The sequence below is a fragment of the Prionailurus bengalensis genome, chromosome F2, assembly GCF_016509475.1.
Source record: "Prionailurus bengalensis isolate Pbe53 chromosome F2, Fcat_Pben_1.1_paternal_pri, whole genome shotgun sequence".
NCBI classification, from domain to species: domain Eukaryota; kingdom Metazoa; phylum Chordata; class Mammalia; order Carnivora; family Felidae; genus Prionailurus; species Prionailurus bengalensis.
Genome location: NC_057353.1, coordinates 9971637 through 10043725, shown reverse-complemented (window position 1 = coordinate 10043725; position 72089 = coordinate 9971637). Strand labels below are relative to the sequence as shown.

At 41.5% G+C, this 72089-nt stretch overlaps 1 protein-coding gene across 2 annotated transcripts; it reads right to left on the bottom strand.

Moving 5' to 3' along the window:
* Window positions 1-18626: 18626 nt before the first annotated feature.
* On the bottom strand, window positions 18627-46448 carry UBXN2B (UBX domain protein 2B). Of its 2 annotated transcripts, XM_043601121.1 has the most exons (8): window positions 46329-46448; window positions 41887-41990; window positions 36105-36255; window positions 33525-33608; window positions 32627-32736; window positions 29163-29300; window positions 23944-24105; window positions 18627-22984 (listed from the first exon to the last, which is right to left on the bottom strand). In XM_043601121.1, the coding sequence occupies exons 1-8, from the start codon at window positions 46407-46409 to the stop codon at window positions 22822-22824; spliced, it is 993 nt and encodes a 330-aa protein (XP_043457056.1). In that variant the 5' UTR covers window positions 46410-46448; the 3' UTR covers window positions 18627-22821. The 2 variants fall into 2 exon arrangements, with proteins under 2 accessions (XP_043457056.1, XP_043457057.1); XM_043601122.1 differs by lacking the exon at window positions 23944-24105 and having other exon boundaries at window positions 18627-19684.
* Between the last annotated feature and the right edge of the window lie 25641 nt (window positions 46449-72089).

Sequence of the window (72089 nt, the reverse complement as noted above, 5' to 3'; positions counted from 1 at the left end):
CAGAAAGTCTTCGATAAGTTTCACAAAATCCATCATGAAATTGTTATAGAAATAATTCTCATTAGATATGCATAAAAGAACTTGCTCGGAGTAAGCAATCAACACAGGCACCACAAACAGCCAAGTGCCCTCGCTAACTATAGGCTTTGTTAAGAAACGCAAGTTCTCGTTGTGATATCTCGTATGGTTTAAAACAAACAAAAAACCGAGCAGTATTGTTTAGCGGTTGTATTATTGCTGTACAGCAAAATACCCCCAGATTTAGTAGCTTAAAACAACAATAAATATCAACTCACGGTTTCTACGGGCCAGACGTCCAGACCTCTTAGCTGGGTGCCCGATGCTCAAGGTCTTTCCTGAGACTGTAGTCATTCAAGGCCGGATCGGGGCTGAGGACTCCGGTGCCAGGCTCACTCATGTAGCTGTTGGCAGACCTGAGAAATTTGTATCCAGTTTACTTGTGTGGGTTTACTTATGTGGGCTGCTTCATGCCATGGCAGCTGGCGCCCCCCACGGAGTGTCACCCAAGAGATAGCAAGAGGCCCCAAATGGACCCTACAGTCTTTTTATGACCTGACCTCAGAAGTAATATCCCATCACTTCTGCTGTCTTCTAATTGTTAGAAGCAAGTCAAAGTTTTTAGCTCCCAAACAAGGCGTGAATCCCAGAAGGCAGGGATCACTGGGGCCATCTTTGGGGCTGTATAGCACAGTGGCTAGGAGTCTGATTCTGGAATCATAATACCTGCGGTCAGGTCTCAGATTTTCCACTCACTAGCCTCATGATCTTGATCTCTCGGTGCTTGAATTTCCTTACATTTAAAAAGGGGATAATAAAGCACCCACCTCACAGAGCTGTTATGAGTAGTCAGTGAGTCCTTAAAACACCGCCTAGCACTAAGTAAGCCTTCCAGAAGCTTTGGTGATTATTACAAGGGATTGCTTGGTACTCTGGATCTCAAAATGTTGTGGGGCTAAAAATGAGAACTTTCTGTATTGGGTTACACAGGAGGTGATATATTTGTTACGTGCATTACCCACAGGGAGGTGGTACCGAAGGAAAAATAAAATGGCAAAAGTATAAATGGCCGCCCGAGTGGAGTTCCCATCTCACGGCAAGAGGGCCTTGGGTGGAGAGGGAGATGTTGATGGGAAGAACCAAAAATCTCATCAGGGAAGTCCAAATTCTCAGAACCTGAGGACTAGCAGCCTTCTTCTGTTTCTTTCTTTTAAAAAAATTTTTTTAAATGTTTTTATTTATTTTTGAGACAGAGACAGAGCCTGAGCAGGGGAGGAGCAGAGAGAGAGGGAGACACGGAATCCAAGGCAGACGCCAGGCCCTGAGCTGTCAGCACAGAGCCCGACACGGGGCTCGAACTCATGGACCATGAGATCATGACCTGAGCTGAAGTCAGACGCTCAACCGACTGAGCCACCCAGGCGCCCCTACCTTCTTCTGTTTCTGATGGCTCCCTATCTCTATTTTACTCGTAAGAAGAGGATAGGGGATGGAGAACCTCTTGACTTTGCCCTTCAGAAAAAATATATTTGAGAACTGCCCAAGGTTACAGAATTCCAATAGAGCTAAAGTCAAAGTAAACATATCTTTGCAAATCTTATTGACCTCAGAGTACAGCTATGCCTCCCCACCAGACCTAAAAGCCTTGCAATTGCCAGCAAAGAAAACACTCTCATGATTCACCTGTCAGGCTGCAAAGTGTAGGATCAAGGGAAGTCAGAGGCTAACCTCCAACTTCAGGATAAGAATTCCAAAGATTTTCCAACCCTTCAACTCCACCCCCAACCGATGTGTATATCCAGGGGAATGGGTAAATAAATCACCTAGAAGAAGAAATTTACCGATGGGAAGTGACACAGGCATTCTGTTGAGATTTTCACATATCAGACTTCTTGATTTATTAAATCAGCTTGAAATCCCCAGTATCTAATTCCATCCAATATTTTGGACTGAGACTCCTAATAATAGTAAATGTACTACATGCTTATTATGAGGTAGACACTGCACTGGGGGCTCTTCATGGATTGCCTCAATCACCCTATGAGGTTTATACCATTATTGGCTCTTTTTCCGGAAGAGGGAACTGAGATTTACAGAAGCTAAGTGACTCATGGCCAAGAATGATCTGTACCCCGAAGGCCCCAGCGCAAACACCTTCCGCTACTGTCGGCAAGAAGGGAAAGGCAGAAGGTGTTTAGTAACAAACCGTTGGTTGTGGGATGGGAGTATGCTGGGGCGCACTATGAATGTTGGACGTCCCAGCAGGGCCAGATCACTACAGACCCGCACTAACACGGTAAGAATGTTGGGAAACCTCAAGCTATATCTCCACTCACTAGTCACTGATTAGAGGGTGAAGGAACTCTTTCTGAGGAAAGAAAGATCTGAGGCAGGCCAGCTGGGTTTGACAAAACAGGTAAGGGTTGACAGGGCGGAACATCACTCTTGCTACTGTCCCAGCCCTCCACGAGCAAAAGTGGGGAAGGAGGACAGGGGATGGAGGTGGGGACAAAGGAGTCAGACACACAGAGCTGTATCATCAGAGACACCTTGAGAAGATGAGACCACAGAGTGGCCCTGCTCGCGTCACGTTCTAGATGGGAATGTGGTAAAGCAAAGCTTGGTGACTGCAACAAGAACCACCACTTGGAAAAAGAGGAAACACAGCAGTCACTGCTTCTCTGCGAAGACGGAATCTCGCCAGGGCAGGGACCATAAGGATTCTGTGCCTGGAAGTGGGTGTGTAGCGCCTTAAGTAGACCTTGATCATGTTCCCTTGTCTGTGTTCTCCAGGCCCTGGGATCCTCCCTCTGGCAGGGTGTTCACTGGCCTCATGGTCACGTCTGAAGTGGGCTCTCGGGAATCTGGGCTCCTCGAAGGCTGCTAAAGCCAGTCAGTTGCTAAAGCCAGTCAACTGTTAAGGGTTCAGTTAGGTCCTGAAGTTGTTATATTTTCTGCCAGGTGGAGAAGGCCAGGATGCATAGAGAGAGAAGAATGAGGCTGACAGACAAGAGAGAAGTAGATACAAGGGAGAAGGTCTTCATGTCATTTGAGTTCCGGGTCCAGCTCTTCTTGTACCTCAAATAAGTCATTCTCTTTTCCTTCCTTCCTTCCTTCCTTCCTTCCTTCCTTCCTTCCTTCCTTTCTTTCTTTTCTTTTCTTTCTTTCTTTTCCTTCCTTCCTTTTTCTTTCTTTCTTTCTTTCTTTCTTTCTTTCTTTCTTTCTTTCTTTCTTTTCCTTCCTTCCTTCCTTCCTTCCTTCCTTCCTTCCTTCCTTTCTTTTCCTTCCTTCCTTCCTTCCTTCCTTCCTTCCTTCCTTCCTTCCCTCCCTCCCTCCCACACTCCCTCCCTCCTTTCTTTCTTCAGAGAGAGAGTACAGGGTAGGGGGATGGGGGTGGGGGGAAGGTTGGTAGGGGTAGAGGGAGAGAGAGGAGAGGGAGAATCTTAAGCAGGCTTGTGGAGCCAGATGCAGAGCTGGATCTCATGATCCTGAGATCATGACCTGAGTCAAAATCAAGAGCCGGATGCTTAACCGACTGAGCCACCCAGGCGCCCCAGTCCTTCCCTTTCTACTCCTTAGATTCTCTTTAGATTTTGCGAGATGCCCTCGAGGCCTTGGCAACCAGGAGTCCTCACTAACACAATCCTGTAATGAATCCAGCCATCAAAGGTATTTCATTCAATGTCATAGACAGTCAAGTGCTTTGACCTGGACTAGAGTTCTAATAATTTCTGCTCTATTTATATTACGTAACATCCGTTACACATTACCAAGGCAAAAACAGAAACAACCCCCCCCGACACCCCCCCCCCCCAAATATTGTGGTTGACCTATGGCAGATGCATTTGTTTAAGAGGGATAATAAATGAAAATGAATCACAATGCAATGGCTTCTAGATGCCCTGATCAGGCTGCAGAAGTAAGTCTGTATCAATAATAAAAACAGGCGTAAAATATCAGTGGGTTAAACAAAACGTGGCAGTTGCACACAATGGAATATTATTCAGCTTTTAAAAGGAAGGAAATTCTGACACATGCTACCACACACATGAACCTTGAGGACATTATGCTAAGTGAAACGAGCCAGTCACCAGAAGACATACACAGCACAATACCCCTTACATGAGGTGCTTAGAGGAGTCAAATGATTAGAGGCAGAAAAGAGAATGGTGATTTCCAGGGGCTAGAGGGAGGGGGCCATAGAGAGTTGCTGTTAAAGGGGGTAGAATTATAATTTTATAACAGGAAAAGAGTTCTGGAGATTGGTTGCCTAACAGTGTACTTAACACTCCTGAGTTGTGCACGTAAACATGGTTACAATGGTAAATTTCATGTTATGTGTATTTTACCACAGTTCCAAAAAAATCAGCCGGTGAGATCAGTGTTCTAGAATCTTGCCATTGTGAGCAAACAAAGATATGTGTCGATAAATTAGTCCGGGTTTTAGGCTAGATGACCTTCCGACCTGGGTAGTTAAAAATTTGATGACAACTATTCCTCGGGTGGGTGGCTCTTCATTTTTTTCCTTCAACATGGTACACGTAGAGACCTTATTTTACCTCAGGCACATGGGGGTAACTGGAAAGGTCTGCTTGAAGCCGGAGGTCATCGGTCGGGGGACTGTAGCCGTCCCAGCACCCAGCCAGCTTGCCAAGTGCTGACTGTCAGTGCACTCAGTCACCTATTCACGGCACACGTGTTCATGGCTCAGTCCCATCAGCAGGGCCGCTTCGCATGATGATTACCTCTGTCAATGGCTAGATTCCAAAGCCGACAAATTAAATGTGTATAACCTGTAGCTCTGAACAGATGGAGCGGTTTTACTCCGGATGTTGTTGTTTTGTAGCCTGCTGATCTTATCGGCAAAGCCTTGAACATCAAGACGATGTGTACTTAAAAGCACCTGATTGATTAGCTGCTAGTAGCTGGTCCTCAGATGCTACACGAGATTGACAATAAGAATAAGCATTAGTTGTTATTAAAGTAGATAGAGCACAACTAACAGACCCTGGGACATTAATTTTCACATTCACCATGACTTTTGGATATAAACATAAATATTCATTCCTTTTGAAAGAATTATTTCTTCTCCCTAGCCAACCACCCACAACTGTAATGAAATAACTTATCTTAACCCAGAGTGGGTATTTTCTGAAGTCACGTAATAAGGAAAATGGATCCCCCAAATAGGGCACCTGCATTCTGCTATATCACCACACATTACATTACATTAGAGTACACTTAACTCCAAAATAAAGGAGGAACGTCTCTGTATCTTAGATCAAATTCTGCCAATGTTACTCTTAGAATTCATCATGGCTTTTTGAAATGTCATTTTAGGAAAAAATGTTTGAGAGTGATGTTTCTGGAAAATGAACTTGTGGCAGACTAAAGATGATAGTCCTCTCTTTGAGAGGCGGGGTCAATTCCCTCTGCCCTTGAGTCTGGGTGGGCTGTGGCTGGTTTGACCAGAAGTGATGCTGCCTTATAAAATGCCAGGCTAGAAGAAGCGTTACCCTCATAGAAATCCTGCTTTATGCGTACAACGGGTTAAGTCTATCTTTGAGCCTGGATGTGCCCAAACAGTTCTAAGGTAAATCATCCAAAGAAAAATTCAAATAATACCTAACTAAGGCTATAACTGACTAATATGTTGCCTCCATATTTGTTTTCTCTTCTGGTCTGGTCACAATCCTCAAGAAATCTTCCAACCATTCCAAGGCTGAAAGAATCTTCAGAAACGGTGATCTATGTTGATTTCCTATTTGGGGAGAAATACATGCAAATAGACTTCTAAGTCAGCATGTTATTATTATTATGACCAAATGTTGAGAAAAGTTTTGGGGGATGACTGAAAGATCATGACAGCTATCAACAGAGTAACTTTATTTTTCATCAAATGTCAAGTTATTTCAAAAGTACCAGACTCCTTAAGATGTAAACAAATTTTAGAAAAACTAAAACTAAAAAGGACGATCTCTATTTCACAGACAGTGGTCAGCAAAGCAAGGAAGGCCTTAAATCAATAGATGACAGATGACACATAATGACTTCTTATGTTGTGGAACACTTTAGAGAGGTGAAGTGATTTGCCTAATGTCCCATTGATGGTAAGTGGTGGAATAAAGACAAGACTTCAGTTTATATAGTCATTTTCTTCCTCCTGCCAAGCCATGATGTGTCCATAAACCATACTGCTTCTGCAGAAATCCACATGAGACATGAACATTCGAGAAATACAAAACTTTAAACATGTAACCCAGTGAGCTCATTGCCATGGTGCTGATCTACCGAAACTTAATTGAAAAATTGGTCCAAGCACTGATGTCATGGGACATGCTGTTTTTGTTGGTTGCTTAACGGAAGTTCAAAGAAAGAAAGCAAGAACTTACCCCACACTCCAGCCTCCAGTTCGCGTTGGGTTCATCTGATACTGGCCACACATTAGGTGCTATAAGTGTTTTAAAAATCTCCCTCTAATAAAGCAGGAGGACGCAAAGTTGGTTCTATTGAGATGTGTTATTTGAATATTTGATATTATTTCCCTCTCCCTGTTCTGTTCACCTTGAAATAGCATACTTTTCAAAGCTTATAAACAATTGGCTTGCACAAAAAGGTAAACGGATAACTATATCTCTTAGGACAAAGAAATATCAGTAGAGGTAACGGTGTGTATTTGTGTGTATATTAGAAAGTTTGGAAATAGTAAGCATTTTGTCACTGAAGAGCTATAAAGCTTCCAATGTCAACATAAGCCAGTAGGTTATATACATGGCCTGTTCAACTCTGGACCCAATAGCCAAGATCAAGGCCATTTACTGATAAGAATAGACCTTGAACAGTACTTATCAAGGTCTTTTTTTTTTTTTGGCCCCCCTACAGCTATTTGGGAACGCTGAAACCAAACTGTATTTGCATGTAGCCTTGATCCTGTGTGTGTTGTACTTCTTATGTTTACTCTGAGGTAGTTCTTTATTCTTAGGCCTATAAACTCTAGGTCAACGGCATTTAAAACAAAACAAAACAAAACAAAACAAATGTGATACCACAGCCACATTTTCACTAAGAACCAAGCCATTATGTAATGGATGGTGAAAATGCCATATACAGCTACTAAGGAAGACATCGCCACCCTTTTCTGCTGAGGACCTCAATTGGTCTGGTGAAGAGGCTAAGTTTATGATTATAGACAGAAAAGAGGGAATTGGCTTTACTTAGAAAATTTGGAGTTTTAGGGAGCATTAACTTCCTAGCAGAGAGCATAAAGTCGGCACGGTGGCATAAGCCTGGAGGTGCAGCACAGAACAAGGTGGCCAAAGAAAAATCCCCAGGAATAGACAGTGGTAGGGCTGGAATGTTCTACTGAAGTTGTTTGTCTTGCTGTAATATTTCTTTCCGCTTCCTCTGTAACTTTTATTAAAGTTGGCTGCCCAAAGAAAGACCCTGTAGGCAGAGTTTTGTTTTTGCTGGGCTTTTGGGGGAGGACAGGATGGGCGATGTCCAGGTTCGACATCTGCATCAATGTCGTGCAGCATAGGAATGGGGCGGTGGGATGGGGCAGTGGCATGGCGGTTCACAAATTGCACTAATTCGTTAGAAACAAGGAGCTCAGAATAAAGATGCTCGTGAAAACAAGACGAATGTGGAGCAATGCTGGGGAGGGCCTTTGACTTCTGCAGGACGTGGAAGGGAAGTCAGAGCTGGTCTCATGTAGAAATTAGAAGGATGAGAAAGCATAGCCGCTCTGGGTAGAAGTAATTCCATGTTTCTCCTGCTCATCTTTTCCCTCTCTGGAAGGGGGTGGTTAACAAATACACAAGTATCTTTACAGAACTTTTCTTTATCTTGCCTTTAGGAGGTACTATGAGCTTCTTTTTGATTTTACAGAAGATATGAGAGCTCTGGGTTGCTTTTCCAGGGACACTACTGAACAGTGGGAGAGTGAGGGATTACACTGAGACCTGACCCCAGGATGATGTTTAGGGCACATGGACGCAACGTGGACCTCCCCCCACCCCAGAGTGACTGAAAAGCATACTTCCCTACACTGGGGGCAGAGAGGATCTCTGGTGGCTTGTGATCTAACCAACTCACCTTGCCACACATTAGTGAGACTAACGATATATTGACGTATATATTCAGATCCCTAAAGGAAAAAGTAGGAGATTTTAAAGGAATGAATAACATTTGCCATATCATCATTTTCATTTAATCTCTTAACACTGGTTCTTCAGCAGTCTGTTTTCTTGGGGGAATTTGCTGCAGAAAACACACTGTTTCTGTTCTTTGCACAGAAATTGCAGGGACTGCAAAGTAAGTATGATCAAAATAGGGAAACCGTGTGCAAATGAGGGACAGGTGGGAGAGAATGACAAGTAGCTGTAATCAAGTGAGAGCATTAAAGACATTACTGGAAAAGTAAGAAAGCCAGTTCTAGGTAAATTAAGACAGACTGATCACAATTACCAGTGGCTGAAAAGTCCGAAAGTTAAAGATCACCACGAAGATTTTGGATTTAGTTAAGAAAGAGGTTGGGATGCCTGGGTGGCTCATTGGACTCTTGATTTCGGCTCAGGTCATGATCTCATGGTTTGTGAGATCTAGCCTTGCCTCAGGCTCTGCGTCAACAACGTGGACGCTGCTTGGGATTCTCTCTCCCTGCCTCTCTCTCTGCCCCTCCCCTGCTCACTCTCTCTCAAAATAAATAAAGAAACGTTAAAAAAAAAAAAAGAAGAAGAAGAAGGGGTTAAGGAAGACCTTAACATGGCTGTTTCTGATAATTGAGGGCAACAAAAGTCAGAGCCCAAACTGGGGAGAGAATTGGAGAGTGGACAGCGAGGCAGTTCAAGCGTTTACGCAAGCCAAGTGGGTTCGGACTCCACTGAGGAGCAAGGCGAAGGAAATAGAAAGACACGAGAAGTAGACACTGTCAAGCAGAAAAACTATTCTCCCTTATATGAGAGAAAATCTGGCTCTCTTTAATGACACAGAAAGAGACAGAATGAGAGAGAGGGAGAGAGGGAGAGAGAGGGAGAGGAAAAAAGAGAGATTGAACGATGGCGAACAAAGTACGCAGGACACTTGTTGTGTTGAGCGCTGGGCGTTGTATGTAAGTGGTGAGTCACTGAATTCTATTCCTGAAACCAATATTACACTCTATGTTAACTAAAATTAAAAAAAAAAAAGAATTGGGAACCAAAATAAAGCAGGCAGGACTATTTTAGAAAATAGAGGGCTGAAGGAGATTAGGAAGTCAGTAAGAAAAAAGGTATTGTCCTAAATGAACTGTCACCAAGTGACACAGCGGCAGGGATTGTTGAATTCTTTAGTGACAAAAAGATCTAAGAGAAGTGAATGATTATGTACAATCAGAGTACTCAGCGGCACGGAGATAACAATGGATAATTTCACCCCGAGTCCTCACAGCACACAGAGAATAGAAGAATATTGAGTGGAAATAAGGATGAAATCTAGTGAAAGCTTAAAACAGGAACAGAGAGATTTAGAAAAAAAAATTGTAATAGAAAATAGGTCAACCATCAGGAGGTTAATGGGAAAGTGCCGTAGATAGTTGTTAAACTATACATTATCTTGTACAATTCCCATTACGTATAAGGTAGGCATAGCATAATGAGGTAACTAAGGCATAGAGTTAACATGCCTCGACCCGCTGGTCAATGATGAAGTCAGGGGTCAAAGTCAGACATGTCTCCAAAGCCTATACACTCCACCACCATTAAAATTTTTGTCATTAATGAGCATTAAATTTTTTGGAATACTTTAGTATGCGTTAACCACTTTTTTCTACATAGCTGAAAATATTAACCACGCTTCACAAGGTCAATCATAATTTTCAATATTCCCCGACCGTATTTCACAAGTTGCCCTCAAAATATCATTTAGAGTTTGTCTCTCCGGATCAGGATCTAGTTCAATGCACACTAATCCAGTTGTGTTCCTTATCCCTCCCTGAATCTAGAAGAGTCTCCTCTTTTCATGACATAGATCTGTCCTGTAAAATGTTTCACCTTCTGGATTTGTCTGATCACTTCTGGTTGACCTTCAACTTATTCTTCTATACATTTCCTATGAAGCGCAACTTTCATCTGAGGCTGACAGATTCAAGTTACAGTTCTAGTAGAGAGTTATCTGGCAAGTTCTACGCGTATGCCACAGGCAACCCACTGGGAGATGTGCAGTGCCTGGCTGTTTCACCACCGGGGATGCTAAGTGCGGTCCCTGAATTAGGGGGCTGCTGAAATCAGCCATTTTTTTTGAAGGGACTCTGGTTACTTTCGGTGAGGAATAATATTAGAGACTGAAATTTGGGCTAGAAATGGTAAGAAGCTTGTTTGTTTGCTTTGTTCTCCCTAAGTAAACTGTCATCCTACGGCAAACCTTTACTTTTTCTTTAAAAAAATTTTTTTTTAATACTTATTTTTGAGACAGAAAGAGACAGAGCATGAGCAGGGGAGAGGCAGAGAGAGAAGGAGACACAGAATCTGAAGCAGGCTCCAAGCTGTCAGCACAGAGCCCGACGCGGGGCTTGAACCCACAAACCGTGAGACCATGACCTGAGCCGAAGTCGGACGCCTGACCAACTGAGCCACCCAGGTGCCCCTATGGTAAATCTTTTCTAACATGACTTTGTTTTTAGCATGAATTTTTTCATATTATTAAATATTCTGCATTTAAAAGATGACTGAATAGTATTTTATACAGACACCATACGTTTTGTTGATTAGATCTGCACAGTTAGACACTAACAATTTTTTTTAAAGTTCTCAAACAATGAGAAAAATTGTATTGACCTGTAAAATTGTCTTTTTAAAAAGTGTTTATTTTTGAGAGAGAGAGAACATGAACAGAGGGAAGGGGGGGGGGTGGGAGAGAGAGAGACAGAATCCCAAGCAGGCTCTGCACTGTTAGTGTGGAGCTGGACACGGGGCTTGAACTCAGAAACCGAGAGATCAGGACCTGAGCTGCAGTCAGGAGCCAGACGCTTAACCAACTGAGCCATGCAGGCGCCCCAACCTGTAAAACTGTCTTTAACCTATTTGTTAATGCTATAATTTACCAGCTATTCCACAGATATTACTATACTAAAAACGCTTTTGACAAGATTCCTCAAATTCTTTTACCAGTAGAACAGCGCCAGAAAACCCACCTACAAGGAAGAGAATAAACAACACAAGGTGTATTTTCTGTGGATTTACTTATTGGCCATTTTTACCTCCATCACAACCACCTTTAGGCACGTTATGTTGGTCAGTGCTCAGTTTTGTGGAAAGAATCAGAATTAAGAGCTGAAGGACCGTGTTCGAATGTCCTTGTTCCGGACAGAAGACCAGGGACTGGCAGAGCTGGTGGTAAAGCATGTTGAGCAGTTTAGGACACCCAGCTCTTAAGCCAGTCTTCTCTGTTTCCACTTGCCAACTCTGCCAATTTTGTCTTTATTAGCGGGCCCGGCGAGCATACGGTTTGCACACACAATGTGGAAGAACCGGCCACTGCAAGAATCGAATCTGAGTAATCAGAATCTAGCCAAAGAAAACAGCACGGAATATGATATGAGCCGTCAGCACGGAGCCCGACGCGGGGCTTAAACTCACAAGCCGTGAGCTCATGACCTGAGCCGAAGTCGGACGCTCAGCCGACTGAGCCACCCAGGCGCCCCCTGGCAAGTGCATTAGTGAGGGAGTTGAGACATTTGGGGCATAAGAGTTGGATGCTCTCCGGAGAGAATGGCCCGTGGACAATGTGCCCAAGTGATAAACATCTGGGCAATGACACCACACCGAGAAACCCCTAAGGACTAGTACACGACACTGTCAACAGTTTCACATCTTACTGTCACATTTCTGACAACGCACGTTGTGTTCAGCCTCGTATTCCTTAGGCATCGCACAGGTCAGAAAATGCGGGGCGAATGATGTCGAGGTCTGGGTCACTCCCAGCTCTTATTTTATTTTATTTTATTTTTTTTTTAAATTTTTTTTTTCAACGTTTTTATTTATTTTTGGGACAGAGACAGAGCATGAACGGGGGAGGGGCAGAGAGAGAGGGAGACTCAGAATCGGAAACAGGCTCCAGGCTCTGAGCCATCAGCCCAGAGCCCGACGCGGGGCTCGAACTCACGGAATGAGAGATCGTGACCTGGCTGAAGTCGGACGCTTAACCGACTGCGCCACCCAGGCGCCCCTCCCAGCTCTTATTTTAACCAGTAGGTTCCATCCTCTCCCTACACTTGATTCAAACAGCTAAGGGAGAGACAACGATGCAAATTCTATCCCAGGGCCTCCGCACTGTCTGCTGGAGACAGTACTCAGGAGCCGAACTGGCACATACTGATGTCCCAGCACTAACTTGTCAAAGGCACTATAGGATTCTGTCTGGTTAACAGCAGCACCTCGATCCTTGTGAAGATCAGCGGGGCCGGTGGCCTTCGATGTTTACTACCGGATGATGACATATGAAAAAAGAAATTCTTCACTCACCGCCCTACCTCCCCTGGCTCCTCCTCCAGACACAGGCATTGATGGGCGAAAATGCCGTCCTTCCACTTTCCACCCGGGTTGTTTTATAAGATTGGAGTCATTTTGTGAAAGAAGTTAACCGGTAATCAACAAGAGCATGTCTGATATTGTTAATTGCTGCCAGGCAGTGATAACTGTTACGGTAAGCTCAATTCTTTTCTTACATTGAAGATAACCACCTGCCAGCCTCCATCCACCGCCATGTTTTAGCACACAGGATTTTTCAAAGGCTGTATGGAGAATTTTTCAGATTCCTAGGCTTATTAACATTTTGGCTTTCAAGATATTCCGGTTTAAAGTTGAGCAAGAATACCAGATTCATGCGCTAGATCAATGTAAAAAGAATTTGACATTCACTGCTCCGATTAAAAAAAAAAAGACTGGGGCGCCTGGGTGGCACAGTCGGTTGAGCGTCCGACTTCAGCCAGGTCACGATCTCGCGGTCCGTGAGTTCGAGCCCCGCGTCGGGCTCTGGGCTGATGGCTCGGAGCCTGGAGCCTGTTTCCGATTCTGTGTCTCCCTCTCTCTCTGCCCCTCCCCTGTTCATGCTCTGTCTCTCTCTGTCCCAAAAATAAATAAACGTTGAAAAAAAAAATTAAAAAAAAAAAAGACTTAGAGGACTAGTGCCTGATTCCTTCCCATACCGTTTTTTTTTTTTTTTTTTCTGCCTCATTATTCTTGACGTAATAAAATTGCTAGGGAAACTGCAAACACTGAGGAAAAATAGAACAAAACCTTGAACTATATTTGAATACTCCACACAAGAAGTTACAGAGCACCAAAGTGACCAAATCATCATGGAGTAAGATTGTATTTGAGGATGGCTTTGGTGGTAGAGTTAAGAGTTGCCATATTTGCCGAGTATGTTTTAGCATATTATTTAACCTTTTATCAACAGTCTGTAAAATGAGTGTCCTGATATCTCTGTACGTTCACTGTAGATGCTTAATCAGAAATGAGGACAACGTGGGGCGCCTGGGTGGCGCAGTCGGTTAAGCGTCCGACTTCAGCCAGGTCACGATCTCGCGGTCCGTGAGTTCGAGCCCCGCGTCGGGCTCTGGGCTGATGGCTCGGAGCCTGGAGCCTGTTTCCGATTCTGTGTCTCCCTCTCTCTCTGCCCCTCCCCCGTTCATGCTCTGTCTCTCTCTGTCCCAAAAATAAATAAAAACATTGAAAAAAAATTCTAAAAAAAAAAAAAAAAAGAAATGAGGACAACGTTTGTTGCCCGACCCTACTGGAAACCAAAGCACACCGAGAGGCAGGAGTCGCTGACTTCATCTCTGCTCACAACGTGAGTCTTCCCCAGTCATTTCAGTTTTTCTCCCATAAGGACAACGGGGATAACATTGATGCTGCTGGTCTCCCAGGGCTCCCGTGAAGGCTCGCCTCACCCCGTCTTCCCTACACGCGGCCCTTCCCCCTACGCATTTGAGGATGAAGAACTGATTCTTCCATGGGAAGCTCCCAGCCAGTCAACAAGTTTGGGAAGTAATGTTTCACAGCATATGGAGAAAAGAGAGAAAAGGCAACCTGACAAGAGAAAGGCAGGAGAAACGAGAATGGAAACGAACGTTTGTGTGTTGGTTGGAAAACACATCACCACCACCGCTCCCAGCCCCCCACATACCTATAGGATGAAGATTCTTAGATATTTTGGTAGACCCTATGAATCAAAGTAGGCACTAACTATTGTTTATAACAGGAAGAATAAGGAGGGGAAATAACCAAAAATATGTTTACATATACCTAAATGCAATTATTTGAGTAAAAGTCTTAGCCTTCATTGGAGAACCATCCAGAAGTGGATTTAGGGGACTTCTTTGCAGGTATGAAACGAAAAGCTTAAGTCATAAAAATGAAAACTTCTTTTTTTTTTTTTAATTTTTTTTTTTCAATGTTTATTTATTTTTGGGACAGAGAGAGACAGAGCATGAACGGGGGAGGGGCAGAGAGAGAGGGAGACACAGAATCGGAAACGGGCTCCAGGCTCTGAGCCATCAGCCCAGAGCCCGACGCGGGGCTGGAACTCACGGACCGCGAGATCGTGACCTGGCTGAAGTCGGACGCTCAACCGACTGCGCCACCCAGGCGCCCCATAAAATTGAAAACTTCTAAAACTGCGAACAGTTTTTATAATTGTTTTCACTGATAGGTTACGGTAGATCCTCTTATTAAAAAAAAATATTTAGAGAAAGAAAAGACAAATACAGTTTGTGAATCACCCAGTGGTCCTTGTCTGAGGAGACAAGATCTAATGAGCATATGCCACACACTCAATGAGTCATGTGTGTGCCTTGGAATCGAATGTAGCCTCTCTTGAAATTTTCGTTACATCTCAAACAAAATGATTAGGATGCCTTGGGACATAATTCTATGTTAAAAGTCATTTATTTCATGGGCTGCACATAGGGAACCCCTGATCATTTACAGCTATGAGCTTCAGTGCCATTTTGAGTGTCAAATATACTTAATATTTGTATTTATTTACAGTATGTTAAAAATCTACACAAATTAAGTAAGTACTAGGTGTTTTAACATACATAAAGACATAAAGGGTGCCATTAAAGAATATCAAAATTGGGGTGCATAGGTGGCTCAGTCAGTCAAGCATCTGACTCTTGGTTTTGGCTCGGGTCATGATCTCACAGTTTATGCGTTCAAGCCCCACATCGGCTTCCACACTGACCATGCAGAGCCTATTTGGGACTCTCCTCTTTCTCTGCCTCTCCCCCACTCACTCTCTCTCTCTCTCTCTCTCAAAAATAAACATTTAAAGAATATCAAAATTAGGAGAATTTTTTCAAACATTTATTTATTTTTGAGAGACAGAGCATGAGCAGGGGAAGGGCGGAGAGAGAGGGAGACAGAATCCGAGGCAGGCTCCAAGCTCTGAGCTGTCAGCACGGAGCCCGACACAGGGCTTGAACTCACGAATTGTGAGATCATGACCTAGGCTGAAGTCGGATGCTTGACCGACTGAGCCACCCAGGTGCCCCCAAATTAAGAGAATTTTAAGCATTATTTTCCCTCTGAAAAATAATTTCAAGAACATTGAAACTCACACCTGTTTGCTGATATCCTTGTCTGTTTATAAAGGTTATTTGGAAATCCGTAACTCCAGGTCATTTCTGCTTTCTTTGCTTGCGTGGAAGATTGGGCAATGGGAGTTAATTTAGAGAACAAGAACGATATAAAGTGACTAGTGAGAATTTTATCAGTTCGGCCAAAGTGAGAGTCAAGCCAAAGTCAACAAACAGTTCCTCACACTAATTTCATCTCAAAGGCACAAGCGATGTGCAAGCAAAGTTTCTAGTATCATCTGACTTTCTGCAGCTTTTCAGTTGATGAGGGTTGACATAAACTGCGGCACACTCCCAATTAAATAAATTTCAAGTACATTTCAAGTAAATTTCATTAACATCCACTTTTGCATTTTTGAGGTATCAGTATTAAAGTTAACAGATAAACGATGACGAGGCATCACATTCTACCGTAAGACATCAACGGCTAACATTTTATGTGAAAGGGAGCAAGTTAAGTAATAGCTACCGAGAGGCTAGTGGTATTTTAACTCTGATGTAAGGATAGAATCCATAAGAGAAAAATCAGACTAGAAGCAATTAGATTACACGATAGGTGGGCAGCATATCTTTCTGAATAATCAAGTAGAACATAAGGAGTTGAGGGTCTCAACCATGCCTACAGAACAAAGTTCTTCCTTATTCTTGAACTTGTAGAATCACAGCACCTACCACTGGGATCCAGACAACGTCGGGTGGTTCTCTTACTGTTGGCTTCTCGGGAGGGCGTTATTCTTCAGCTCTCTTTATCCCAGCTCTACCACAGAAAATGCCAGGGCCATCCACTTGGAGTTATAGGTGGCACCGCTCCTGGAAATGAATCAAGTCTCCCACTTGTACAATACTTTGTTCCTCTTCCTTTAAAACCCAAACATCTGGACAAATGTTTTCTGTCACCGGTGTCAGTTCTGTTAGCGCCTCTGAATCTCTGTTTCAAAATATGTATATACACATTCTTCCAACATTCGGAGGGTCCCATTCTTAATTCACTGGTTGGTGACTTATTAACCACCTAGGACTCTTACATTTAAGGTACTGTTCTAAGCTCCAAGCGATGTCCCCAGCAGTGGATAGCACGGGCTATCTGGGGCGATAAAGTGAGTTCATATATTGGGATCCACAAAATGTAGGATGCCCCCAGGGTCTGGCCCGTGTCACAAATTTAAACCCAAACTGGCTCTTATGGGAAATGCCCGTCAAGGAAACCTAGCACACACCAATCATAATCCTCTGTCTCAGCTTTAGCTAGCTTACTTTTCTCTGGAAAACAGGCCCTGCCAGTCTTGTAAGGAACCCCCCCCCCCCCAACAATCATGTGTGTCTCTCAGTTGCCTCCTGTACCATCTACAAGGCTCACTCTTGCCCCAAATCCCTTGGGGTCAGTGCTCCAGGGCTTGTGAGGCTGTGTATTCCCGGCCCCACCCCCCCACCCCCCACCCAACCCACGGATTGTTTTCCCTTAGGTAAAGGACATCAAGCTGTTGCTAAATAGTTTTACTTTCGTCACTTGAAAGGGGGGACAGGGTACAGGAAAGACCGTCTCCATGTTAGATGTTGGTAAAAGCCAAACAAATTAACGAGAAAATATCAGGTATTGCTAATGCTACAGTAAACAGGGTAGTGTGACAGAGACAAGGGCGTGATTTTAGACTGAGGCCTCACGAAAGGTCTCTCTGAAGTCACATTTACACTGAAGTCAGGGTGACAAACTGAGAGGGATGTTGACCATGAGTGCCATCTGCCTATCGAATATGGGACCCTGCTCTTCCTAAGCCCTCAATCAATGTTCAACCCAAGTACTTATTATCTATAGGCCTTATTGCAAATGAATCACGCACAAGCTTAATTAAAGAATATAAAGTCAGGGGCGCCTGACTGGCTCAGTCGGTTAGGCATCCGACTCTTGATTTCGGCTCAGGTCACAATCTCGCAGCTCGTGGGTTCAAGCCCCCCATCAGGCTCTGTGCTGCCAGTGTGGAGCCTGCTTGGGATTCTCTCTCTGCCCCTATCCTGCTCACTCTTTCTCTTAAAATAAATAAATAAATAAATAAATAAATAAATAAATAAATAAATAAAAGAATATAAAGTCAGATGAGTTTGAATTGCCATAGAATACCTATGTACACAACGTTTCAGTGACATCTACTAACATTATGGGCATTTACAGTGTGTTTTCAAGGGGGAAAAAAGACCCAGCCTTCATGTTATATTTTATGATATGCGTATCTAAACCATTTATTTGCATGTGATTTTACTATGTTAATAAAAATGATCACCTCACCTCAGGGACTGTTAAATCCACGCTGAGAATGAACATTTCTTCCTATAAGGTGCTACTCTACCCTACTACCTTCTACGCTCAGAAGCCCAGACCTGGCTAAAAAGTCCAGGCTGCTGGGAGCAAGACCTCCACTCGGATTCAACTATGTTCATGCGTTCACGTTCAAGCCTACTGATGTTCTGAATATTTCCAGTATTTGTAGTTGCTACTTTTTAATCAACACAGATTCTGATGGGACACTAAAAATTACACGTTTACCATTCCCAATCCTAGGACAAAAAATGACAAAATCTGCTAACATTAGAAGAAACAAGCCTTTCCCACACAGACAAAAATGAACATAACGGGAAAGATGTTAAACGTGGAAACTCCGGCCTGACACGCTGTATAATTAACAATGTTCTAAAAGGTACGTGGAAAGGTGCACTCTGCAGAGACGGGAAATATGAACCAAAAAGCAACTGTGAAGGCATAAAACGACACGTGCTCATTTTAAACAATCTTCCATCACGAAGGTCAAAGCAGGAAAAGGCGTTGCCTTAAACATGATTATGTTGCTATCTATACCAACCGATAATTTTTGGGTGCTATGCTCGTGCACGTGCACACACACACACACATGTGCATTGGGGCTCCTTTTATAAATTACTTCCTTGGAGTTAAAAGATACTTAAAATTATACAGAGAATTATACAGACTTACACAAAATCATACAGAAAATTTTGCACCTTTATTTTGATGGAATAAAAACAAAACCGGTAACGGGAAATTGAGATACTGTAGCTACAATTCAGTTCTTCTCTGTCAATCAAGAAGATACACTACAGGAAATTAAAGCACAGGCAAGGCTATTCATGCTTTAATCTACGTCACTCAAATAAACCTGCAAATCAAGGAGATTTTGAAAAGGATTTTCAATGACTTTCAGTGAAAACATTCTTTATTGGTAAAGCAGACACTTAAACTCTTTGATTACGTATGTCATGCAAACCAACTGCCCTCACACGTGGTTGTCTAACAGCTCGATGTAATGTCATCTTTTTGGGGGGTGATGATAAATCCTACAGGTTACAGTGACTCCAGTAGTAAAAAGAATTCGGGGAAATGACTCTAAGGAAGCAAAACGCCATGTAGTACGTGTGAAAGTGTTGTTCTGAATGCCCAATTCTCCCTCCTAACTTCTACATTGTCGAAGACTATCCTATATATAGATGGCAGTGGCTTTTGTGTGTGCGTCTACAGGCACGCGACCTACACGATAAAAAGGAACTACAGGAATAACATTTCAAACAATTTTACAGGGTTTTGTGAATCCAAAATATGGCAATGCCCTTTAATATAAAATGTCCATTTGTTCCAACGGATGACTTCCGAAGGAAGATGATTTTGCTCCTGTGACACCATAGCTCATTCCTGGTAAGCGTTTTAGCCTGCCATCTGTTCACAGATTCTCCGAGCGTTATCAGTCAGTGGAGAGGAGCATGGCTTCCTTTGCTCTGAGAAGACTCAGGAATGACGTCACTCTGCCTCGTGACACTGAGAACAAGCTTCTCCGTGGAGGTGAGATAACACTTCCATCCGTGGAACTTCTGCCAGCCCTGCCAGGGGGAAGACCTCTGCCACGGGTCAGTTCACCTCCTTAAAAACGACCAGAGCACCCGAGGCAGGTGGATCCCAGGTCTCCTATTGGCGCATTCACGTCACGTGGCAGTGAGTAGGCATAGTGCCTTCCCAGACACCTGGAAATGGGGCGCCGCTGGAACAAATACCTGGAAATGAGGACGGAGCTTTGCAATCGGGCAGTGGGTAGAGGCTGGAAGAGCTTTCAGGAGCATGACAGAAAGAGGCAAGATGGCCCCGAGTGCCGTTAGCGAGCGGATCTACGTAGGCATGTTAACGCTCATGAGGGCACGAAGGAGGTAAAGGGCAGGGTAGAGAACACCTCAACTGCCATGGAGATTACGTAAACCGTCATAAACAGACTGTCAGAGGAAACAAGGGCATTAAAGGTGCTGCCAATGAGGGCTCCTAGGAGATGAGGAACATGCTGTTGGAAACCGAAGGAAAAGATTCTGGTTCCAGAGTGGCAAAAAGCTTAGCAACATGGGGTCAGCAGCTGTGTGGAAAGCATGAGTTGTAAGGGATGCACCGAAGACACTTGTTTGGTTGAAGAGATTTCCAAGCAGAGTGGGCCAGATGCGGCCTGCTTTCTTCTCGCCAGTTACAGTGAGAGGTGAGAGGAGCCAGATAAATTGAGGACATACGTGTTAAAGAAAACAGGACTCAAAAATGACTTGCAGATTCTCAGTCCACCGAAATGACAAAGGGCCTTAAGAGATTCCCTGCCGGGAAAGCCGGCTCAGGGGAAAGAGAGGAGGGTGCAGCTGTGGAACCTTTTGCTAATACCTGAGGAAGGCCTGAATTTTTTTTGTCACACTATAGGTTCTTTGAAGAGATTAAGGGTGTGACCCATCGGTCCTCTCAGCCTTCTCAGAAAAAGCCACAAAGGGAGACGCGATCAGCTAGGAATGCTCTGTGCAGGGGCCTCTGGTCTACTGGACCGAACCCTCGTAACACGCACGCAAGATCCTCAAGTTTCTTCGGATGTTATACGGGCAGCTACTGCTCTCTTACGTTGAAATGGGTGGAGATGGTACGAAGCGAAAGACGGTCAGACTTCCCACAATTCCACAGGTAAGAAACAAGCCGATAAAACTGCTCGGGTGCCACCTTTCACAAGAAAGGAAAGACGGCTCTGGGAGGACACCACGAGCCTAGATGGGCCACAGAAGGCTGTACCCGGGATTTGAGACCTAATGGCGTGCGCATGGCTCATTTCTAAATTGCTTGGCATGGTTGGCTCTTTTTCTCATTTGCCTGAACAGGAATGGTGCCTATAAACCCTATTGTCTGCCTGTCCCACCGTTCTATTTGGGAGCAGATAACTGTTTTTCTAGGTTCACAGGTGCACAGGTGGACAGGACTGTGTCCCACGAATCATGCCCAGACCCTCACTCACACTTGATGTAGAGGATTTCAAATGAGGCTTGGGACTTCTGAACCGGTGGGATCCAGGTAAGACTTTGCAGTCTAAGTCGATGCTGGAATGGGCTGACACTTTCGAGCATCTTTGGAAGGGGTGACTTTCTGTGGGATGCATATGGATCCTTGAAGCAGGAGTGGGCTGTGGTAGTCAGGACGGCCCCCAAAACGTCCCCGTTCCCATCACCGTACCCATAAATGTGTTACCTCATGTGGGAAAAGGATTTTTGCAGATGTGGTGAAGTTAAGCAACTCGAGATGAGACTTTCCTGGTAATCATGCTAGGTAAACCAAAGGTAGTCACAAGGGTCCTGGTAAGAGGAAAAGAGGAGAAATAAAGTCGGTAGTAAAGGACTAAGGACAGAAGCAGGCATTGGCGGGACGCAGCCAGAGTGAGGGATGCCAGCAGCCTCGGAAGAGGAAGAGAACAGACTCACCCCTGGAGCCTCCAGAGGGACGCTGTGATGTGCCACTTCGTGTGGGAAAAGGGACTTTTTAAAGATGCGGCTAAGGTTACCACAGACCTTATAAGGGGGGAGATAATCCGGAATCATCTGGTGGGCCCAATCCAATCACATGAGTCCTTAAAAGCAGAGAACCCTTCCCGGTTGATGTAAACGAGGTGTAATTAACGACAGAGAAGGGTCAGAGAGGCAGTATTCCTGGCTCTGAAGATGTAAAAAAGGGGCCATAGGCCAAGGAAGGCAGGTGGCCTCTAGAAGCTGGAAACGTAAGGAAAAGGTTCTCCTTTAGAGCCTCTCAAAAGGAACACAGCCTTGTCAATGCCTTATTTTAGCCAGTGAGACCCATGGTGGCCGTCCAACCTACAGAATCACAAGATCACAAATCTGTGCTATTTGAAGCCACTAAGTCTGTAGTCACTTGTTACAGCAGCCACAGAAAACGAACCAGGAGTGGTGACCAAAGGTGAAATGGTATCTGGGAAGAAGAAAAAGCTTTTCTATCATTCCTGATGTAGCCTACCTCATTCGGGAAGTAGCTGGCTTTGGCAGAAATGCAAATATTTATGCTGGTAGTTCTTTAGATCCAGTCTGGCCGACGGGATTTACATTTCGGAATTTGTACACTCGTTGTGCCCTGGAGTAGAATACATTCTGGGGTGAACACTTAGAACAGTGTTCAGTATATATAGTGGGTCCCCTAGAAAAATGTGTTGAATAAATAAATGAATGCGATCAAGACAGGCTCTGAGAGGGATTGTAATTACTCTAAAGTGCTGTTTAACAGATCTTCTCAAGAACTGCTGGCCTTTATGTCTTTGCTTCTGGTTTATGATGGTCATAGTTCTGTAAAATACAAGGCCAAACTATTTTTTGGCACAGTAATATAGCTATATCAGTAAAAAGGATGCGTACAATCTTAATAGGAAGAATAATTATACGATCAACGTATTTCAAAATCAGAACACAGATACTTTTCAGTACATGACACAGAAAAAATTTCAAACTATTTGATCACAAGATTTCTTGATGGCTGTTGCTCAATGCAGCAACTTTAGTGCAAATTTTACCAAACGCATTTATCAAAATGGGATTTTGTTCATTTTCTCTGCAAACAAATGTTGTTACATTAATACAGAGCATGTAACAAATTGGTTTGCCTGGACATTTACAGGCTATCGACATAAGCCAGCCCTGCAACTAAAACCTCAAACATATTTCTCTCAAAATCTATTCCTCGTCCAAATTCATCTATTCTAAGGCTGGAAGACAGAATGAGAATAAACCCAAAATTTATCTGTATAAATAATAAAAATAGTTTGTTTTCTTAATGCTATACGCATTTTCCTTATTATTATGGCACATTATCTTTCCTACATGCTATTGCATGGGTAGGAGCCATGTTATTTTAGCTGCTGGAGTATCACAGTGTTAAGAATATCTGCTTCTTGTAGTGTCAGGCTTTCATCTGTTAGCTCTTTGTTTGGAAATGAAGTCACAAGAATAAAGTCAAGAGTTGCAAATTCAGGACGGGACTGTATAATAAAGTCCCGGACATCCAGGATCCTGAAGAAATAAGATAAAAATGATTTGTGATATTAAAAGTTTTATTTTAATGTAAGCTTTTAGCTAAAGTTAGACGATGATAAGTCCTAACCCTTATTTAAATGTGTTGTAGCTTTTAAAAACGTACATTATTTCAACGGATGGATTTATCTTGGACTATAGATAAAACATGAGCATTCACTCTGAGTGTAGCTAATACTTCCTTTAACTGTAAACAGAGATAATCTTTAAGTGTTTTATACATAAAATAAATGTCAACAATGTTATTAACACTTTTTTCAGAGTATAAAATATCTTAGCAGCAGACGGCCCAGAAAAAGGTACTTTGAGTGGCCTGGGTCAAGGTGAGTTTATAACTACCAAAGGTGTAAGTCATAAGGATCATTTTAAAAAATGACTTTCACATATCCCTGGTAACTCAACTAAGATGATAAATATACCCCTTAGAGGGAATCAATGAACAAATAAAAATGGTACCTTTTGAGTACAACAAAAGTACAAATGAATATTAAAATGACATTGAAAAGTTTATTGACAGTGCTTGTCAATAGCACAATTATACTTTATCTACACCACAAATTTATATTATGAAGAATCTGCTAAGTAGAAAGTTAACTCCAATCAGAATTATAATTTTTAAATGAGTAAAGTCCAAATAAAGTTTTACTATATATACTATATTAAACCAAATTTGATCCCACTTACATGGTTTTAGCAACAGTGCAAAACTGCAACCTTTAACAATTTTATTTTGGAGAGATACCTGAATTTCCATTAGTCTGTGAGCAGTTCACAGAGGATGTTCTAACACTGACCTTTCACACAGCTATGATCCTTTTATTTTCCTTCTGTCAAAAACATACTTAAAAAGTGTATCTAATGAACTTCCTATTCCTCTGCTCACGTCGCATAGTTTTATTTGGATGAGGAACCACGTGTAAAACTGCGATTGAGCTCACCTGTGTGTACTATTGAATCTTTGTATCAAACGACTCCCATCTGCTAATCTGATCTGAATTTTTGTCGTTGGCACTGAATCATCAATGAGAACAACGGCGTTAAGTATGGACTTATCCTCCTCTTCAGGAGACGAAGGGGTACTGACTATTTCAGGTGTAAGGCTGAGAAGGAAGAATTGAAGAATTAGAACACAAGTCTGAATACGTAAGACGTGAAACAGTGAAGACAGTGGAATAATGACTGACATCCACAGCTGACTCTCAAGTTTTCCTGCCTGGGATCTGGACCAGTAAGAACACGGCTTCCTTTGGGTCTCCCATAATTCCTCCAACTTCTTTCATTATACTAAAATTATCGTGTATCCTAGGATTCTAATTTATGGTTTATCCAATCTCTTTCAACAGCTTAACTCTGTGGGGCGCCTGGGTGGCTCAGCTGGTTGAGCGTCCAACTCTTGATTTCAGCTCAGATCATGATCTCACGGCTTGTGGGATCGAGCCCTGTGTCAGCACAGAGTCGGCTTGGGATGCTGTTTCTGTACTTTCATGCTTTCTGTTTAAAATAGATTCTGGGGGCGCTTGGGTGCCTCAGTCAGTTAAGCGTCCGACTTCGAGTCAGGTCATGATCTCACACTTCTTCGTGGGTTCAAGACCCACGTCGGGCTCCGTGCTGACAGGTCAGAGCCTGGAGCCTGCTTCGGGTTCTGTGTCTCCCTCTCTCTCTGCCCCTCCACAGCTTGTACTCTGTCTCTCTCTCCCTCAAAAATAAATTAAAACATTCAAAAATAATAAATACAGGGGCGCCTGGGTGGCGCAGTCGGTTAAGCGTCCGACTTCAGCCAGGTCACGATCTCGCGGTCCGTGAGTTCGAGCCCCGCGTCAGGCTCTGGGCTGATGGCTCGGAGCCTGGAGCCTGTTTCCGATTCTGTGTCTCCCTCTCTCTCTGCCCCTCCCCCGTTCATGCTCTCTCTCTGTCCCAAAAATAAATAAAAAACGAAAAAAAATAATAAATACATACATACATACATAAAAACCAAAAAAACAGATTCTGACCGGGGTGCCTGGGTGGCTCACTTGGTTGGGCATCCGACTTCGGCTCAGGTCATGATCTCGCGGTTCATGGGTTCGAGCCCAGCGTCCAGCACTGTGCTGACAGCTCAGAGCCCGGAGCCTATTTCTGATTCTGTGTCTCCTTCTCTCTCTGCCCTTCCTCCCCTTGCCTCCCTCCCCCGCTCCCGCCACTCTCACTCTGTCTCTCTGTTTCTCAAAAATAAAACAGGTTAAAAGAATTTTTTTTTTAAAACAGATTCTGACCAGATAAGCTTCTTCTCAAAATATAAAAAGAAAGTACCAGGTGGGGAAACTAGGTAAGGAAAGCTGTTCAATGCATTTCTTTATAAGATGTGTGTATGTCAAAATGAACTTATGTGGAATAATAACATTTGAGAACAGGAATGGGTTTACAAGAAGGTTTAGGCCAACCATATCACTTTATAGGAAAAAAACAGAGTCACAGAGATTGAGAGACATTTTCAAAGCCACGAAAGATAGTTAGCTGAGTAAGCTGGTTAGTAAGGTATAAAAACACATTTTAAAAAGTTGTGGCAACTTTAACAGTTAGCCTTCAAAGTTATACCTCTTTATTACTTATCAAAACATTCTCCTTATCATTCACCTCATCAAAATAGGATGACATTTTTGATACACTGTTTGTATGGTTCAAGTATTACGTTAAAAGGAAAATGAAGAGACAGAGGGAAGTTAATTGATAAAACAAACTCTCCAGGCAAACTGGAGGGAAGGACGGAGGTTGTCTGGAAGGAGAGCGAGTCTCTTGGTCAGGTGGAGAAGCATCTTCTAACTTAAGAGAGGGCAGTAAGCATGGATTTCCTAAACTTGGAGGCTAAGAGGAATATATTAAGAAACTTAATTCCGGTCAGGCTCCGTTTTCTCAGGGAAGCCAGAAGCAAGAAAAGCCTGCTGAGGGCAGGAAACACTTGGGATGAGCCCTCTGAGAGTGGGAGAGGGCAGCTTGCCCGTCCGGCATGGGGGCGCCCGGCATGCGGGTGCGAACATCCCCGACAGTACTGGGCTGCACAGGGGCAGACAAATCCACAGGCTGCACAGCAAGGCGAGGGGCTGCAGAATTGCTGAGATAAGAAAAGGAAGAAAAGGCAGGAAGGGAAGGATTGTTAGATTTTAGAGGAGAGAGCCCTTAGGGTCCAGGGGTCGAGATGAAGTCAAAACTCAGAACAGGTGAGTGGCAGGTGGGTTCTTTTGCACTGCACAGTATGAGAACAGGCAGCCACTGTTGTTAAGCAGAGAGATTTGCTTCAAATCATGATTTGCATCATACACACAAGCTCACAGACCTACAGCGACGGTCTACTTACTAGCCCTGCTTATCAGAAACGATTCTGTGATTTCCTGGGTCTTGTTGGGTTCTACTCCAGCTCACTAATTTTTATGCAGGAAAACAGTTTATTCTGCCACTGTACATTTGTAGCTTCAAACCTATGATCTGCTTGCTCCTACGATATTACACGAAGGAACTAGGTAATATTTTTATTGCATTTAGGTTTTCCTACATTTGTCATATCCCAGTACAAAATTAAGTTAGCTTCCATCTGTGTAATGCTCTTATATGTATTTTTAAGTTTATTTATTTTAAGAGAGAAAGAGGGAGAGAGAATCCAAAGCAGGATCCGTGTTGTCAGCACGGAACCCGACACGGGGCTTGAACTCACAACCGTGGGATCCCGACCTGAGCTGAAATCAAGAATCGGTAGCTCCACCGACCGAGGCTCCCAGGCATCCCTATCTTGTGTAACGTTCTGTCTGCAATTCGACTGACGGCTATGGAAAACAATGGACTTATTTCCATTTCTGTTTTGTTTGCCTCTGTTTTGTGATTTCTGTTCAGTTGTCATCTGGAATTCTTAGGAAATGAGCCATTTTAGAAAGTTACTTTCTGAATCTGGAAAGGTGAACTGTTAGAGAACTTTTATATTTTAACAGACTTCTTAACGTAAAGCCTTCTAAAATGTCCTAGGTAGTTCTTCACTTTCTGAGAACGTAACATACACTCTACTACTCTACATTTCGATCCATGTGCATCCGAGAGGCTCACACCACCATGTTAATCTCCTAGTGTCGTTTCCTACACAGTAGAAGCTGAAAATTCTGAAGACTACATTTCTCAGACGCCCTTGCAGCGAGAACGTAAGCATTACGAGGCCAACGTTTTGCAGCTCTTCTGGTCCCCAAGGTCTTGGAGGCATTTGATTCTTCTACAGCAGCCATGACAGAATGTTCCAGTGTCTGGTCCCTAGCTTCCGTGGGCACTGAGCAGCTGAGGGGGACACAGGAAGTCTTCACTCTAGAAAGTTCTCTGTTGCGTTTGTTTCTTCCAGGAAAGCTTGATTTGCTATTTCCAGAAATTCTATACACTATCCAGGGTTCTGTCAGAAGCCCCTTTTTAAGCTAGTAAGTGGATTCTGTTTTCTACACTCGAAAACCCTGACCAATATGGCTAATGATTAACAACACAGCATTATCACCACTTATTTTTGTCATTTTGTCAGGTATTTTTTGTCATATATTTTGTCATCATTACCTCCTTTCTTTGGGGGGGGGTCATGTTCTCTAGCTAATTGCCTTATGAGAAGAAAGACCGGTCTTTGTAAGATACAACAATGAGATAACACCCTTATTTTTATGAGTTGAAACTGTCCATTGTAATCACTGGCTCGTCTCAGCTATCTTCCCTTTATGCTACTTTCTTCATTTTCAGTTCTAGATTTACTGTTCTACTAACCAAGGTGTGCACTGTAACACTAATTCTTGGTCATAAATTTAAATAAAAAAGAAAGACTATGTTCAAAGCAGAGAGATGGCTGGGCATTTTACCTGTGTTCTAAATTAAAAATCATAATCTGACTAAACATTAAGAAAAGAGGAGTGCTACATCTGAAGGTCATAGTTATAAAAACAAAAGAGAGGAAGAAAACCGTCAGGAGAAAGCTGACCCGTGTTAGTGGTAAGGAGAGAGAAGGGAGAAAATTTCCAAACAGATCTGTGAGTGGGCACGGAAGGCTTTGGGTCCTAAGAGAAGCCAGGGCCACACATGTCCCTGTGTTCCCTACCTGTCTCAGAAGTCAGTGTCTGTCAGGAGAAAAGGACACAGAAAGGGAGACTCGAGGTATGAGAGATGAGCATAAAGAACTGACGGGAATTCTTCCCTATTTTGAGAAACGCGAGGGGGAATAGCGAACCAGTGTGCACGAGGCAAGGGAAAAGAACCTGGATGGGAAGGAATCACGTGGAAAGGAACAAAGGACGCACCGAAAAGGCTGTGATGGAAACAAGGCCCGTGTTACTATTTTACGTGTCACTCGTAATACGTGGACAAAGACAGGGTGACTTTTACCAACAAAGTTCGCAAGATTTCTGAAAATTCTCTTAAGCCACGGCTATCATAAAGGAGTCCGCTCACACACACACGATGCCACGCACATTGGTTTCTGAACTGAATTCGGCAAAGTCCTAGGGGCTCTTTAGAAACATCTCCAGAGCAATGCCTTCCTTCTGCAATCCAAGCTCAGGTCGCGTGAAATGTTCTCCGTGCTGGGTTTCCCTAACTTGAAGAAAGGGTTTGTTTGGTGGCTTTAAATGTGCTGAACACAAACCCACCTCAGCACACAGCTCCTGCTGCGAGAGCTTAGCAGTGCCTTATGGTGGACAGGCAAGCTCACAGCTGAGACCTAAGATGCCGACTGTCTCATCTAATCAACAACCCTTTACAATCTCCCCTTGTGCGCCCGTGTAATCAGAAAGAGGCAGGACCGCACAGGGGTCAAAAGCACCAGCTTGAGCCAGAGTGTGGGGCCTGAATCCCACAGAGCAACCACTTCCCAGACCCGTCGCCTTGGGCAGACTGCCGCGTCAGCAGATGAAGTCATCACAGGATCTATAGCCAAGAGTCGGGAAGATTAAGTGACTTCATGTATTTTAAAGTGTTTCCTGGGCCAGGGATGTGGTGATTGCTATCTAGGTATGAGCTACCAACATTATCACTAGATTTGCATATGTAATTCTACCGGCAAGGCCTTCGCAGTTCACGTTTTAGTTTTTACTTTCTAGGTTGTTTTGCTTTTGTTACTCTCGAAGAAAACTCATGCTGGACAAAGACAAGTATTCTTCTCATTTTAGGATTTTACCTTCCAAGTTTTTGTCCTTCTCCACTGAAAGCCTTGAACCTCAGTCTAGGTTTTATGTATTCTTGATCCCGACGGTCCTCCATATCCAAATTCACGTGGGCACCGTGAACCAGCCGCTGAAGCTCCAGGGGAATCTCTCTTTTAAAAAGGGAAAAAGGTTTTAGTTCACTTAAAAAAAAAAAAACCTAATCTACACCATTGACATGATTATAACCAAGTTGTGAGCTACTCTGGGAAACAGTTATAATACAGAAATTCCCACGATGATGGATTTGTCCCTGTAGATCTTTTCTTCTTCAAGCTGCCTCACGTTATGATGCCTCCAGCTTTGCTTTTCTATTTCAAAATTGCTTTGGCTACTCGGGGTCTTTTGTGGTTCCATTTACATTTCAGGATTGCTTGTTCTGGTTCTGTGAAAAATACTGTTGGCATTTTAACAGGGATTGTGTTAAATGTATGGTTTGCTTTCGGTAGGACAGGCATTTTAACAGTATTTGCTCTTTCAATCTGTGAGCCTGGAAGGTCTTCCCATTTCTCTGTGTCATCTTCCAATTCTTTCACAATGAGGTATTTCACCTCACACCTGTCAGAATGGCTAAAGTAAAAAAACACAAGAAACAACAGGTGTTGGCCAGGATGTGGCAAAAAGGGAACCCTCTCGCACTGCTGGTGGGAACGCAAACTGGTGCGCCCGCTCTGGAAAACAGTATGGAGGCTCCTCAAAACATTAAAAATAGAACTACCCTGTGATCCAGCAACTGCACTACTGGGTATTTATGCAAAGAATATAAGAACACCAATTCTAAAGGATACACCCACCTCTATATTTATAGCAGCATTATTTACAGTAGCCAAAACACGGAAGTAGCCCAAGTGTCCACTGACTGATGAATGGATAAAGATGTGCTATATATACCCAATGGAATATCAGTCAGCCCAAAAAAAAGAACGAAGTCTTGCCATTTGCGATGATGTGGAAGAAGCCAGAGTATTACGCTAAGTGAAATACTCAAAGACAAATACCGTATGACTTCACTCATATGTAGAATTTAAGAAACAAAACAAACGACCAAAGGAAAAGTGAGAGATAAACCAAGAAACAGACGGTTAGCTACAGAGAACACATGGATGGTTGTCAGAGGGGAGTTGGTGGGGTATGGGTGAAACAGGTGAGGAGGCTAAGGACTGTACTTGTGCTGAGCACTGGGCGATGTGGGAATTGTTGGATCGTTACATCGTACACCTGAAATGCATGTAACACCGTATGATAACGATACTGGAATCAGAATTTGTAAAAAAAGTTGTATCACATTATTCCTTAGTGGTTCTCAATACAGGGACTTTTTGTCATCAGTGATCCTGGAGTGCTTCTAACATTTAGAAAGCCAAACTGTAAGATGGCAATTTATCCCTAAATAAACACTAGCAAATTCCTATGAGGACATAAGAGTTAATATAGATATTTACTTCTAAACTCTCTGGAAGAAGCTGAAGTTTAAAAATCGATAGGTGTCTTTGATCGTCGAGTGATTCGCGAGTGCTGTCGTTCAGGGTCGGGACCCAGGTAGGAGATGGTCTGCCCCAGGGGTTCTGTTTGCCGAATCAAGTCTTGTCTTGGGTTCCACAGAATCACTGAATGCCCTGCCTGAGACTCACATGGGTGACAACACTGTCGGTAACGTCCGAGTCTAGAACTTCAGGCTTCGGGTCTGTCTTAGAAAAAAGCAAGACACTTCTGGGGGGACGGGGAGCATTGTATTAATGTACTTCGAAAATTTCAGGAATATGTGTATCATATAAACAGAGAAGACTGCACTTCGGTTTGCTTGGAGCTTTACCAAGCCCCTGACTTCAACGCCACTGATGGTAATTATGTTGCCAGACTCACACACCTCATCATTCTGTGTTTGTGTTTGTCACATTTTCTTTGAGAGGTGTAAGACTGCACATAGGTGCGGATTATCTGACTACTATTATTTTGTCTTCTGGTGTGGTCAGATGAAGCAGTTATAAATTAAAATATGTACAATTTTATGATAAATTACTTTCCTTTATTTCAATACATTTAAAGTAAATTTTAGATCATTTTGGGGGGAAATAATATGCAGGGGCAGATTATGTCATCTGTGAGTTCTTTGAGGACAGTGAAGGTGGTGGCACAAAATATTTGTCATAAAAAGAGGACAGTGATGCTACAGTTGCCAACTACTATCTGACATCAAATCATTGTTTTCAAGGAGTCTTTTTAAAAACTGTTCTTGATCATAATTTTACTTCAAATTAAAACTCCTAAAAAAAACTCTTTTAGGATACCATGACTGCTCGAATATTAGTCCATAAAGTTTGTGGATTATTTTCATTTAAGAATAAATGAGTTTTGGTCTACATTATAGTACATCCAACATCAGCATGGTCTTGTCTTCCACCATCTTGAAACAAGCATCAATTTCAATAGCAATGTTGATTTTCCCTTAGCAGATCTTCACTTTCCCTAACCAGCTGCTCCCAGCTCTTCCCAGTAACTGCAGGTCTCCCGGTCCACAGCACTGTCTTAAACTATTATTTCCTCGTATTTACCCTCGACACATACTGCCTTCTAGGACAGCTTCCCACCTTTCTCAAGGACTTCAGCATATCGCCTACAGCACTTTTTGGGATCCAAACATTATCTTTGTAGAATTCAAATTCAAAATTCATGCTGATTAGCGTTCTAAAAATAGAGGTTCTCGACTCCCTCACCGCCAATGACTTTCACCTCTACTCCACTTCAGCCACTCTCCTTGGACGTATTTACATCGCTTGGAAAAGCCCCAGCTTCAGTTCCTGGATGGAGCAGAAGCTCCTACTCCAGCCCCTTCCCTGCTACTTAAATCTCCCACTTACTCACCAACCTTCTCTGTTTAGTTGCGTTTCTACTTAGGAACGATCACACTGATGCAGAAAAGCTTTCATAATCATAGCAAAATCACTTGATGCCTCATCCTTTAGCAAGAAGGGCTGGTGAGCTATGATGTTCGTTAGATGGGTCAGAGCATCGTGTAGATGGTTTACTTTCACGAACCACTACCCCAACTAACCTTTTGAAATCTTCTGCCAGCAGTAAAGCCACCTTAAAAATGTTAATATAAGTTGCTGAATTTCAGGCACACATACAATGAGAGTCATCCTGTTAATGGTAAGCAGGAGAGTGGCTTAGTGGATGGACAGCTACATGGTAATCCATGCACTGACTTACTACACTAAGAGGTTTCTTCCTGGAACTGGGACCATAGCTTGATCAGATTTTGGAAGGGGCCAATGTCTACTGTCCCTCCCCAGCAAGTTAAGAACCAGAGACTTACAGATAGCAATATACCCTTTAGATATTTAAAGATACCCTTCCCTCAGCAACCACTTACATAATACATCCCAGCATCGTGAAAAAGTCCCACCCCAAGTGACAAACAGAACACAATACATCTTACCCTTTTTTAACTGACTCCAGAAATTGAGCATTTGGTGGGTCGTGATAAGGTCTCAGTTCTCCATCATCTAAACTGAAACCATTGCTCCACAGTTTAAGCAAAATCTGAACCTTTTGGGCATAGGAAAAAAGACAAAGGCATATAAGAATCCATCTTACTGAACAATCTTAAGCTTCCAATGTGATATTTCACAACATATTAAGCCACCCACTTTATTTAAAACATGGGAGTTATTTTTTCTATTCACAGTTAAAGACATAAATGAAAGCATGTGTTTGCCAGGCAGATTTGTATGTAGCTTAACAAATCAACAATGGCTGAAATACCAAAGGTCCCACAGCTAGACCCTGGCCTTGAAGTACAATTATTCTGGGTCACTGAGAAAATGAAAGGATTGAGAGCATACAGCTGTCACTCCACACCCACCCTTCTCATTCATCTGTAGCCACACTCCTGTCTGCTACAGGGCTTAACCAGTTATGTCAAGGGGCAAGAGAGAATTTCCAATGACCCTCCAAGGCTAAACTATACATGTTTAAATGAAATTGTAACTCCAAATTTTAAAAGGCAAAAACAAAGAATGACTGTTTACAACTCAGCTATTTCTATATTCTGACAGTCTACCACTAAGGGTAATTATTATCGTATGTACGTAAAGCTCATTTTGATAGTGAATCACACGTTCTTTCAACGTATAGAAAATATTTACAATCTAAGTACAAGGCATAATGGAGATACAAAATATAAAATGTGAGACTAAAAGCTTACACATTGATCCTTTTAAAATCCAGGTTTCAAAAAATAACAGAAAAGAGATTATATTATCAATTTTTAAATTTAAAACAGCAGTAACTAGAGGCAAAAGTCTACAATTTTTCATTTTGGCTACTGTACCTACATCTTGCAGTTGGTTTTCTCCATAGATGTATTCAGACCGCTTACAAAAGGAGTTGCCCAATCTATATCCTCCACCTGTAAATGACTAAAATACACCGCAAATGAGCGAAAAATTCACTAAGGTTTATAGTGAAAAACGTTATGATAATGTATGATATATATTTTAAAACTAGATCAGTTATAATTAGCCCAACTGGTTTGCACTTTCAAGGAAAACTTTTTATTTAAATGAAGTTCTTATGTTACAGAGAAGTATACTCAAGTAAGATACTATGTTTCTTCCCTAAAAACATTAGTGACTTGAGTTGAAATAATTTAGGCCAATTTTAAATTTAAAAATGCATTTACAGGGGCGTCTGGGTGGCTCAGTCGGTTGGCGGCCGACTTCAGCTCAGGTCATGATCTTGCCGTCTGTGGGTTCAGCCCGGTGTCGGGCTCTGTGCCGGAGCCTGTTTTGGATTCTGTGTCTCCCTCTCTCTCTGCCCCTCCCCTGCTTGCTCTCTGTCTCTTTCTCAAATAATAAACATTAAAAAAAAATTTTGTTAATGTATTTACATACTGAAATATCTAATTTCAAGTATAAACAGATTTTAAAAAGCCACCATTAATATTTTATGTTTTATCATAAAAATTATGTTTAAATCATATTTCACAAAGTAAATAACAGTTTCACAGAGTTAAGGAAGAATTTTATAAGTGGGTATAAATTACTCTGAAGATAGGCTGCATATTTATTTTATAAGCTGCTTTTATTTAACTGTTGCAGTCAACTAAGATTGTACTTTTTGTTTTATTACACTGATCACAAGGTCTTCTATTTTTCAGGGAGGAAGGCTTATGAAGTAAAAATACCATTCCTTTTAATCACTTTCCATATCAGAAATACGCTTTTAATGATCACATTCCTTTCTTTTCCATAGACTAAATAATCCATAAAAAATAAAGATACATTGGACTTTGTCAAAACTAAAAACTTCTGTTCTGTGACAAGCCCTGGTAAGAGGATGAAAAGACCCGACTACCATCTGGAAGAAAATATCTGTGATCCAGGGGCACCTGGGTGGCTCAGTCAGTTAGGTGTCCAACTCAATTTCAGTTCAGGACATGATCTCAGGGTGTCATGCGTTTGAGCACCGCATGGGGCTCTGTGCTGGCAGCAAGGAGCCTGCTTGGGATTTTCCCTCTCTCTTCTGCCCCTGCCCCGCTTGCGCTCTCTTAGTCTTTCTTCAAATACATATCTATACACACATATACATATACACACACATGTACGGATATATATATATATGCATATAGATTTATAAATGTATATAAGTACGTATAAGTATAAATACATATGTAAATACATATACATACGTATGTAAATATATAAATATATATGTATATTTGAATGCATATATTTGACAAAGGACTCATACCTATTAAAATCTCTAAAGAACTTTCAAACTCAACAGTAACAAACAATCCAATTTGAAAAGAGGCCAAAGTCATTTTGCAGTGGGGGAGAGTAAAGATAATGGCAAATAAACACATGAAAAGATGTTCCACATCACTAGCCATCAGGAAAACGCAAACTGACATCACTGGCCGTTAGGAAAGTGCCAACGAAAACCACAATGAGTTATAACCACACACTTATCACAATGGCTAAAATTTGAAATCGCGACAACACCACATGCTGGCGAGAATGGAGAAACTGGACCTGCCATTCACTGTGAAGAGTTCGGCAGTTTCTAAGAAACTAAACATACACTTACCTTATGACCCAGCAAATGGACTCCTGGGCATTTATCCCACAGAAAGGAAAACTGACATCCACACGAGAATGTGGACACGACTGCTCACAGCAGCTTTATCTGTAATTGTCCCAAACTGGAAACACCTCAAACGTCCCTCAGTAAGCAAAAGGTTCGACCAACTGTGGCACATCGATACCATGAAGTGCTACTCTGGACTAAGGAGAACAAGGCACTGAGACACTCGGTAACTCCGATGATCTCCAGGGCATGGAGCGGAGTGAAAAAAAGCTAATCCCGAAAGGTCACACACTATTACTGTATCATCCCACTTGTATAACGTTCTCAACGTTATGACGTTACAGAGATGGAGAACAGGGTTAGGTGGCAAGAGGTTAGGAGGGTGTGACCACAGCGGGGTCCGCCATGAGGGAGATCCTGGGCTGACAATTACACAAATCTACACATGTGAGAAAACGACACAGAACTATATGTGTGCATGGTACCAGCGTCAGATCTTGGCTTTGATTCTGTACTACAATTATGTAAGATATAACCACTGGAGGAAACTGGGTGAAAGGCACATAGAACCTCTCTGTGTTCTTTTTGCATATTCATGTGAATCTATAATTATTTTTTAAGGAAGGGTAAACAGGCAAGTTTCACAGAAACGTAAAAACTTGCTGCGACTTTCAATCATTAACGGATTATAATCTTATAACAATAGAGCAAATGTTTAAAACAGAAACATGTAGTCAGAAAACAGTGCTTCCAAATAAGACAAAAACCGATAGACGAGATCAAATATATAAACGGTGTATTTCAGTTTTAAATTTAGCACTTACCTTAGATTTGTTATCACCTGAAGCTCTTGTGGCTTCATTCAGAGGGACAGCCCCGTGTTCTCTTGCCTCTTTGAAGAGTTCACTCACAATCTTCCCAGTTGAAGGTTGAACTATATGTAATCCCCTGTATTCACGTTCACTTGAATAGAACCTTTCGACATTAAAGTTCATGAAGAAAAACTCAGAATACAAACATAAACTCCTTTGAAGTAAAAAGCTACAGTCTTGGGACATGACCTTTGTTTAAGAAGAACCATTTCTATGACTTCTGTGGAAATTCTTAATTTTAAAAATGGGATTAAGGAATGAAATAGTAAATGGTTCACACACTTTCTCCTGATGGGGTTTGTGGGGAGTATGGCAGTCAAATTCACATCCCACACGAGAACTGGCTTGTCAATTCTCCCATCCCCTTTCTGTAAGTGCTTAGCAAACGCCTCTCTCGCACAACGTGGGCACTCTTGGTGTGGTGGGCAAAGCAGAGCTGACAATCAGAATTAAGTCTCTTCCCCTGACGAATCCACATTCAGTAGGGACCTACTCCCACACAGGGAATTTATTCCTCAGAGACTTTTGGATTCAAAAATTATAATTCCCTGTATCAAAGGTGCATAATGTAGACCACAATTTTTCCAGTGTATTAGTTACATAGTGACTAATTTCTAGTCTGACTCCAACTTCATAATGGTCCTAGGGAACATAAAATTCACATCATGTTTTACATAAGGTTTTATCTATTTTATCTTTCAAGATTTTTTTTTTCGGTCAAGAGTATCAGAAAATATAACCAGCGAAATATCAACATGGAGACACCCAGAATAACATACCAAACCTCATATGTTCAGTTCTAAATCTGTCCTGCACTGACTCACAAAACAAAGAGGGGAAATTACATCAATGCTGGAGGCTAAGAATAGCCTTTCTATAAGACTTTCTGCAAAATCAGTATATGGAAAACGGGACAGAAAAGACAGAATGGCAGAATGGCTCTTAATTCACTGTAAGCGAAGGAAAAATCCACCTGGAGAACAGGTGGGCACCATCAGAACCCTGCGAACACAAGACCAGCTCGTGATTGCTGAGGACAGGGGTGCGGTGGGCTGGACCCCATCCTGCTAGGGCACTAGGCAGGTACAGAGGTGAGTCTGCCCAGAGCAGCAGACAACGGAAGCCTCAGGGGCCAAGCTTATCCTCAGAGGGCCCGGTAGATCAGGCAAGGCCCAACAATGCCACAGCTGGCTCTTAAGGCGAGTCGTGGTACAAGGTGGGGTAGCAGAGGACTTCAGGCAGCTGTGCGCAAGGAAAGGAAGAGGAGGGAGGAAAGGAAAACAAAAAGAAAAGCTGCCTGTTGCAGCTATTTCCTGTTGTAGCTCCTTCCCATGTCTCTATTCTGGAAAGCACAACTATGTATTTCCTTTTTATCTCAGCCCTGGTTACAAAGACCTTACGGGAAAAATTTGACATGGGAAAGGATTTACTAGTTCCTTTATGGTTAATGATTTTCTTTCCAGTTTAAGAAACCTTTGCCTACCTGAAGGTCGTGGAGATATTCCCCTTTCTTCCAGAAGTCTTATTTTATTTTTCTTATTATATGTTATTTCCCTATTTATATTTCCCTTTATATTTAGATCACAATCCATCCGTCTCTCCTCTTTCATAATTAAGTACGCCTATATCCTTGACTCTTGTCCTCAAACGTGAACTCCTCTGATCATCAAAACATTTGTGCACTTCCCTAGGTAACGACCTCTTCTACAAGCGATTCTCAAATATGTTTTTAGCCTCCTGTGACTTACGGGGTCCAGGGCTGAACTTAAAAGCACCTACTGAATCGAATTCATGTCTCCAAAACTAAACCTGTATTCCCCACACAAATCTTCTCATGAACAGTCACATTTTTTCCCTGTACAGCCTGTAGGTCTCTTTCCTACTCAGTTGCTCCCTATATCCCACGTTACCATGTTTCTACAGTAAATCCTTTGGAAGTATCCCACACTGATTTTACTCTTTCTCCTCCATTCCACTGACGCCACTTGAGTCCAAATTTTTATTGCCTCATTTCTTCGATCACCGTCATGGTTTTCTTCTTAATTTTTCTCCTTATCTTGTTCTCCCCATTACTATTAATTTTACACTGTATCGCCAGTCCTATTTTTCTAAAATAGATAACAATAGCTACCACTTATCGAGGAGTAACTATGTGCTCATTTAATCCTCGTAACAGTGGTATTATCTCTGATTTACAGAGAAAACTAAAGCTTAGGGAGTTTCAAAAACTTGTCCATTGGCAAAACCTTATTAAAACAGAGAGGAAAAAAAATTAGAACTGATTCTGTCTCTAGAAACAAAGCTTTTCTCACTGTGTTGCAGTTTTTAGCATAAAATTGACATTAAAAAACATATGCTGGCTTTCCATTGCCTTCTACACAAGTACAAGCCCCTTTGGCATTCAAGGCTGTCTGCCCATAACGTGGCTCTATCCAGGACTGGCTATGTAACTTGCGGGGCTCAGTGCCAAACGAAAAGGAGTCTCTCTGCTCAAAATTTGTTAGGAATTTCAATATAGTAACGGCACAACACTAACCCCAGCACGGGGCCTTTCGCAGCATGGGGCTCTGTGTGAATGCACAGGTCACACGGCCAGGAAGCACTCTATCTAGCCAACCTTATCTGCAACTGGTCTACTAAAGTTCCGCTGGCTCCTATTCGGATCCCTCTCATCGTACTTATCATTTTCTCCTCTGTGCCCATTTGTTTAGGAACCCTGTCCCTTGTCTTTTGTGGTACCTGCATCCTAATAATCTTTTAAGGTCCAGCTAGGTTCCAACACTGTGCTAGTCATCTTAAACACTTATCTCATTTAATTCTCAAAATAAAACTACTGCCTGATGACTCAAAAGAACTTTTTTTTTTTTTTAAGTTCTCAAATTTTTGAATAACTCCAATTTCATAGTCGTTCAGCGTGAACAAGGAGGCACATTGTTTTTAGGTTCTGTTAGATGTCAACTCTTGCAGATGAATATGTTAAAGCTGGTGTCAGGCTATCTTCCGAGTTCTGTAGATTCTATCCCTCCTCTCCTAAATTACAAACACAGACCGCATTATGTGCAGAGTTCCGACAGTGAAAATATACTGGATTTAAAAATGACAATGAGCAGAGAAATAATTTGATATGCAATACTGCCCAAGAAAGTGAACCATGAAAATAAGCAGGTCTTCTGTACCAAATAAAGCAGCAGAAATGCAATGAAACTGAGTATATGTCAATGTGGAGGATGGAATCAAAAGAATTGTATACTTAGTATTAGGAAATAGCATACTGAGTTAAAAAAAAAAAAAAGATCGCCAATAACTTGCTTCATTGTATTCTAAGCAGATTAAACGCAGCTTAAGCCTCAGTCAATATCTTTTAGGGCAGCTCCTCCTTTTGGGTATGTAAATATTTCCAGAGATCAAATCTGAGGCACAGAGTTCTTCAAAATGGCATTACCAAATTGCAACTATTAATGGCAACACTGTTTCAGACAGGACAAAATAAAAGAGAAAAAAAACCATTCATTAAAATATCTTAAAGATTCAGGTGCCTGGGCAGCTCAACGGGTTTTGCATCTGACTTCCGCTCAGGTCAGGATCTCACAGTTCGAGCCCCACATCAGGCTCGCTGCTGTCCAGCCTGGAGCCTGTTTGGAACCACTGCCTCCCACTCTCAGCCCCTACCCAGCTTGTGCTCTCTCAAAAATAAATAAACATTAAAAAAAAAAAATCTTGGGGCGCCCGGGTGGCTTAGTCGGTTAAGCATCCGACTTCCGCTCAGGTCATGATCTCCTGGTTTGTGAGTTCGAGCCCGGAGTTGGGCTCTGTGCTGACAGCTCAGAGCCTGGAGCCTGTTTCGGATTCTGTGTCTCCCTCTCTCTCTGCCCCTCCCCTGCTCATGCTCTGTCTCTCAAAAATAAGTGTTAAAAAAAAAAAAATCTTAATGATTATATTTGAAGAGCAAGGAAAACATTAATACACTAACCTTATTATAAGTAGTCAACTATTTTGTTATATCGTAAGCAAATTAAGTTGTTCAAAATACGCTCAAATTGGCGAAACAATGGTCAAACAGTTAATGAATAAAACTTTGGTACATAAACATTTTAAGTATTTTCAAAACCTTGGAGAATGTGTAAGTCAAGAAGTTAAAATGTATTCTATATATACTTTACATATATATGTACATACACGCATACGTGTCAAAAATGAAAGGACAGGATATTCAAACAGCGCCAAGATACCAAGCTGCCCATGTACAAAAGAAAAACCGTGTCTTACGATGGAATGATGTGGTGATCTGCCCCTTTGTCAAGTGAACATATCACCAATAGTGAGAACATCTGAAATTACATATGGCTCCTGATGTGATATAATACAGGGCAGACAGTATCACTCACTAGTATCCTTGACAAATATGTTTCACAAGAATCTAATGGTGAAGAAACAATGACCTTGAATGTCAATGTAATGAATTTTGGACTATACAGCTGAGCTAAGAGCAAACAACGAACAGATGAGGAGAAGAATGCTCTGGATTCAGATTCAAAACCGGCACAATCAAGTGGATGGCATGGCCATTGGTTAGATCCTAAATCCAAAAAGGGCTTGAAGAGATATTTATGGACTAGACGTTACAGGATTTCAGGAAATTATTGTTCATGTTCTCAGCTCTGATAAGTTACCAGGTGATAAAGGTGTATGTGCCTCTTCTTAGTGGACAGTCTATTGAAGTACCTAATGAAACGTTATGATGGCTGCAATTTGCTTCCAAGTAGTTGAGTAACAGAGTGTTTCTACAGATGTAATGCTGTAACATGTTAACAACCGGGGAATATAGGGAAAGCATATACAGCATATATTCATTGTACTAATCTTGGGATTACCTATGGGTTTGAAAATTCATAAAATACAAAGTTTGGGGACAAATTTTCTTTCTTCTCATTCATGTCCAAAAAAGGTACATCATTTTTATCTCCCCTACAGAAAAAAGGATGTGGAGTAGTGACAAACAAAAAAGAAAGGATGATTTCTAGTGAAGTCTTAAATTTCTGGTAAAATGACAGACTTTCTGTGAATGAGATATAATGGAAAAATTCCAAGTTTCTCCACAGTGATGAAATTCGCAGTATTAAAAAGACATTAATGAAAACACTCCTAGAAACAGGAAAACTCATGGTAATGAAGTGTACCTGGCTCTCATCTCTTAAATCTAGTGGTTCTCCTTCTAGTTCAGGGGTTTAACAATAGCAAGTACTGTCTCAGAGATCACTTATTTGATGGGTCATCATCCGTGAAAGCACAGACAGGTTTCTGAAGTTCTAGGTTCTTAAATGGAGGATAGAAAGCATATAGGGACTCCATGAGTGGGTTTTCAGAAACACAAATCCTTAAAAACAATTAATAAAATTGTGCGTAAATGCTATTTTGTGGGGAGATGGGCTATAGCTTTTGTCATATCCTCAGTGTGTCCTATGACTCAAAAAGGACCACAGTGTCCAACAAAAATACTATTCAGTGTGTATTTCTTTATGATGTCTACCAAAGTATCAGGACTTTAAGACAATTTTTCCATAAGTATGTTTTAGCCTTCTATTATTGTTCTAGGAATACTACCTAAATAATATGTATTTTAGAAATTATAGTTTTAGAAAAAATTCCCAAGGCCATTTAAAATAAGAGGATTGGTGAACTAAAAAGACACGCCATGTTTAAAACCAAAACAAGACAAAAACAAAACAAAACTTACCTCTGAGGTGGTGTTCGTGGGCTTTTAAAGACTGCAGCGTTAGGTCTATCAGATTTGGAAGATTTGCATTTCACTTCATCTTCATATAATTCCGCCAAGGCCAACTATAAAACAACAGATTTGTCATGAAGTATAACCCTAGGAATGAACTCTTACAGACAAGTAGAAATGAAGAGTAGAATATTAACTTGTGATTGAGTCGTAAATTTTTTTTAAGTTTATTTATTTATTTTTGAGAGAGAGAGAGAGAGCGCGCGCAATCAAGGGAGGGACAGAAAAAGAGAGAGAAAGAGAGAGAAAGAGGGAATCCCAAGCAGGCTTTGCACTGTCAGCGCAGAGCCCCATTTGGGGCTTGATCCCGGGAACTGTGAGACCATGACCTGAGCTGAAATCAAGAGTGGGTCGCTTAACTGGGTGAGCCACCCAGCTGCCCCTGAGTTGTAAAAGTTTTAATGAAAAATAAAGGCTGCTGCTTCAGATGACCTCCTTCCAAAATAAAACCAAAGTATCTGTCACTTGATAAAACTAATCAAAATGCCACATATACTAGAATAAATTAAAGTTACAATAACTGCTTAATTGTTTTCAACTAACTATTCACCTGTTTCAAAAACTGCATTTGATAATATTTTCAAGGTTGGGTGTACAATTTTCCTAAAATTAAAAAAAAATACTTGAAGATGTTTTACACTCATGTCAGTCTGCTCTGATAAAATTATTTCATTTAGCTGTTTAAGTTTTCAAAATCCAAGCACATAAAATAATTTCAAAATTATTCTATTTAAAACTTTAACAGACATCTGAATTTCATCAAGTTTAGGCAAATGAACTTTTAAAAATATAAGATAATTGTACATATGGTTTATATAACTTTTAGAAAGCAGTATTACCAAATAATGCGTTATAGATACATGGCTGGGTACCTTCAAAATGGAAAGAAAAATCCAACATAGTTCTTGACATTGGAATTTTAAAAAGTTATTCATAAAATTTCAGCATTAAGTTATTTTGTTGCCACTTCTGACAAGTTGAACAATTCAAAAATTTCCCTTAATGTCTCCCAAATAGGCATGATCATCTCTGGAAGACCTTTTGGGAAAAAAGTAACCAAAAATGATATTTAGAGGGAATGAATGCTGGGATTCATGATGTTCCTGCAGCATCATGTGGTGTAAGTTCATTCGTAAATGTTACAAAGAAATTTAATTTATTTTAGTTGACACAGCAAAAGACACCACACCAGAAAAGGAAATGATTACTTAAACGGATCAAAATAAACTAAAGTACTGGTCAGAACCAACAGAACAACAACAAAATATCGGTCAAATAGAGATAAGAATGTGTGCATTATGAAGTAATGAAGCATGTGAATCATCAGGACGGAAAGTTCCACGGGCTAAACAATGAGATTATGAAGCTATTTCAATTGCACAGAGGGAATCAAGCGCATAAGCACTGATCATCTTTTCTCTAGAATTTAAAATGTGAAGAGCATGAAGCGAAACCTGTAGGAAAACTAACTGAGAATGAGATTAATCAAGCAGACAGCAAAAGATGAAAACTCCTGGAATTCTCAGTCTTAGAGTGACAACTGCCAGAAGGTATGGTTTTTATACAGAAGAACAACATCACCGTTACGGGGGAAGCTTTGAAAATGCACGTACTCCAGCCCCACCCTGACCCAGGGAGTGAAAAACCCTTGGGGTGGGGGGAGGAGCCTGCAATCTGCGCTGTATCAAGCCTTCTAGATGATTCGGACACGCACTAAATTGAGAACCAATGATACGGAATACTGATAGCCATCAGGATTAGGATACTTGTGGCAACTGTAACACAGGATCAGACATTCTTACTCTTTTGCCCACTTACAGAACTCCACTATTTCCCCCAACCCGTCCTAACTCTCGTAAGTACTGAAGTCATCTCTAATCACCCCCAACTCCAATCTATAGGGAAACACAGCACTGAGAACAGAAACCTTTTTTCTTTTGATATGATTCTGGAGGAAAACTGGGACAGAAGCATACAATTAAATATGTTAACCAAGTGTTAAACCCATGTGCGTGTGGATTGATTGAGGGGAACCAGAAGAGAGAAAAGTCTCTGAAAATGTTCAGAAACTTACGAACACTGCGGTTTTTAGGGTTAGTATTGTCACTAACAATCCCATCCTAAGCCTTCCCACTGAATGTTTCCCACTTTGGGGGTACAGGAAGGGAGCTAAGATCTGCTCTTGGTTTGTTACACAAAGGAGATTTTTGCGGTTTGTAAGTCAGAGGCTCACAGTGCCGGGAGGCTTTCTGGGGGACAGCCGTCCATGTTTCCTCCTGTGCTAAATGAGGAAATCTCTTCTGATTTAGATGCCAACAAACCCTACACTGCCTGGCAGCTAACATATGCATACTTAGGGGTATCTTTTGCGTGTTCCAATTAGTAATACATTACTCTTTTCCTCTACAATATTGTGACTCTTAGAACGAGCTTTCCAGAAAGAAGTATCTGCTGAAAAGTACACTTAAGAAAGCAGAGCTAGATTAGACAATAACGAGACGATAAAACAATAATTGATATTAAAGAAACTCATTGGGGAGAAGAACATCATTCTTTTAAACCTCTATTTCGTCGTACATCATCACTTTGGTTGTTTTCAGGTTTATTCGCAAGTTCTTCAGATGCTTATTAAATTCTAAAGGAAACATTATCAATACTTAATGTATGTAATATCCAAATCACGTTCATAAGATATTAGTTATCCACCTACCAACCTACCAGAAAGTAGATAAGAACAAAAAATCCCTGTCCTCTAACTGATGGTGAAGAGGTCGGCATTCTCCAATTAGTGACATTCACCAAAACATCTGTAACCATTAATCATATCAAATCCACTGCATTAGGTCTGTAAATCTGCCAAGTATCAGGCAATCATTAACCAAACTTTTCTCATTTTTCACATGAAAAGAAGAAATGGATTGAAGTTAGAGACAGGATATTAAGTTACAGGGTTTTCACTTTAATAGTATTAGAATGGACTAACCAGTTAAAGGTATAGTATTCTCCTCCTTTAAAGAAAAAGGAACCAAATATTTACCAAGCAAGTATAGAGCCCAAGATACTATGGGAGTGCATGGGCACTTCATAGACATTTCATTCCTGACACCACCTACATCACCCCTAGATTACAAATAAAGACACTGAGGATCATCAGAGGGATTAAGACATTTCTGACATTCACAAGTCTACTAAGTGGCAGGACCGGTTTCCCCCACCATCCCATGTTGCTTCTTAAGGAGGGTAGTCTACAACAGAAAAGAAGAAGTAGATGGTAACTACCACTGAATTAATTTTCGAGCACTGGGACTATTCCCCATTCAGTTTGTCTTCCAACCTGACACTGAGCTCTCCATTCTCCAAATTCTTCATTTTATGTCCTGCTTAACTTGGCATTCAATCATACTCCGCCTTAAAATGCTGTGTTCAACATATTCATAGATTATTTCTGCAACAAATAGATAGAAATGCCTTTTCCCCTCATATCCCCTTCAAGAGTGGCCAGTACCAACTGTGGATTTGATGTCCTACTCGTCTCTTCATTCTGTGGGGTTAGGCGGGAACGATGCATGGCAGGTGGTTCAATACTTGTTCAAAGAAGCAGAACTGAAGGTGTAACTGCATCAGAACTTCTCTACCAACGCATGCAGATTCCGTGTCATTTACTTCTAATTACACAGCTTATTATGATTGTTTACTTGTTGAATTTGTATCAACGGTCTTATGAGACAGGGGGGAAAAGCCTAAATGAGGACAGTAGGGTTAAGTATCTGAGAAAGCGAGATCTGCCCCATTCTTATTTAGCTAACTAATGTCATCATGAAGTTTTAAGCCGCCGTTGCTTACGTGCAATGTTTCACGCACTACAGTTTCTACAACGAGGATGCACAGCCTTAGGATGAAATACCTTAGCTCCCCTTCTAAAAGGGAAAGGCTCCCTGATTAAAAGCAATCATTTTATACACAAGTAATCCAGACAGAAAACAGCCTCCGAGACAAGAAAGATCAAGCCGGCACGTATCATTACTTATAAAGTGACCGCCGACTGCCCGCGGCCACCGGAAAGCTTTCTTCTACAAGAAGTCTCCCGAAGGCGGCACCAACCAGTGAGCCACCCCACACACAATGCCATTTTAAATGTACGGTTGCTTCTTAAATTGCAAATCGGGTGGAGGGGAAAGAGGCGCGGGCACCAGAGCGTTGGGCTCGGGCACCTGTTTCCACGAACACCACTGTCCGCTGCACCGCCCTGGGGAGACCTGCATCGCGGGAGTTACAATTCGGTCCCCAGGCGGGGTCTGGCGAGGGCTCGGCCGCGGCCAGGGGCGGCCGCCGAAACGCACCCCGCCGCGCAGCTCCCGCCGCCGCGCCCCGCCCTCGGCCGCTCGCCGCACCTGCAGATCCCGCGCGCTCGGGGGCCGCGGCCCAGAAGACCTCTCCTGTTCCGCCGGATCGGCGCCACCGCCTTCCGCCATCTTGCACCTGCTCACAGGCGCCTGCGCCGACGCGCGTTCCGCGACTTCCGGGCCGGTTGCCAGGCAACCGCGGGAGGGGCGGTGCCTGCGCGCGCCCACCTCCGCAGAGCGTGGGGCGCGCGTCGCCCTTTGCCGGCGCCGTCCCTCCCGGGCCTTAATCCTCTTTTCCTTAAAGGAAGTAGGCTCGGAGGCTTTTTTCCGCAGGGACGTATCTACGTAAGCCGCGCGCTGTGTCCGCCACGCGCCTGGTGGTGGTGTAGGCCGCCCTGCAGGGCGGCGTAGACGTGTAGGTTCTGTTAACTCAACAATGGAAACGTCCTCTGGACGCGTTGTCTGTTAAAAATCGCAACCTTGCTTTTCAGGTCTTGGTCAAATTAGCCCATCTTCCCCAGCAAAGACTGGGTGGTACGCTCGCCCCCAGTGCGTGAATCGGTGTTGAGGATGAAGAACACGGTGAAAGTTCTTTGCACGCAGAGCTGGAGACTGCGAAACCCTCTTCATTCAAATGAGATGTGTTTAAACTCCTCGTGTCTTATTCCAGACACTTTTATGCCCCCGAGGTGCAAAGGTAGAAAATAGGAGGCCCCAGTCATTCTAAAACTCACAATCTAGTGGGGGAAAAGAGAGATGTAAACAGATAATAAAATGCGATTTGCAATAGAGCTTTGCATTGAATGGTATGAGTGGGATGTGGGGTGTGAAGGAGAGTATTTTGCTGGTACCTGCCCTGTGCACCCGGGTAGGTGCGCTCCGTGTGTAATCCCGCCTCTCTGTTCGTTACGTACTGTTACTATCGTGTTGTACCCAAGGAGACCAGACAATAAATAATGGCTGGATTCACCCTGTTGTAAATGGCAGTCCAGGTACCAAATCCGGTATTGGCGGTTCCAGTATTCTTTTTTTCATACAACATCTGCTCTAGAAATCCCTGGCTCTTGGTTATGTTCCATAGAGCCAAGGACATTTTGGCCGAATCTTAAAGGATAAGTACTTCCAATCGACTACGGACCAAAAGGGATCACAAGGAATGGCATTGGTTTGAGACGCCATGTTCATGTTGATAAAGTACTACATGGTTGAAGCTTAGGGGAAATGACAAAAGATAGAAATGGGTTGGGTGAGGTACAGATCTAGACTGAAGATGTAGGCTTAGCACAGACAGGTTCTGAAAGATCTTGTCTTAGTGAAGAGATTGAACCTTACCTCTCGGCCAGTGATTCTCAAGTGTTGCTGCGCATTAGAGCTCACATTAGAACCCCCTTCCCTCCCCACTTAACCCCAGAAACTCGAATTTAATTCATATGGGGTGGGACTCAAGCTCATATTTTTTTAAGTTGCTTCCCAAGTGGACTTTGCTTCTGGCCATGACTTTGCAGCTGGCACTAGACTTGCTCTTGCTGCATCCACACGACTCCTGAAACAGAATGCTATGGGTACCAGTGACAGTCACAACAAAGTTTATTGCAATGAGAGGCAAGGCAAACCAATTGATCGGGACCGACACTCTTGACCAGAGTGTGGTCACAAACAGCTGGGGTACTGAGTTTTTTTTTATAGCTGACCACATCGTCTTATTATCACCTGGGAACAGAACAAAGGAATAGTTCCCAGGTGGAAACAGTTCAAACAGGCCCTTGCCCAAATCCAATCAAGCGCTAATCCATCCCTTGATTGATAGGATAAGGCTGTTATCTCTTAACCTATAGTGTTAAATCAAAGCTGTTATCTCTTAAGGCTACAGGTTAGCCCTACCCTTACACTCTCACTCCCAACAATTAAAAAACTTGTACATGAAATAACTGTTTTCAGATATTGAATAACAGGCAGTACAGGTCTGGGATATCCCAGAGAAGAGAAACAAACAAGATGAGCTGTGTTTGCTCTGACTTTCTGCCTGGAACTCTCACACAGTGCTGGTAGGAATGGAGAATGGCACAGCCCCTTTGGAAGATCATTTCTTCTAAAGTTGAATATTCAGTTATCATAAGGCTTAGCATTTCCACTCCTAAGATTGACCCAAGAGGAATGAAAACATGTTTACAACAATATCTGTACCCAAATGTCCATGGAAGCTGCATTCATAATAGCTCCGAACTGGAAATAATCCAAATGCCCATCAGCAACTGAATGGGTAACATTTTGATAAGTTCATACAGTGGAATGCTACTCGACAGTAAAAAGAGAGAAAGTATGGACTCACACGCCATGGATGAATCTCAAAGACATCTTGAGTAAAAGAAGCCAGATGCAAAAGAGTAAATATTGTGTGATTTAATGTATATGAAATTCTAGAACAGGCGAAACTAATCTTTACGGGCAGAAAGCTGGTGGTTGCTTAGGGTTGTCCCTTTGGGGAAGATAAGCCCTGGGAAGGTTGTCTGGAAAAGGGCATATGGGAACTTTCTGAGATGATGGAAATGTTTTATATTTTGACTGCTGTGGTAATTACGCAGGTATATACATTTGTTAAAAACACACTGAACTGCATACTTAAAATAGGCATGCCTTATTATACGTAAATTATACATTTATAAACTTGGTTGAAAAAATCTCTGCAGATAATTCTGTTCTGCGACCATGGTTGAGAACCACCGATCTGAGGCAACTGGGGGCCATGAAAGGATTTGTGATTCGAAAGATCACAGAGGCATCAGTGTGTAGGATGAAGCATTGTTAGGAAATTAGAAGTTTCCTCAGTGGCAGTGAGTACAGAAAGAAGCAACAGTTGGTAGAGATATTAGGGTCAGACCCAATGATGCTGGAGTTTACATGGGAAATACATGGAAGGAAGAATAAAGAATGACATTCCAGGTTTTGGTCAGGTGGTTTGAGAAATGGTGCTACCCGCAAATTCCTGAGTAGAAAGGGAGACACAAACTTCGACAGAAAGAAGCCATTCCGTTAAGGACATTTTGAATTTGAAATTCATGCGAAACGATATAGTGAAAATAGATCACAGAACAATCGCAACTGTGGATGTGGACTCTAGGAGACCAGGAGAGAACGTTGGTGTGGAGAAAGACAGATTTGGTGTTGATTGCAGACTAGTGAGAGCAGAGTAGGTGAGGCTTCCCGTGGCAATGTGAAACACGAGAAGCTATGAGGATTGACAATACACGGAAACACCAACACTGAAGGACGCAGTGGAGAAAGGAGAGCCTGCAAAGTAAACGTAAGGAATAGTCAGGTAGGATGAAGGCGAGAGACTGGAAAAACTAGTGACAGGGTGGTTTCGAGGAAGAGACCAACAGTGTCATCTCCTACGGAAAATCAAGTAAGATTAGGACCAGAAAGTGTCTGCTGGATTAAAGGAAGAGGAGATTGGCGCACCAAAGGTCACTACTAATTTCATACAGAGGAAAATCCATATTTAATAGTTTGAGAGTGGCAGCTAGGACAGTGAGGTCTATGTTTTCAATGTACTTAAAGTCAATGTTGTGTAAGAAGTGGCTTAGGCTGGCTTGCGAGAGCCTATTGTTAAATTTTCAGGAATTTCACAAGCAGTTGTAGAACATAACCATTATTAAAAAGTAAAAAGTAAAGTAAATTACATTATTAAAAAGTAAAAACGTTGAAAAAAAATTAAAAAAAAAGTAAATTACATAAACTTACAATGAAGTCATATTAAAAACCAACGTAATGAATACTCAAAAATCATTGTTGCCTAATTATTTGAATATTTTATTATTTTATTTTTTTAATTTTTTTTTTCAACGTTTATTTATTTTTGGGACAGAGAGAGACAGAGCATGAACGGGGGAGGGGCAGAGAGAGAGGGAGACATAGAATCGGAAACAGGCTCCAGGCTCTGAGCCATTAGCCCAGAGCCCGACGCGGGGCTCGAACTCCTGGACCGCGAGATCGTGACCTGGCTGAAGTCGGACGCTTAACCGACTGTGCCACGCAGGCGCCCCTGAATACATTTTATTATTATCTATGCTGTTGAGGTTATTTATATCTCTTGTATCCATATGGTGGAGACACTATGTAACGGCACACTACTGAACCCCTCTTCCTAACTCTATGCATTCAGCAACAGCATGTGGTGGCTTGAAATTTACCATGATGGGAGTATCACACCTCAGAAATTGGCAAATACCGTAAGGAAAGGTTTGATTTATTGTTTTGTTCGCAGTCCACTCTAGACTTAAAAATGTGGTGGAGAGAGGCACCTGGGTGGCTCAGTTAAGGGTATGACTTTGTTTTTTTAATTTTTTAAATGTTTATTTATTTTTGAGAGAGAGATAGCACAAGCAGGGGAAGGGGCAGCGAGAGGGGGAGACAGAGAATTCGAAGCAGGCTCCAGGTTCTGAGCTATCAGCACAGAGCCCAACGTGGGGCTCGAACCCACGAACTGTGAGATCATGACGTGTGCCGAAGTCTGATGCTTAACTGACTAAGCCACGCAGGTGCCCCTGCAATGAAGCTAAGATTTAAAAGTATGCTGTGTCTATAGCTGTTAATAGTATGAAAAGCAAAAAAAAAAAAAAAAAAAAAAAAAAAGGAAAAAAGAAAAGACCTTTTATTCCAGCATTTGTAAATTATTAGCTTATTAGAGGATTCACAAAAGAAGTTGCTCATGTCATGTCATTGAGTTCCTCCATACGTTTGTGTTGTTTCACTCAAATCTTGTTAACTTCAATAAAAATATCAGCTGACATTCACCTGGTCACTTGGAAGTCCCCTCTCTTTTGGCTTGTGATGAAAACTATAGTATTTCTTTCCATTCTTCTCCAAAGAGTTATGATTACAAATACCTCACTGCCCTCCATCTTTTATTTTATATTCTCAAAGTGGTTGGGGGGGGGGTTCAAGAATCACGACATTTATTCTATGATATAAAATCCAGGAGATTCTGTCTCACACTTGCTTCAACATACAATATGTCTTGTTCCTTGGGGTGCTTAAACTAGAAACGTAATTTTATACCTTGTTATACTTCGTTTTTCCTTCCATTAGATGGTAAGATCCTGGAGGCTACAGGCCATTTCTTTATCTCCAGTGCCTTGATGTAGAGCTTGGAACATAATATGAATCTTTAATAAGTGGATGAGTGAGTTAGTGAATGACGGAGGTAGGGATCCATAACTCAAACCGAGATTTGACTCTCTCCAGAGACAGAGCTGCAACTCTGCAAGAAATAACAAGAAATATCAACAGAGACCATCATATATGGATAGGAAAGACAATAAAATGCAGTCCTATCCATCACAGACTAATAAACTGCATCTCGCTGCGAACTTCCCAACCTAAGTGAAACGCACACTTGTGTAATTTACTTCTGCTGGAATGTAACAAGATCCGAGGTCATTGTAGTATACGACCCTTTAAAACACGTTAATCTTGACTTTTTTGGTGTTTACAGAATATGGAGAATTTTTAGTGGCTCATTATTTCACGTAAACAACAACAATCTACTGGGTTAGGATTTGTCTTCATTCTACAGAATTAATTAAAGACCAGGGAAATAAGCTGATTTTTTTTTTTTTTTTTTTTTTTTTTTTTTTTTTTTTTTTTTTTTTTTTTGGTATCACCCAGCTATTAGGTAGCAGAACTAAGTTTTAAATTTAGGTCTATTATGGGCCCCCGGGTGACTCAGTCAGTTGAGCATCTGACTCTTGGTTTCAGCTCAAGTCTTGGTCTCAGGGTTCATGAGATCGAGCCCTATCGTCGGGCTCTGCATTGATAGTGCCAGGTCTGCTTGGGATTCTCTCTTTTCTTTTTTCTCTAGCCCCTTCCTCATGTGTATGCACACACACACTCTCTCTCTCAAAGTAAATAAATCAACATCTTTTAAAAATAAATAAATTCAGGTCTATTAGGTCTAAAGACATGTGTTTCCTTTATGCCATCTGTGGGTCTCCTGGGAGCTTTTTTTTCAGCTCTTGACATTGGGGATTGCTCCCTTAATGACATTTCCTCAGGATACTTCTTGGCACTCTCTGCTTACCTACCTGACCTTTCCTTTTGAGCTTCCCCTAACATTTTGCTTTCCGTCCACCCTCTAAATACTGGCATTCCCTAGAATTCTGTTTTTAGCCTTCTTACTTTCTTGCTGTTTATGCTTTCGCTATTCAATGTCTCCCAGTCTCGTACTGACTATTCTACACAGAAAATCCTCATTATTCGCCATGGTTATGTCCTATAACGTTGCCAAGAACATTGAATTAGTGAGTACTGAACCATTGCTCCCAGAGGAAATACAAGGTTAGGGTTCTCCAAGCTTCCGATTATATTTTCATCCACCAATTGATATATAGCCTTGTTTTCTGTTCCTGTTAAAAGACGTCTTATTTAATATACATCGTCGATTCATTAACACTGAACTCACAGCCAATAGCACCATAACTCATGCCTGAACGAAGATTATCTAACACATACATTTCCTCCATTTCCTACAAGGTGCATTACAGCCTTGTACTTATGAACTTGGATTTCGGAATAGCAGTACCGCATTCCACTTGGGGCCCTTTTTGATGACAAAATCATCGACCAAATGCACAAAAATGTAAAAAATGTGACACTAAATAGACCTTGCAAAGGATATTTGCATACAGCGAAGATCTGAAACAAGAAGGCAGAGGATTGCCGGCTTTGACCTCAGCTGGGAACATGCTCCTTGAGTAATTTGAGTATTTTGCTTCTGTGTTTATGTCTGCCAACGACCACAAAAGCCCCATATATATTGACTTGGGGTCACAAATAAATTTTATCGAGTAGGTGAATTTGCAAATATGGAAATGTGAATAGAGGATTGACTGCATTTAGGATTTCCAAATCTATTTTTGTAATACCTAGCTCTTTCCTCTACTCCAGACCTGCATCTCCAATCGTCTTTTCAACCGTAATTTTCATTTGGATGTCTCAAAAACATCGTGTCTCAAACCAAAAACTCTTTTTTTTCTCCTATAAACCTTCTTTATTAGTTTCGCGTTTATTACATCACCATTTAGCAAAAGCTACAAATCAGAGTCATTTTTATTCCTTTTTGCTTTACCCACACCATTTATTGTTTACCAAATCTTTTAAGTTTCCCCCCAAAATATCTCTTGAGCATGTCTTCTCTTTTCTACCCTTACTTCCACTGACATGGTACAAATTCTCCTTCTTTTGGAAACTGAGGTATAACTGACAAATTGAATTGTAAGATATTTAAAGTGTTCACTGTAATGATTTGTTATATGTATACATTATGAACAGATTCCCCTCACTGACTTAATTAACACCCCCACTACCTCACATTTACACACACACACACACACACACACACACACACACACGGCAAGAACATTTAAGTGCTATTTTCTTAGCAAATTTTAATTATAGAGTGTTATCAGTGGTCGCTGTGTTATACATTAGATCCTCAGACCTTATTTATCTTGTAGCTGAAAGTTTGTACCTTTTAACTTCCTATTTTCCCTATGGCAGCCAGTTTTCTACTCTCTGTTTCTGTAAGATTGACTTTTGTTTTCAGATTCCACATATAAGTGGTAGCATGTAATATCCAGCTTATTTTACTTATCATAGTGCCCCGAAGGTCCATCCGTGTTGTTGCAAATGGCAGGATTTCCTTCTTTCTTAAGAGTGAAGAACTCCAAGACAAGGCAGTGGAATTCATCCAATCAGGGGAGCAAAAATTAAAAAGAGTGAAAAGGAGTGAAGCTAGCTTGAGGGAATTATGGGACACCATTCAGCTCACCAATATATGCATTGTGTAGGCTCCCAAAGGACCATTATTTCTTCGAATAAGCATATTTGGTTGGCCAAAGAAAATCATATGGCCATCCCCAACTCAAGGAATTGGGGAAGTACAATCCTATGGTGTGCTTTGAAGAAGTGGAAATCTCAGAGAATAGCACTGACTATTTCAGTGTGATTCATAAATTATGAACAGGGGAGTATTAAAGAGTTTTCCTGCACTGGTTCTGAAGCACTGGTCCTAAGAGTGAATAGTCTCTTTCATCTAATGCTAAAATTGTGACCAAGATACTATACAGCCGTTGGTTCATAACCCTCCCAGGAACTTCCCAGGTGAAATGTGAAACTGGCCCCCATATGCAGAGGGCAGGGAGAGACCAGACAAAGAGACAGGCCACTCCAGGTTGGTATGGTAGGTGGTGGTTTCACTAAGCAAAAGCAACTTACATATGGTGCTTGTACTGGGCAACAGGATGAATGGATCCCAGCACCCACCATCCAAATCTTGAAAGTTTATAAAAAGGCCTTAACTGGTTTCAGTCATATATACCATGCAGGTGTCGCCAACACCACATCACTGTCTCAAGGCCATGACCTGGGAGCAGCCTCTGGAAGTAGGAGAGGCAAGTCTACCCAGTTTCCCAGCACAGGGAGGAGGTGAGGAACTTCCAAGTGCCCAGTCTAGCTCTTGGGTCAATTGGTGATCATGTCTTTTTTTTTTTTTTTTTTTATTCCAGTGTAATTAACATAGAGTGTTTTATCCATTTCAGGTGTACAATATAGTGATCCAAAAATTGTATAAATATAATGTATATTGCACATATATATAATATATATAATATATAATATATTAATATATTAATATATATTATATATAATATATAGATCATTTGTATATATTTATATATAATTATATATTATATTATATATAATTAATATATAATATATTATATATATTAGTATATTAATATATAATATATAATATATACATAATATATATATTATATATATATATTCAGTGCTCACCAAGATAAGTGTACTCTTAATCCCCTTCACCTATTTTACCCGTCCTCCTATCCACCTCCCCCTCTGGCAACAATCTGTTTGTTCTACGTAGTTAAGAGTCTGTTTTTTGGTTTCTCTCTTTCTTTTTTTTGCCCCTTTGCTTATTTGTTTTGTTTCTTGAATTTTACATATGAGTGAAATTATATGGTATTCGTCTTTCTCTGACTGACTTATTTCATTTAGCTTTATACCCTCTAGCTCCATCCATGTCGTTGCAAATGGCAAGATTTCATTCTTTAATGGCTGAATATTCTGTTATATATGTGTATACACACACACACATATTTATATCTTCAGTATCCATTCATCTATCAATTGATACTTAGGTTGCTTCCATATCTTGGCTATTGTATACATAGGGGTGCATGTATCCCTTGGAATAAGTGTTTTCATATTATTTGCATAAATACTCAGTAGTGCAATTGCTGGATCATAGGATAGTTCTATTTTTATTTTATTTTATTTTATTTTATTTTATTTTATTTTACTTTATTTTATTTTATTTTTTATTTTTTGAGGACCTCCATACTGTTTTGCACAGTGGCTATGCCAGTTTGCATTCCCACCAACAGGGCACAAATGTTCCTACTTCTCCACATTTTTGCCAACACTTATTTTTTCTTCTGTTTTTGATTTTAGCCATTCTGACAGGTGTGAGGAGATATCTGACTGTAGTTTTGATTTGCATTTTCCCAATGATGAGTGGTGTTGAGCATCTTTTCAAGTGTTCGTTGGTCATTGGGATGTCTTCTTTAGGAAGAAACAGAAATGTCTGTTCATGACTTTAGGAAGAAAACAGAAATGTCTGGTCATGACTTCTACTCATTTTGTATTTGGATTATGTGTGTGTGTGTGTGTGTGTGTGTGTGTGTGTGTGTTGAGCAGTATCAGTTTGCTACGTATTCTGGATACTAATCCTTTATGGGGTGTATCATTTACAAGTATCTTCTAGAGGTCATGTCCTTTTGATGACCTTCCCCAACAATAGCTGACTAGGAAATGTAGCTATGGAAAAGATACTTAGTAAATCGGGACAATCATCACTGCAAATTTACCAGAAAGCTGCTCTCTTTTACCTCTAAAAGATCTTCCCTTATAGCAGTAAAAGATGTTAGCATTGTCCTCAGATAGCGGTTTCAGGATTATGCAAACATTACATCAATCCCACACATGGGCTTTGCAATATCTGTTTTGGCTGTTCAGAGGCATCCCCCCGCCCCCCCCCCCCCCCAACTTCCCTGTTCTCAGTTGTGTAATGTGTTACCATCTTTGTTAGTGAAGCATTTAGCCGGAGCAAAATGACCATGCAGAGGAAGGGTAAAAACAAAGGAAGAAAGGCGGCCACCAAACTTGTAGTATTGCATTTCTGTCCGCCTGTGACTGAAAATAGAGCCATTGACTACATTCACAGAGGAACTAAACACCCGGTTGGAGGTAGCCAGGTAGCATTCAGTAAAAGAGGCCGTTCCACGACGACAAGACGACACAGAACAGGTCGACGCATCTAGAGCCGCGGAAGACCCGGGGCAGGCCCAAGGCCTCAGCCCTGTCCAGAGGGCGACGCTCAGTCCTGTTGACCAAGTCCCTGCCATTTCAGCCACCCACGTGCCATCGACCTGCCACAGTGGTGCCTTCGGTGGGCTACAGTGGTGCGGAGGTACTAATGCTCCTGGGCCTTGGAAAGCAACACCGGGTGGGAGGTTACCCTGCACGGGCTCTGGACCGGCGCCTCGGTCAGGAAGCTACACGCAGGCCGCCGTTTCCCGCGCTGGGAAACACCGACCTACGGCGTTGGTTCTGACTCTTACGAGTGCTCCGGTCGTGTTGAGTCAGAGACACTGCAGCATCATGGGCTTACGCATCTTCCCAACAAAGGACCATAGTGGTAATTAGGGTTGGCCTCCAACATTCAGCAGCCCCTTCGGACTCTGAGCTGTGTGTCAGGCAGCCACCTCCAGAACCCCAAATCACCCGGCACATAGAATCAGCTTCTGCACCATTTTCTGCTGTAGGAAAGCCAAGCGACAGGGGTGCCTGGGGGGCTCAGTGGGTTGAGTGTCTGACACTTGGTGTCGGCTCAGGTCATGATCGCCTGGTTCGTGAGGTCAAGCCCTGACTTGGGTGTGCTGACAGCGCGGGGCCTGCTTGGGATTCTCTTTCCCTCTCTCTCTGACTCTCCTGCTTCACTCCTGTGTGCGCTCTCTTTCAAATACATAAACATTAAAAAAAGAAAAAAAAAAAGCCCCTAAAAAAAAAAAAAAAGCTTGTGCAATGTAAAAACTGTCCACCAGAGGGGGCACCAGCCCACAGACTTGCCTGTAATTTGCGATTCCCAATTTGAGCTTCAGATTCCTCCTAATCTTGACTGAAGTTCTCAGCCATACGGTGTTATAAATGTGTAAATGTATAAAATATACATTAAAAGAGGATTAAGTATATTACTTTGATATTTATTATACAGAAATGTAAAGCTGAATTTATTAAAAAATTTTTTTTTAAAGTTTTATTCGTTTTCTGAGAGAGAGAGAGCAGGGAAGGGGCAGAGAGAGAGAGAGAGAAGGAGACACAGAATCCGAAGCAGGCTCCCCTGCCCGGAGCCTGACGTGGGGCTCGAACTCACAAACCATGAGATCATGACCTGAGCTGTGGTCAAATGTTTAACATACTGAGCCACCCAGGTGCCCCTGTAAAGCTGAATTTAGGAAACAGAGAGAGAATGGGAGGGAGAGGGAGAGTCGAATTGGTGAGGTGAAATTTGCAGGGGTTGTTCCCATTCTTTGCCAAATAACCTGGGAAAGAAAGTTGAAAAAATATTTAGCAGGTTCTTCAAAAAATTAAATGTAGACATGCCATATGACCCAATATTTATAATTCCACTACTGGGTGTTTACCCAAAGGAAATGAAAACACTAATTCTAAAAGCTATATGTACCTCTATGTTTACTGCAGCTTTGTTTACAACAGCCAAGATATGGGGATAAGATAGATATAGATATAGATATAGATATAGATATAGATACAGATATATAGCTATGTATGATACAGCCAATAAAAAAGGATGAGATCTTGACACCTGTGAAAACACGTATGGACCTAGAGGGTATTATCCTAAGTGAATTTAGTCAGACAGAGAAACACAAGTACCATGCGATTTCACTCATATGTGGAATTTAAAAAACAAACCAAATGAATAACCACATAAAAAGTAGAATAAGATCCATAAATACAAAGAGCAAACTGGTGGTTGTCAGAGGGGGTGGGGGGAAAGGCAAAATGGGTGAAGGGGAGTGGGAGATACAGGCTTCCAGTTATGTCGTGAATAAAGCCATGGGAATAAAAGGCAGAGCTTAGGGAATATAGTCAATGATGTTGTCATGGTGTTATATGGTGACAGATGGGAGCTACACTTTTGAGCACAGCATAATGTAGAGAGGTTGAATCCCTATGTTGTACATTCGAAACTACTGTGTCAATTATACTCACATAAAAACATTTAAAAAGCCATTTAGAGAGTCTAGTGTAATCAAATTGTATTGATTGATTTGATCGCACATTTGACCAAGCTATTCCTTAAGCCCTCAGCTTTTTGTGGAGAGCACAGAGCCAGTGGTTTTCTTCTTCACTACCCCAGGCCCTTCCCAGCACCTGAACTTCACCCCTCTTCCTGGGCCCCAAGGCAAACACAGCCACGACAAGACAAACACACCCAGTATCTGCAGAAAGGACCAGAATTAGGGCAGGCAATGTGAATGACAAAAATGCAATGAAGGAAATTTCACCCTAAATTCCTAGACAACACCAGGTACCGTCCCCGCCTAGAGAAGGAAGCCCCACGGCTAAGTATGTGTCTCAGAGAACCCCCGTCGGTTGTCCCGCATTCTTCGACGTGTAGGAACTCAAGGGTTATGTCCTGCCATTGTGCTAAGTGAAATCATTCAGAGAAGGACACACACACACCGCGTGGTACCATTTATACATGGAAGCTTAAAAAAAAAAAAAAAAAAGCCAAACTCATAAAACAGAGAGGAGGTTGTGGTTGCCAAGTGTTGGGATAAGGAAATGGCAGGGAGGGGCTGTGGAAGGGTACAAACCTTGAGGTGCAAGGTGAATAAGGTCTGAGGCGCTAACGAATTGTGTGGTGACTATGGTTGATAGTACTACATTGCGTAACTGAAATCTGCCAAGAGAATAGATCTCAAGTGTCCCCCTGGTTCCCAAAAAAGGTAAATATGGGAGGAGATGGGTGGGTTCACTTGATTGTGGGGAATCTTTTCACTATGTATGCATATATATACAATATTTAAATGTGTATCATTTAATGGTAAATGATATTTAACTATATATCACATATTAGTATGATCATCATATTTAATATACTTAAATATACAATAGTATATATTGTAATATGTAATGTATTAAATATTTACATATTTAAATATATCACATATTAATATGATTATCATATTTAATATATTTAAATATATACTATATATACAAAATCACATACACTTTAAATATCTCACAATTTTTTTGGCAGTTATGTTGCACTAAAGCTCTAAAAACAAACAAAAATTCATGTCACAAAACAAATTCTGAGGGCTCTTCACTTTATTTTTATTTATTTATTTATTTTTTTCAACGTTTATTTATTTTTGGGACAGAGAGAGACAGAGCATGAACGGGGGAGGGGCAGAGAGAGAGGGAGACACAGAATTGGAAACAGGCTCCAGGCTCTGAGCCATCAGCCCAGAGCCCGACGCGGGGCTCGAACTCACGGACCTCGAGATCGTGACCTGGCTGAAGTTGGACGCCTAACCGACTGCACCACCCAGGCGCCCCAGAGGGCTCTTCACTTTAAAGATACTTAAGTACCTTATAAACAAAAGAGATTAATAACAAAATAAATATTTTTGCCGCAGGAGGTTTTTTTCGGTGTCCACAAGGGTATTTTCTGTGGTTCTTACAAATAAAAACATTCTATAGAATGTTTAGATATGATTATATTTGTAAAATTTGATTTGTGCACTCTTTTCACGGATTTAAATGCTGTGAAAACAGTGATACCATGTAAATATTTTTATATTTTTAAGTTTATTTATTTTGAGAGAGAGAGAGAGAGAGAGCAAACATGAGCAAGGGAGGGGCAGAGAGAAGGAGAAGCAGAATCCCAACCGGGACCTGTCATCAGCACAGAGCCCGAGGTGGGGCTTGAACTCACAAACTACGAGATCATGACCTGAGCAGGAATCAAGAGTTGGATGCCTAACCAACTGAGCCACCGGGCGCCCCATAAATATTTTATATTATAAATATTGTATTTCTTTTGAGCCAACTATGTCTTGCTCTGTTGTAAGCCTGCATGGATATTAGGGTGATTGACACTAAGCCCCAGCCATTAATACACTGAAAACCTGGAGAATATCTCTCTGCCCACATTCTATGTCCAAGACACTTAGGATCATTAACCAAATGTCCTTCAGTTTGGTGGTCTCAGAGGAAGACTTCATCTAACCCTTGTCTGAGAAGATTCTCTTTCCCAGAATCATTTTGGAGCCGCAGCATGACCTAGTATCAGGTGGCTGAGGTTCACATGTGTTGATATTTTCGAAGATGTTTTTCAAATATGGCCTTTCATCAAACTCACTGCCTATGTGCTTAAAATTTTCTTGACGTTCCGACAGTTTTTTTAAGATTTTATTTATTTATTTTGAGAGAGAGAGAGAAAATGCGCGAGTGAGCGGGGGAGGGACAGACAGCGAGGGGGAGAGAGAATCCCAAGCAGACTCCCCGCTCGGCATAGAACCTGACACAGGGCTTGATCTCACAAACCTTGAGATCATGACCTGAGCCAAAATCGAGAGTCGGACACTTAACTGACTGAGCCACCCAGGCGCCCCTCCAACAGATGCGGCTTTCTCTGAAAAAGCCTGATCATTTTCTTCATTCTCTATGACATTTTACTGCACTGCAACAGGAATTAAATAAAGATCTTGTTTTCCTGAGCTGTTCTCTCAGTGTTGCCCTCACAGGTTGTTTCCTTGAAGCGTTTGTATGGGGGGCATGGGGGAGGTGGATTGGCCCAGGCTGTGGAGTGCTGAGTAAAGTCACAGCTGAGCCTCATGGGTTTTCTATCTTGGAACTGAAATCTTGGTTTACCTCATGGAAAGAGAGCTCTACCGGACTCCCCACCCAACCCCAGGCATCCCATCCTCGAGAAGGCGTCCCATGTATACTAGTGTCCTGGGGATGCCATGGCAAAGTTGACTGGACATCATAAACAAACTAGGCTTTAAAATAACACAAATACCTTCTCTCCCAGTTCCGGAGGCCACCAGTCTGAAGTCAATGCGTCACCGGGGCTGGTTTCTTCTGGAGGCTCTGAGGGAGAACCCAGTCCCTTCCACTCTCCCAGCTTCTGCTGGTGGCCCTCAATCCTTGGCCTCCCTTGGTTTGAGGATGCATCACTTCAACTCCTGCCTGTATATTCACATCACATTCTTCTCAGTATCCCTGGGTCTTTTCCTTTTCTGTCTCTTTTAAGAAAAGTCCCACTGGATTTTGGGCCCACCCTGATCCAAGATGATCTTATCTTAAACATGACCTCGATCACATCTGCAAAGGCCCCTGTTTCAAATCAAGTCATATTCCGAGGTTCTGGATGGACATGAATTTTGTGGAGGACACTATTCAACCCTGTGCACCACAGATATTGTCTAATTCTGCCTACTTGGGGCAGACGTGCCCTTTTAGGGCCATCCAAACCACTTTGAGGGTGACTGCTCTAACAAGGCCCATGTCTTTTTGCAAATTAGAGATTATTTAGACTGAGAAATACTTGGTAGGAAAGCGTTTGGTTAACTTGGAAATCCAGTCACCTCACCAAAGAAGTTTTAACATTACATTTATTGATGACGGAAAAAGATAAGACGTTAACTGAAAAGACAAAGACTCTTGGGTATATTAAAGTTTTTGCATGGTTGTAAAGTAATTACAATTTTTTCAAATTGTATTCTTGTGCAAATAAATATTTTCATCAAAGGTGGCCATCAAGAGTTAGACTAAGAGTGCCTGGGTGGCTCAGTGGGTTAAACATCCGACTTAGCTCAGTTCATGACCTTGTGGTTCGTGAGTTCAAGTCCCGCAGTGGGCTCTGTGCTGACAGTTCGGAGCCTGGAGACTGCTTCAGATTCTGTCTCTCTCTCTCTCTCTCTCTCTCTCTCTGCCCCTCTCAAAAATAAACATTAAAAAAATTTTTTTTTAAATGACAGTGTAAGGTCATAACTCTCTTTTAGAGCTGAAGGACTCCTTAACCCATTTGCTAAATTACAGATAATTAAATATTAAGATTAGGGTTTATTTAACAGCCTAAAAGGTAGGCACATTCAATACACTCTAGTTTTTATAAAGAATCCACTACAAAATAAATACAGAAAACTCAAGTTTAGTCAACAAAGAACTAAACCCACATGGATACTTATACTCCTATAAACTCTCAATCTCACGTGTTGAATATTAAAAAAAAAAGAAAAAAAAAGAAAAAAAACAAGTACAGGGGCTCCTGGGTGGCTCAGTCGGTTAAGCATCCAACTTCAGCTCAGGTCATGATCTTGTGGTTTATAAGTTCGAGCCCCGAGTGAGGCTCTGTGCTGACAGCTCAGAGCCTGGAGCCTGCATCAGAGTCTGTCTGTCTGTCTGTCTCTCTGCCCTTCCCCTGCTCACACTCTGTCTCTGTCTCTCTCTCTCTCTCAAAAATAAATAAAATAAAAACTGGCTCTTTTTTTTTTTTTAAGCATAAAGGTTAGGCTTTGTTTCTTATAAGTGTGCACAGAACCATGTGATTAAAAAAAATAGCTGAACAGTACTCCATACAGTATTGGCTGTGTCAATGTTCCATAATTTATCAGTATCTTTTTATATAACATTTAGGTTGTTTCCAGATTTGTTTTGTTTTTGCTATCACCAACAATACTGCAATGAATATTTGGGCAAAACTATCAGGAGAATGAATACCCAGAAGTAGAATTGTGGTGTCAAAGTGACATTAGGTAAGCTTCTGATAGATACAGTGCTGTGAAATTACTAACGAACTTTAACACTAATTTATTCTCTCCCAGTTTGAGAGGGAGCCTGCTTTCTCATACAGTTTCCAGCAGCCTTTTAATTTGTAGGCAGAGGGTTGGAAAGTGCTGTCTTCCTTTTTAGATTGTGGGTGGGAAAATGCAAGAGAGATATTGAGAAACTGGCTGCTAATATAGATAATTTGATCAGCATTCATTGGTAGGAGAAAACCTAAGGATGCAGTGAACACTTAGCTCTTCATTATTCTGAGGCAGTAAAGGAAAAATGGGAAATTATGCTAAATCATTTGGTGGGAAAACACGAGTGTTTTTCGCCTTTATCATAAAGGTCACTGACAACGAACATGATGAGTGTTGCAGTAGAAGACACAGGATAGAGACCGCAGATCATGGGACTGAGGACTAGTAGAAATGTCGTAAAGTCTTATCTACAATTTGGCATATATACTCATCTTATGCATAATTAGTGATTTTAGGCAAATCATTGAACTGTTTAACCCTTCTGTGTCTATTTTTACATGTGTGTAAAGTAAGGGGTTAGGACCCCAACATCTTAAGAAATGTTATGAGTCTAGGGATGTCTAAATTCAGTAAATATCGCCATTTGATGAGGATTTCCACAATGAAAATGTTGCAATTCTAATTCTCCAGTAGGTGGTGATACTGTAACACTCCAAACAGTTCCTGATCTGATAACTGACTGTAATTCTCAGAATTCATTTCAGAAATAGCCTTTGCCATTGTAGTAAAATTTTATTTTTCGCAAAAAAATGCATTTACAACATGTGTTATAGTATACTTACGGTTATACAAAAAGTGCATTTGTAAAATTTTTTACGTTACACTTATTCACTCAGGATAGCAATGCATTGGTAATTTGTTCTTTTAACGTCTATAGAGATAGAATTCCAAATCCAATGAGGTCAGATGATATAATTTCCAGTCTGTCACAGTTTCCTTAATTCAGTTAGTTTTATAAATATTTTGGTTTTAATAGGTTTACTTAATCACAAAACTAAGAGTGCACACAGATTGAACTTTGTATATCTTAATGAAACCTTAAAACTACTGTATAAGAAGCTAGTTAAAGGAAAGTCGCAAATAAGTTTCCTGGATAGTTTGTTAGGAAGTCAACCTCTACTAATTGTATAATCATACAGAAAATCAAGGATATCAACCAAAAAATTAGAAGTTCACAAAATGGCAAGATTTTAATGTGGTCTTCAACAAATCAATTGTACACTTACATTAATGGCATGTAGTTAGAAGATAAAATAAAAAAATAAATGTAATAACTTAGCAACAAAGCCTTGCATAGATGGATAGTGATTTATCTTGGAATGTATAATATATATTAACAGAATATAATAAAACCTTCGTAGGAAAAATAAAGTCAGACACTCATAACTACAGAATTAAATACATTAAACATGCAAATATTATTTAAGGTAAACATAGATAAAGGGTAAATATATATTAAGAGCCTGTAGGAGACATTTTATACAAATTGGCAAATTAATAGTAAAAAATCTGGAAAAACCACAAGGATACTAACAATCAACTTACTTTAGAAAACCTTCAAACGTTTTTCAAAACTTTTGTTAAATTTATTTTTTTATTATTTAAAAAAATTTTTTTTTAACGTTTATTTATTTTTGAGACAGAGAGAGACACAGCATGAATGGGGGAGGGGCAGAGAGAGAGGGAGACACAGAATCGGAAGCAGGCTCCAGGCTCTGAGCCATCACCCCAGAGCCCGACGCGGGGCTCGAACTCCCGGACCGTGAGATCGTGACCTGAGCTGAAGTCGGATGCTCAACCGACTGAGCCACCCAGGCGCCCCAAAACTTTTGTTAAATTTAAAAGGTACCTGGAAGGACACCTGGCTGGCTCAGTGGATAAAGCCTGTGACTCTTGATCTTGGGGTTCTAAGTTTGAGCCCCACATTGGGTGTAGAGGTTACTTAAAAATAAAATCTTAAAAGAAAAAAAGGTGACTGGAGAACAATGTTAAGGTGATCATGGAAACGGATTTTTTTTTTTTTTTTACACTAAAGCACTTTATTAAAACACGGGGAGAGAACCCATGGGCAGGAAGAGCTGCCACAGGAAAAAAAAAAAACATTTTTAGAAATGGATTATCATATAAAGATGTTCTACGCTTCAAATACAACATGTTTACAGGCCCTTATATAAACAATCTGTGTTAATATGAAACATTTCTACAAGAATTGACCCTGATGAATGTTCTCGATGCATAACCAAACACTAGTTGTTAATACGCAGGGAAGAAAATCTTAGGAATTTTGCTTTCTCTTAGAAAACAAACAAAAAAAAAATTTAGGGGCGCTTGAGTGGCTCAGTTAGTGGAGCGTCCACCTCTTGATTTCGGCTCAGCTCATGATCCCAGAGTCGTGGGCTCGAGCCCTGGGTTGGGCTCCGTGCTGAGTGTGGAGCCTGCTTAAGCTTCCCTCTCTCCCCCTCTGCCCCTCTCTCCCCTTCGTGTTATCTCTCTCTCTCTCTAAAAAACAAAGCAACGACCACAACACACACACACACACACACACACACACACACACACACACACATAAATTTAGGTTAGGAATAAAGAATCACAGAAACGATTTTTCGGCGTTGTTCTTTGGCAAGACATGTCATCTTGCTGTAAAATTTTTAAATAGGACCAGCAATACTCCAAGTCGGTTTAGGAGGTATTGTCTGACATGAAGGATAGGGGATGAATCCAGAGAGGCTGCAAATTTCAATTTTCTTTTTTTAAGGAAAGAAGGAGTAAATCATAGCTATCAAAACTCTTCCTATCTGAACACAGGAACCTGATAGACTTGGGTAAGTGGTATAAGTGGTGTCTAAACTCTCATAATCTGGACTCTGGAACTAAATAGATTAAGATGATAAAGAATACTTATGTATTACTACGGAGTCCAGCAAAATTGAAAAGGAAAGAAACCTAAGAACACCAGTCTAATTTTGTCAGGTGCAGCGTTATGTAGGCACAGAAGCATCCCTTCATGTCTAGGGCACACGGCTAGGTCACTTCTCCCAGCCTGTCTTGAAGGTAGATGTAGCCAGGTGTGTGCAGGTCAAGTTCAGCCTTCTAAACGTGGCCATGAAAACCTGCTGTGTGATCCCCCAAATTCTTCTTTCATCCGCCAGCCAAACGCAGAGGAAGGAAGGGCCAAGAGCGCCACAGCCCGGGGCCGGCGGGGCGGGGTGGGGGGTACAGCCCCAGATAGAAGGATCCTGGGTCCCTTAGCGGTTACTTAACCTGAAATAAGGCTTTGCATGAATGAAAAATTCAACTTTTACTATGAAACTTTGGAATGTGTTTTACAGCAACTAGTGCTACTTATTCTAACGAAAACATGTTTCTGGATTTTCATTTCTATTTGTCAGGTCGTATTTTTTCTCAGTTGAAATTAATGGATAAATAATACTTTCTGTGCCACTTTCTGCACCTAACATTTCCATGAACTTCTATTTGTGTGCCAAGTATGTTGACGTGTTAACAATCTTCAACAGTGTATTTTATAACGTTAATATTCTCTATTATTATGTCTCCATTCTCCTCTGTTTGGCGGTAGGTTTCCTATTTTTCACTGTAAATTGTGCTGCTCAGTACATCGGCACCAATTGTTTTAGGGACTTTATTCAAAATGGAATTATCTGGTCAAATAAATGGATGGTTGAAAAGGCTCAGTGTGGTCAGTGGCTATCACAGTCCATGAATTCCTAAAAATCGTTGACTTGTGCAAAATTGTGCAATAAAAAAACATGACCCACGAAAGAAAAAATGGCAAGTTGGACTTCACTGAAATTAAAAACTTCTGCTCTGTGACAGACACTGTTTAGAAAAGGAAACGACAAGCCAGGTTTTTGAGAAAATCTTTGCAAAATACATATTTGATAAAGAAGCGGTATCCAAAATACACAAGGAATTCTTAAAACTCAACAGCGAGGAAAGAAACGACCCAGTTAAAAAATGGACGAAAGTCTGAAAAGACACCTTACCAAAGGAGATACGCAGACGGAAAATAAGCATGTGAAAAGATGCTCAATATCAAGTCATTAAGGAGTTGCAATAAAAAAAAATGAGGTACACCTACACACCCTGTTACAATGCCCAGGATCCAAAACGTTGACAACATCCAGTGATGGCAAGGATCTGGAGTAAACAGAGCTCTCCTGTATTGCTGGTGAGAATGCAAAATGTTACAGCCACTTTGGAAGACAGTTTCATAGTTGTTGCTGTTTTTTTTTTTTTTTTGCAAAATTAAACCTACTTTTACCGTACAATTGCGTTCCTTGAGTTAAAAAGCTTAACTGCCCCTCCCAGCGTCTGGGTGGCTCAGTGGGTTGAGTGTTGGACTCCGGATTTCAGCTCAGGTCATGATCTCGCAGTCCTGGGGGACCGAACCCCACATTGGGCTCCGCGCTCGACATGGAGCCTCATTGTGATTCTCTCTCTCTCTCTCTCTCTCTCTCTCTCTCTCTCTGTCCCTCTGTCTCTTTCCCCAGCTGGTGCTTTCTCTCTCTCTCTAAAACAAATAAGACTTAATTGCCCTTAAATGAGTTGAAAGCTTATGTCCACACAAAAGCCTGCACACAAATATTTATAGCAGCTTTATTCGTCATTGCCCAAACTTGGAAGTCACCAAAATGTCCTTTCGGTAGATGAATGGGAAAATAAACTATGGCACATCCATACAATGGAGTATTACTCAGCAATAAAATGAAATGAGCTACCAAGTCACAAAAACACATGGTAGAATCTTAAACACCTATTACTAGGGGACAGAAGTCAGTCTGAAAAAGCTAAATACCGTACGGTTCCAATTACATGATATTTTACTCCCCGTAGGGCAGGAAAAAGATTATGGGGAGTAAAAAGATTAGCAGCTACCAAGTGTTAGTGGGGTGGGGGGAATGAGTAAGGGGAGCACAGGGGATGTTTAGAGCAGTGAAACTATTGTGTAAGATGCGGTAATACATGTTACACATCTGTCAGAACCCGTACAATGTACAACACAAAGACTGAACTGCGGGCTTTAGTTAATAATAATTCATCAATATTGGCTCCTCACTTGTAACAAATGTACCACAGTGGTACAAGATGTTAATAACAGAGGAAACTGTTTAGGGGAATTCTATGCTTCCCATTCAATTTTTCTGTAAGCCTAAAACTGCTCTAAAAAATCAAGTCTATTAATTACGCATGCCAAACAAACCCGACAACAAACAAACAAAGACCGCAAGGCAAAAAATGGAGTTAGGGGCATGACAAAAACGTCATCAGTGACATAAATTGACTTGACACACAGTGATCAGAATGGACATAACATTTTAAAAATACTTTCGTTAAGAGCAAAATAAAAAAAAATAGCTAAAATTGTCAATGCTGGCGTGACTAGGAAGAAACAGCCACACTTATCGCTATTCATTTTCAAGAGTGATACTGATGCATAATAGGGGCTGTGGAGGGGTGTCGTTCATACACACGGTGCATGGAGACAGCTGGTAGATATCTGAGGGGTGTGTGTGTGTGTGTGTGTGTGTGTGTTTTGTGTATTCCCACCAAGTCAGCTGGGTGCAATATTGCTCGTGTTTCTTGCAGCCAAATTTGCACATAAGGAAGTGGAAAATTTGCATGATGCCCACACGGTTCTCAAATCAATTAATTAATTATGCTAGAAAAAAATTTCAAAACAAAGCATGATCACAACACTGATTAATATCCCAAGGCTTATTACAAACAGCAGTCTTCTGCCTCACCGTTTCCTCACGATTCCGGCCACGGCTTGTCTTGTCTGTTTCTTAAGGTAATTAGGTCCATATTATTAAAAAAAAAAAACAACACAACAACAACCCATAAATTGCTATTTCTTCAGTTGTAAATTTCAGAAATGAACCACGGGATCCACTTCGCTTCGGACCCCCCTCCCACCTGCCCCCCACCTTCTTCCATGGCTATGTGGGTAGACACTCCACGTTGTTACAGATTTTTGTAAATATTGTTTGACAGTGTCAGATAGTTTACTGGGAATACCTTTCGTTTCCTGCAGCTTTGGTCCTTCACGTTGACTACCATTTGTACTTATTACGGCTGGTTTCACAGATGTGTAGTGGTCACTGAAATTTTTTTGATTTACATTTTTTCCGTCTCTCCAGTGAAATGTGAGCATGGACGTTATTTGGATCAGTTTTTATAAGTCAGAATATGAAACTTTTAGGAGTTATGTTGCTGTCAGTTTGGGAATTTCATTGCTTTCTTTTTAAAACATTTATTCATGCCATTTTACAAGTGGGTTTTTAAGGGGCACCTCGGTGGCTCAGCCGTTTAGGTGTCCAGCTTCCGCTCAGGTCATGATCTCACCGTTTATGGGTTTGAGCCCCGAGTCAGGCTCTGTGCTGACAGCTCAGAGCCTGGAGTCAGCTCCGGATTCTGTGTCTCCCTCTCTTTCTCCCTCCCCTGCTCACGCTCTGTCTCTCTCAAAAATAAGCAAACATTAAAAATTAAAAAAAAAAACACCAAATGTGTTTTTAAATTTTTTACTGACTTATATGTAGTTTTTAGTGTGTGTTCTACACTTTAACTCATTTAGAACTTGTGTACGATGTTACATTTGCATCTAATACTCTAGCCATTTCATTGCCAGTTATTTTTTTTTTTCCTCATTGGCCTTGTTTTGTTTTTAGAATTGTGTGCCCTTAATTGTTGATGTCACCTGTTTTCTGAAGGCCTCAACTATTCTTGTAGAAATTGGTGTTTCTTCTATAGTTGTTATACTGGGATCCTCTCTCTATCCAGATGAACTCTATTTCTTTTTTTCTAATGATTATTTATTTTTGAGAGAGAGAGGGAGGGGGGAGGGGCAGAGAGAGAGGGAGACACAGAATCTGAAGCAGGCTCCAGGCTCTGAGCTGTCAGCACAGAGCCCGACGCGGGGCTCAAACACACAAACTATGAGATCATGACCTGAGCTGAAGTCGGACGTCCAATCGACTGAGCCACACCCAGGCACCCCCAGGTGAACTCTATTTCTTTGAGTATTATTTTAGTATTGCCAGCTTCATTCTCTAGTATTTCTATTATTTGGTGGTTGATTGCCCCTTTCCCTCTCTCAATCCCTCTCTCTCATTGCCACCGGGATGTGGCATCACTGGCTTGTGTCATTTTAGCTGAGACTTGACTTGGCTAGTGTATCTTAAGCACGACCTCTACTAACAAGAACATCTTTACTCATTCTTGATCTTTTGCTCTTTACCTCAGGAAAGCAAACATTTTAATGAGATTTGTTTTTTAATTTAACTTTGTTCAATTCAAATTTTGTTACTTTTATCATTTTTTTTGTTAGATGTAGCCTAGAATAGGCATGGCGATTGTTATTTCAACATCTGTTGAGAAGTGTCAACACTGTATTTTATTGAGTGAGGTTTTCTCTTGGCCCTTGCCAAAGAAGGGGAGGGGAGACCCTGAAATCATGTGCACGGAGCACTGTATTAATTGAGTTTTAAAGAATCATATTTATGATCAAGAATTCAGCAAGGATTAGCTTCTGACTGATATGGTTGGGGTCACTTCTCTCTTTTCTATTCTGGGTAATATTTACTGACCTCCCTGGCTCAAAGTGACCCCTCGAGGCACAACACTGACTGTTTTTGCCACTTCTTGGTCATTTATATTCTGCTTCTTAGGGCTGTCGTCCTTCTGTGTGTTGGTCTGTTTGGCCCAACTAGGTGATAAGCTCCTTGAAGGTGCGTCTCTCATAAATGTCTTCTCCTCTACGTCTTATGGTGCTTAGATCGATTCTTCACATGAAGCGGGTACTCAGAAACACTGATTGATTGAAACTTAGTCTAATAGCTTTTGACCATAGAATTTCCTAATGTAAAATTTCATCAATAAACTGTAGTTTATTTTGTTATGTTCTCAGACACACACACACACACACACACACACACACACACACTCATTTTTGTTTTCTTGTCAGGTGTCCAGGTGTCCTCCCGGACACATTTGATTTTGTGACTCCCTACTTTGCCAGATCCTATGTGACGCAATATCCCTAACTGCCACCTAAAAGGACGTCTCAGAGGGTCATGGAGACCATGCGTCAGCTCACATCTCTCTTTCCTTTTTCCTGTTTGGCAGGATTATACTTTCAGGGATGTTTTTCTTCTTATAGCAGGACACACAGGAAGTTCAAAAATACATCTATACACATACTTCTCAGAAAACATTTTGGCGTAGAGGATTACTGATTGGAAGCAGGCGGCCCTACTGACTTCAAGAATATCATGATTAGATGTCGTTATTTCCTTTGTGGCTGAAACAGTCGTACATCAATCTGAATTTGAAACCATCGGTTCCAAGCTCTTTTTAAGTTGTTAGAAATCGCTAACCACTCTCTTAGTCACAAGAGTAAAGCTGAATTCGTCATTTGTTTTTGGAGGTTGCAGGATGAATGAAACTTCAGAAACAAAAGATCAATTTGGCTCCTGTCGCCCTGACTGACAGAGATTGCTCAACCCAGGGATATCAGCAAAATACCTGTGTCAACCAAGGCTATGACTGAATGCATTGCTTCACAGCAGAGAAAAACTTCATGGGTCAGACCGCAGACCAAAAGCATGCAGATCAGGGTTATGTTTATAAGGAGTCTCTATTCGTTATTTAAAAAAACAAAGATCTGTTTGCTTTAAAAAAAAAAGCCTAATTATTCAGCAAGATCTTTGACATTCTGAAAGAAAGATCTTGTCACAACGTCTCGAAGAAATAGATTTTTCCGAGACCACGTTTGTAAGGCAATTTTGTAACTTCA

What these genes read in the sequence shown, in the direction of transcription:
- UBXN2B (XM_043601121.1), bottom strand. Translation starts at nt 46,409, where the DNA reads ATGGCGGAAGGCGGTGGCGCCGATCCGGCGGAACAGGAGAGGTCTTCT. An exon ending in CCACGAACACCACCTCAGAG is followed by an intron (nt 36,256 to 41,886) that starts GTAAGTTTTGTT and finishes TAATGTCGAAAG; the next exon opens with GTTCTATTCAAGTGAACGTG. An exon ending in GAGAAAACCAACTGCAAGAT is followed by an intron (nt 32,737 to 33,524) that starts GTAGGTACAGTA and finishes TATGCCCAAAAG; the next exon opens with GTTCAGATTTTGCTTAAACT.